Source organism: Mus caroli, unplaced genomic scaffold (assembly GCF_978045245.1).
Source record: "Mus caroli unplaced genomic scaffold, Mus_caroli_1 scaffold_13, whole genome shotgun sequence".
NCBI classification, from domain to species: domain Eukaryota; kingdom Metazoa; phylum Chordata; class Mammalia; order Rodentia; family Muridae; genus Mus; species Mus caroli.
In genome coordinates, this window is record NW_028227268.1 from 87021 (window position 1) to 145044 (window position 58024).

The following is a 58024-nucleotide window of genomic DNA, read 5'->3' on the forward strand; positions in this document are numbered from 1 at the left end:
TTCTATCACTGATAATGAAATTGAAGAAAACACAAATATCTACATAATGCAGTCTATATAAAATAAAACAAATCCACACATGAGTGAATTCTCTTTTCCACAATTGGTTATGTGGCTTTAGCTGACATTTATAGCTACTTCCTCTTCAATCTGTTTTATATTTTCTCCACCCACCTCTACAAGCACCTCAGCAAGTTGTGACCCTTTCCACAGTTAGTGATCCCTACTTGTATTTCTGATGTAACCTTTGTCATCCTGTTTGTATTAGGATGTTGCATTTTCCAATTTACTTTAATCAAAGACTTGGTAACACCAGGAGATATCCTAAAGGATCTCCTGCACTCCAGAGATAAAATGTGTAATCTCCGTTCCGGGCCCATTGTCACACTACCCTGGGTATGAAGTTTGTTTTTTGGTTTGGTGTAATACTGCATTGTACTGGCTAATTTTGTGTCAACTTGACACAAGCTGGAGATATCACAGAGAAAGGAGCTTCAGTTGGGGAAATGCCTCGAGATCCAGCTGTAAGGCATTTTCTCAATTAGTGATCAAGTGGGGGGGGATCCCCTTTTGGGTGGTGCCATCTCTGGGCTGGTAGTCTTGGTTCTATAAGAGAGCAGGCTGAGCAAGTCAGGGGAAGCAAGCCAGTAAAGAACATCCCTCCATGGCCTCTGCATCAGCTCCTGCTTTCTGACTTGCTTGAAACGTCCTGACTTTCTTTGGTGATGAACAGCAATGTGGAAGAGTAAGCTGAATAAACCCTTTCCTCCCCCACGTGCTTCTTGGTCATGATGTTTGTGCAGGAATAGAAACCCTGAGTAAGACATGCATTAAATATCTTTTTGGACAATACAACATTCTGTAATCCTATGTAATAAGGTTGAGGTTTTGCGAGAAGCATACATACAGGAAAAATAACTCCACAGCCAGAAAAATATCAACTCAGGTAAGGACAAATCATTGTCCAATTTAGAGAGGAAGAAGTCCAATGTAGTCAATCTGCAACCATGTTATTGGCAGGAAACCATGAAGAATGATGCCATGTCTATGACTCAATGTTGGTCTCCCCTATTGGTCACATACTCTGTGACCCCCTAAATGGAATGTGAAGGCCTCCTAGGTCAGATTAGTTAAGGGCTAGGTAACTTTTACCAGGCTAGACTGCCATTTTGTGCTGTTACAATGTCACTTTCTCATACGTTGTTGATGGTGTTACTGCCTGAGTTGATTACCTATTCTCTTTGGTTCTGTGTCCTTAGAAAACAATCATGATAGAAGCCAATAGAACTGCTTCCTTTGTTCTATAGTTATCTGCAATAGGCTTGGACGCAAACCGACCACCAGCAGCATTTCCTGCACCCAACCATGTATAAGCTTTTATGGTATTTGCTCTTATATCTGCCCCAGGAATGGGCCCAAACACAGAGAGACACCTGCACCAATTTGGTGCAGAGACTACTTGGGATCAGACTTCTGTTTTGAGTAGGGTGCGTGTAAAGTATAAGTTCCCAAGACCTCCCTGGGAACTGACAGCCTACTTGGCAGAAAGAGATGTGCATGTGGGCAAGTGTACAGCAAAGCTGTGTTCCTAAGGAATTCCACTATCCCTAAGTCCAGACTGGTGGAATAACTTGGTTCACATGTTTGTGGATTTTAGGCATAGAAACCCTGTAGTATCTTCACTCTGTGTCACAGTTCTGCTCTGGAACCTGAATTGTGGCCCTGATTGATAAATCCTGGGGCATGCTCATTTCTGGATCCCCCATGCTGGCCAAATGCCTGACAACCTGATTGACCTGATTTTATCATTGTGTGTGTGTGTGTGTGTGTGTGTGTGTGTTGGGAAGGAGGTAGTGATGGGGTGGGGTGGGGTGGGGGGTGTTCCTTGCCTGCTTGGCTGCCTATGGAAACTGTGCTTGTACGATGCATTCAGAAGTCAGATGAAGGGACCAGATCTGCCGAAATTAGAGTTATGGATGGCTGTCAATTGCCTCTTGCCTGCCCTGTGGGTAGTGATGACTTGAACCCATGAAAGACAGAAACAGGACAGGCAGGAGCAGAGCCACTGTGTTTGTTAAGCTTCTGTTATCCATTTTCCTGGGATCCTTGGGATCAAACTTCTGTTTTGAGTAGGGTAAGTGTAAAGTATAAGTTCCCAAGAACTCCCTGGGAACTGACAGCCTACTTGGCAGAAAGAGATGTGTTTGAGAACCCTCCTACTTGCATAAAACAAAACAACAATGGGGAAAACCATACCTGTGCTTCCTGTTTTACTTAAAGATACTTGATCATCTCTAAGGTATGCAGATCAAAGAAAGCATATTTCTGGGATCTGCTTACAAATAAACAACCAACCACCACCACCAACAATAGCAAATTGTAAGGAACTACAACAAAAAGTATTTGGGGATTGTTCATTTCTCAGCCAATTGATGCTGGTGAAGTAAATCATTCCATCCCATGACTCTCGAAGCTTCTATGGTATCCACTACTGCAGTTTTCCTCAATCTCTCCTCCATAATCAGACTAAGGAGATATGTGTGGAAGACTGTGGATATTGTTTCATGACCCCCTTGCCCTACGTGTGTGTGTGTGTGTGTGTGTGTGTGTGTGTGTGTGTGTAGCTTCTTGTAAATTAGTAGTACATGTGTGTGAGTTTATATGCCCAAGCTAGGGCTCACTCCAGATGTATATTTCAGAGATCTTTTCTTTTCTTTTCTTTTTTTCTTTTCTTTTCTTTCTTTTTTCTTTCTCTCTCTCTTTCTTTCTTATTACTATTAGTTTTCAATGTAAGTGTATGTGTGTGTGTGTGCTCTATCTGCTGCCTATATACCTGCATGACAGAAGAGGGCACCAGAACCTAGGAGAAGCCACCATGCAGCTCCTGAGAATTAATTAAAAAAAAAAAAAAAAAGGAAATTCTAATCACATAGAAGGTAGATATCTGCCCGGCTGTCAGAGTGCTGTTTAAGGCTTACTGTAAAAAATAAAAATTGTGTGTCTTGTATCCAAAAACAGAAGGGAGGTGGTGCACCTGCATGTCTGTTGTCTGCATGTCTACTTCCTTGTTCTGTCACTCGGTTGCACATTGACACATTGACCTCACCAAGATGAAAGGTGACATGTGGGTAGCAGCCATCTTGTCCGCTGACTGACCTCACTCATCAAGATGGAGGAGGCTCCAGATTGCTTTTGTTTCTCCCTTTACCAGCCTCTAGGTGGCCCAGTTTGCATGTGCAGAAAGGTGAGGAGGCTCCCTAAAGCAGCCAGAACCCTTGACCATCCACAGACAGCCTCATGCATTTCTCCTGCTTTTTCATTATACTTTTAAACGCCAGACTCTGAATCGATCATTCTAAATTCTTTTGGTTATTTTTAATTAAAACACATAATAAATGATAAATATAACCAGTCATCCTGGACATTCTTTTATGTAACTCAGTCTGTAGTCTAAGCTAGCTGCAAAGTTACAGTGATCCACCTCCCTCTGCCACCACCACCACCACCACTGCCTGGCCAAATCTAGAATTGTAAAAAGAAAGGGGGGGGTGGGGAGAAAAAAAAAGAATCTTTCTTTTCCGTTCATAGTGGTGTATAACTTTCATGCCAGCTTTTGAAAAGCAGAGGCAGTCTCTTACAGGATTGAGGCCTACAAAGTGTTTTCAAGACAGCCAGGGCTGCTTACACTAAGAAACCATGTATGAAAAGGATAAATTTAAGAAAGAAAGAAAGAAAGAAAGAAAGAAAGAGAGAGAGAGAGAGAGAGAGAGAGAGAAAGAAAGGAAAGAAAGAAAGAAAGAAAGAAAGAAAGAAAGAAAGAAAGAAAGAAAGAAAGAGAAAGAAAGAAGAAAGAAAAGAAAAAGAGAAACAGGCAGACTTAGGAGGTAGTTTTAGTTGATTGGAGATATCATTTCTCTGTGTAGGTAGGCAGGTAGGCAGGCAGGTAGGCAGCCATACTGGTTTGGTTTGGTTTGGTTTGGTTTGGTTTGGTTTTCAGGAACAAATTTTGAACTTCAATTCTCTGAAGAAAGAGACTGAAGAAGACCTCAGAAAATGGAATGATCTCCCATGCATGTGGATTGGCAGGATTAATATAGTAAAAATGGCCATTTTCACTGAAAGTAATATACAGATTCAATGCAATCCCCATAAAATTCCAACCCAATTCTTCAAAGAGTTAGAAAGAGCAATTCTCAAATTCATTTGTAATAACAAAAGAACCAGGATAAAGAACATCTGGGGGAATCACCATCAAGCTGTACTACAGAACAATTGTGATAAAAACTGCATGGTATTGGAACAGAGACAGGCAGGAAGATCAATGGACTAGAATTGAAGATCCAGAAATGAACACACACACACACACACACACACACTCACACACACATGGTCTCTTGATCTTTGACAAAGGAGCTAAAACCATCCAGTGGACAAAAACAGAATTTTCAACAAATGGTGCCGGTTCAACTGGCAGTCAGCATGTAGAAGAATGCAAACTGATCCATTCTTATTGCCTTGTACAAAGCTCAAATCCAAGTGGTTGAAGGAACTCTACATAAAACCTCATACACTGAATCTAATAGAAGAGAAAATGGGGAACACATGAGCAAAGGGGAAATTTTCCTGAACAGAACACCGATGGCTTATGCTCTAAGATAAAGAATCAACAAATGGACCTCACAAAATTACAAGGCAAACAACATTGTCAATAGGACAAAATGGCAACTAACAGATTGGGAAAAGATCTTTACTAATCCTAAATCTGATAGATAGCTAATATCCAGTATATACAAAGAACTCAAGAAGTTAGACTCCAGAGAACCAAGTAACCCTATTAAAAATGGGGAACAGAGATAGACAGAGAATTCTCAACTGAGGAAACTCGAATGGCTGAGAAACACCTAAAGAAATATTCAACATCCTTAATCAACCAGGAAATGCAAATCAAAACAACCCTGAGATTCCACATCACATAAGTAAGAATGGCTAAGATCAAAAACTCATGTGACATTAGATGCTGGCGAAGATGTGGAGAAAGAGGAACACTCCTCCATTGTTGGTAGAATTGCAAGATTGTACAACCATTCTGGAAATTGTTTTGGCAGTTCCTCAGAAAATTGGCTATAATACTGAGCACCACTCAGAAGATGCTCCAACATGTAATAAGGACACATGCTCCTTTATGTTCATAGCAGCCATATCTACCATAGCCAGAAGCTGGAAACAACCCAGTTGTCCCTCAACAGAGGAATGGATATAGAAAATGTGGGTACATTTACACAATGGAAAACTACTTGGCTATTAAAAACAATGACTTCATGAAATTCACAAGCAAATGGATGGATCTAGGAAATACCATCCTTAGTGAGGTAACTCAGTTACAAAAGAACAAACATGGTATGTACTCACATTAGGCAAAGAGCATGGAATAGCCACAATACAATCATGGACCACATGAAGCTGAAGAGGAAGGAAGACCAAAGAGTGGATGCTTCAATCCTACTTAGAAGGGGGAACAAAACAATCAAGGCAAGAAGAGGGTGTAAGGGACTTGGGAGGAATAGAAGGGGTGTGGGCAAAGAGAAGAAGAATCAGATATGGGAGGAGATGTACAGAGGGTCAGGAAATTGAACAGAGGTGCCTAGAAAAGGGGGCTGACAAACTGGAGGTAGCAACCAGAAAATTCCAGATGCCAGGAAAGCATGAGCCTTCCAAGACCCCATGGGGTTGATATTAGCTGAAATACCCTCCCAAAAGGGGAGAGAGAACCTGTTGAGACCATATCCAGATGTTAGGCATGGCCCCTTGGTTAAGGGATGGGGCCACCCACCCATCTCCAAAATTTTAACCCAGAGTGCTCCTGTCTAAAGGAAATACAGGAACACAGAGTAGAGCAGATACTGAAGGAAAGGCCTTTCAGAGACTGCCCTACCTGGGGATCCATCCCACATGCATACACAAAACCCAGACACTATTGCAGATACCAAGAAGTGCTTGCTGACAGGAGCCTGATACAGCTGTCTCCTGAGAAGCTCTGCCAGATCTTGATCAATACGATTGGACTGAGCATAGGGACCCCAATGGAGGAGTTAGAGGAAGGACTGAAGGAGCTAAAGGGGCCTTATTTGGCATCAATGGGAGGGTAGGCTCTTGGTCCTGTGAAGGCTTGATGCTCCAGTGTAGAGAAATGTTAGGGCAGTGAGGCAGGAGTAGGTGGATGGGTGGGGGATCACCCTCATAGAAGCAGGATAAGGGGGAATATAATAGGGGGCTTGCAGAGGGGAAACTGGGAAGAGGGATAACATTTGAAATGTAAATAAATAAAATTAAATTTGAAAAAAGAAGACAACATGAATTTTTCTCAAAAACAAAACAAAACAAAAGAAACACCACTAGCTAAATGCATTCAGTAAGCTTTGCTTTGGGATTGCTGTATTTGTATAGGAGAACACAGTACATCATTACCTTCCTGTATTCTCACAGAAACATTTCACAGAACTCTGGACAATTCATTATAGCTGGAAGAAAATAACTTTGTAAAAGACGTTACAGAATAGACAGTAAAACATGCATGCCTATGTGTTACTCTCTGTGATAATTACCAGAAGTGTGTTTTCTTTAGTGCCTTAGCCAGTACAATGTGAATGCTTCGGTGTTACTCTCTGTGCAAATATCCAGAAGAGTGTTTCGTTTAGTGATCCCTTTACACATGGTTGGCAGTAAACGTGTGTGTTTAAGAAGACAATAAGAATGTTTATCACATTTTGCTGAAAGGACCCAAATATAGCTGTCTCTTGTGAGACGATGCCGGGGCCTAGCAAACACAGGAGTGGATGTTCACAGTCAGCTATTGGATGTATCACAGGGCTCCCAATGGAGAAGCTAGAGAAAGTACCCAAGGAGCTAAAGGGATCTGCAACTCTATTGTTGGAACAACATGATGTACTAACCAGAACCCCGGAGCTCTTGTCTCTAGCTGCATATGTATAGAAAGATGGCCTAGTCGGCCATCACTGGAAAGAGAGGCCCATTGGACTTGCAAACTTTATATGCCCCAATATAGGGGAATGCCAGGGCCAAAAGAATGGGAATGGGTGGGTAGGGAAGTGGGGGGCGCTATGGGGGACTTTTGGGATAGCATTGGAAATGTAATTGAGGAAAATATGTAATAAAAATATTAAAAATTAAAAAAAAAGAATGTTTATCACAATAGACATCATCTTCAAAACATTCAGTGTACTCTGCTTTGTAATTGCTTTCTGTAGGGAACAGGTACCCAGTATGTTTTACTTTTCTGCATTTTCACAGAAACATTTCAGAGAAAACAGTACAATTCATTATAGCTGAAAGAAAAGTACTTTAAATTCGATGACACACAAAAAAGAGTGCAATGTGCATGCCTGAGTGTTACTCTCTGTGCTAATAAGCAGAAGAATGTTGCGTTTAGTGTTCCTATATACACTTAGCTTTAAAGATCTTAGGTGGTAAATGTGTGTTTTTAGAAGGAAACAAGAATATTTCTAACAACAGACGTCATTTTCAATGTGCATGGCTCAGTATTACTCTCTGTGGTAATAATCAGAAGAGTTTTTCATTTAGTGTTCCTATATACACTTAACTTTAGACACCATAGGCAGTAAAAGTGTTAAGAAGAAAACAAAAACATTTTTTCAAAACAGATGTCATTTTTCAACCTACATTCAATACACTCTGCTTTGGAATTGCTTTATTTAGGGAATGGGAACCCAGTACATTTTACTTTCTTGTATTTTCACAGAAACATTTCACAGAACACAATACATTAATTATAGCTGAAAGAATAATACTTTAATATAGGCACAACACAAAAGACAGTGTAGTGCATGCTTGTGTCTTAGTGTTCCCAAGTACAGTTAGCTTTTTTTTTAAAAGATTTATTTGTTTATTTTTATGTATATTAGTACATATATATGTACTAATTAGTACACTGTAGCTGTCTTCAGACACACCAGAAGAGATTCCATTACAGATGGTACCAGAAGAGGGCATCTTATCCCATTACAGATGGTTGTGAGCCACCATGTGGTTGCTGGGAATTGAACTCAGGACCTCTGGAAGAGCAGTCAGTGCTCTTACCCACTGAGCCATCTCTCCAGCTCCCTACAGTTAGCTTTAAACATGCTGTTAGGCGATAAACTTGTTTTTAAGAAAACAATGAGAAACTGTCTCACAATAGAGGTCCTCTTCAAAACTCATTCAGTAAACTCTACTTTGGAATTGCTTTATTTTCTTATAGGAACACAGTGTGTCTTTACTTTCCTGTGTTTTCAGTGACATTTTACAGAAAACTGTCCAACTCGTGATAACTGAAACAATCGTATTTTAACATAGTCGCTACACAAAACAGACTACAATGTGCAGGACTATGTGTTACTCTCTGTGCTAATAACCAGAAGAAGATTGCGCTTAGTGTCCCCATGTACAGTTAATATTAAGTATCTTAGGCAGTAAACTTGTGTTTTAAGGAAGACAGTGAGACTCTTTCTCAAAACAGACATCAACTTCAAACCACATTCAGTATGCTCTACTTGGAATTGCTTTCTTTTGGTAAGAGAACACAGTACAACTTTACTTTCCTGGATATTCAGAGAAACATTTCACAGAACAAAGTCCAACTTGTTATAACTGAAAGAATCATATTTTAATATAGACGCTACACAAAACAGACTACAATGTGCATGAGTGTGTGTTACTCTCTGTGCTAATAACTGGAAGAATGCTGCAGTAAGTGTTCCCCTATATAGTTAGATTTAAATATCTTAAGAGGTACAAATGGGTTTTTTCTTTTTACATTTTTTATTAGATATTTTATTTATTTACATTTGAAATGCTATCCTGAAAGTTCCCTATACCCTCCCCCAGCATGCCTCCCTACCCACCCACTTCCACTTCTTGGCCGTGGCATTCCCCTGTACTGGGGCATAGAAAGTTTGCAATACCAAGGGTCCCTCTTCCCAATGATGGCCGACTAGGCCATCTTCTGCTACATATGCAGCTAGAGACACGAGCTCTGGGGGTACTGGTCATATTGTTGTTCCACCTATAGGGTTGCAGACCCCTTCAGCTCCTTGGATGCTTTCTCTAAGTTCTCCATTGGGGGTCCTGTGTTCCATCCTATAGATGACTGTGAGCATCCACTTCTGTATTTGCCAGGCACTGGCATAGCCTCATACGAGACAGCTATATCAGGGTCCCTTCAGCAAAATCTTGCTGGCATATGCAATAGTGTCTGGGTTTGGTGGCTGATTAAGGGATGGATCCCCGGGTGGGGTAGTCTCTGGATAGTCCATCCTATTGTCTTAGCTCCAAACTTTGTCTCTGTAACTCCTTTCATGGGTATTTTGTTCCCTATTTTAAGGAGGAATGAAGTATCCACAGTTTGGTCTTCCTTCTTCTTGATTTTCATGTGTTTTGCAAATTGTATCTTGGGTATTCTACATTTCTGGGCTAATATCCACTTATCAATGAGTGCATATCTAATGACTTTGTTTGTGACTGGGTTACCTCACTAAGGATGATATCCTCCAGATACATCAATTTGCCCAAGAATTTCATGAATTCATTGTTTTTAATAGCTGAGTAGTATTCCATTGTGAAAATGTACCACATTTTCTGTATCCATTCCTCTGTTGAGGGACATGTGTGTTCTTTCCAGCTCCTGGCTATTATAAAAAAGGCTGCTATAAACATAGTGGAGCATGTGTCCTTATTACCAGTTGGAACATCTTCTGGGTATATGCCCAGGAGAGGTATTGCTGGATCCTCCGGTAGTACTATGTCCAATTTTCTGAGCAACCGCCAGACTGACTTCCAGAGTAGTTGTACAAGCTTGCAATCCCACCAGCAATGGAGGAGTGTTCCTCTTTTTCCACATCCTCGCCAGCATCTACTGTCATCTGAATTTTTGATCTTAGCCATTCTGACTGGTGTGAGGTGGAATCTCAGGGTTCTTTTGATTTGCATTTCCCTGATGATTAAGGATGTTGAACATTTTTTCAAGTGCTTCTCAGCCCTTTGGTATTCCTCAATTGAGAATTGTTTGTTGAGCTATGTACCCCATTTTTTAATGGGGTTATTTGATTTTCTGGAGTCCAGCTTCTTGAGCTTTTTGTATATATTGGATATTAGTCCCCTATCAGATTTAGGATTGGTAAAAATCCTTTCCCAATCTGTTGGTGGCCTTTTTTGTCTTATTGACAATGTCTTTTGCCTTACAGAAGCTTTGCAATTTTATGAGGTCCCATTTGTCGATTCTTGATCTTACAGCACAAGTCATTGCTGTTCTGCTTAGGAATTTTGCCCCTGTGCTCATATCTTCGAGGCTTTTCCCCACTTTCTCCTCTATTAATTTCAGTGTCTCTGGTTTTATGTGGAGGTCTTTGATCCACTTCGACTTGAGCTTTGTACAAGGAGATAAGAATGGATCAATTAATATCCTTCTACATGATAACCACCACTTGTGCCAGCACCATTTGTTGAAAATGCTGTCCTTTTTCCACTGGATGGCTTTAGCTCCCTTGTCAAAGATCAAGTGAACATAGGTGTGTGGTTTCATTTCTGGGTCTTCAATTCTATTCCATTGATCTACCTGTCTGTTGCTGTACCAGTATCATGCAGTTTTTGTTTTTGTTTTTAATCACAATTGCTCTGTAGTACAGCTTGAGGTCAGGCATGGTGATTCCACCAGAGGGTCTTTTATTGTTGAGAATAGTTTTTGCTATCCTAGGTTTTTATTATTCCAGATGAATTTGTAAATTGCCCTTTCTAACTCAGTGAAGAAGTGAGTTGGAATTTTGATGGGGATTGTATTGAATCTGTAGATTGCTTTCAGCAGGATAACCATTTTGCCTATATTAATCCTGACAATCCATGAGCATGAGAGATCTTTCCATCTTCTGAGATCTTCTTCAATTTTTTTCTTCAGAGACTTGAAGTTCTTATCATACAGATCTTTCACTCCCTTAGAGTCACACCAAGGTATTTTCTATTATTTGTGACTATTGTGAAGGATGTTGTTTCCCTAATTTCTTTCTCAGCCCATTTATCCTTTGTGTAGAGAAAGGCCATTGATTTGTTTGAGTTAATTTTATATCCAGCTACTGCACTGAAGCTGTTTATCAGGTTTAGGTGTTCTCTGGTGGAATTTTTAGGGTCACTTATATATACTATCACATCATCTGCAAATAGTGATATTTTGACTTCTTCCTTTCCAATTTGTATCCCCTTGACCTCCTGTTGTTGTTGAATTGCTCTGGCTAGGACTTCAAGTACTATATTGAATAGGTAGGGAGAAAGTGGGCAGCCTTGTCTAATCCCTGATTTTAGTGGGAATTATTCGAGTTTCTGTCCATTTAGTTCCATGTTGGCTACTGGTTTGCTGTATACTGCTTTTATGGTACAAATGTTTTTTTTTTTTTAATTTATTTTTTTTATTAGGTATTTTCCTAGTTTACATTTTCAATGCTATCCCAAAAGTTCCCCATACCCACCCTCCCAATCCCCTACCCACCCACTCCCCCTTTTTGGCCCTGGGGTTCCCCTGTACTGGGGCATATAAAGTTTGCAAGTCCAATGGGCCTGGTACAAATGTTTTTTAAGGAAGACAAGAGGAATGTTTCTCACAATAGAGGTCCTTTTCAAAGCACATTCAGTAAACTTTACTTTGGAATTGCTTTATTTTCTTACAGAACACAGTATGTCATTACTTTCATGTATTTTTAAGGACATTTCACAGAAAACAGCCCAACCTTTATATAGCCCAACCTCTTTATAGCTGAAAGAATTGTGCTACACAAAGTACAAGACAATGTCAATGTTTGGGTCTTACTCTGTGTGCAAATAAGTAGAAGATCATTTCGTGTAGTGTTCCCACGCAGTTATCTTTACACATATTAGGTGGTAAACTTGTGGGTTGTTTTTTGTTTGTTTGTTTTCGAGACTGGGTTTCTCTGTGTAGACCTGGCTGTCCTGGAACACACTCTGTACACCAGGCTGGCCTCAAACTCAGAAATCCGCCTGCCTAGGCCTCCCAAGTGCTGGGATTAAAGGCGTGTACCACCAATGCTCAGCTAAACTTGTGTTTTTAAGAAGACAAGAAGAACATTTCTCACAATAGGCATCCTCTTTAAAATGCATTCAGCAGACTCTACTTAGAATTACTTTACTTTTATATGGGAACACAGTTTTGAGAAACATTTCACTGAAAACAGTCCAACTCATTGTAGCTGAAAGAAATGTGCCTTATCATAGAAGCTAGACAAAAAACAGTATAATGTGAATGCTTGGATGTTACTCTCTGTACAAATAACCAGAAGAGTGTTGTGTTTAGTTATCCCATGTACACTTAACTTTAAACATGTTAATTAGTAAACATGTGCTTTTAAGAAGCACAAATGCTTTTCACAATAGACATCGTCTTCAAAACACATTCAGTTCACTCTGCTTTGGAATTGCTTTCTACAGGGAATGGGAAGCCAGTACTTTTTACTTTCCTGTACTTTTACAGAAACATTTCAGAGAAAAATGTGTAATTCATTTTAGCTGAAAGAAAAGTACTTTAAATTAGATGATTGTATAAAAGAGAGTACAATGTGCATGCCTGAGTGTTACTCTCTGTGGTAATAATCAGAAGAGTGTTTCATTTAGTGTTCCTATAAATAGTTAGCTTTAGAGATCTTAGGCAGAAAATGTGTGTTTTTAAGAAGAAAAGGAGAATGTTTCTCAAAACAGGGACGTCATCACCAAAACACATTCAGTTCACTCCGGTTTCTAATTGCTTTCTATAGGAAACGGTAACCCAGTATGTTTTACTTTCCTGTATTTCACAGAAACATTTTAGAGAACAGTACAATTTGATATCCTGTAAGAAAAGTATTGTAAATTAGATGATACACAAAATAGAGCCCTAAACCTAACCCTAAACTTAGCCCTAGCACTACACCTAGCCCAAGTCCTACCCATAACCCTAACTCTAACCCTAACCCTAACCTATCCCTATCCCTAGCACTAGCCCTAAACATAAACCTTAACTTAACCCAAGAGTTACCCCTAGAACTAGATCTATTCCTAGCCCTAACCCTAGCATGAGTCATAACTTAAACCTAACCCTTAATCCTTTCCCTAACTGTGTCAACCAATGCTAACCATAAACCTAAAATTAACCCTAAACCTAGCCCTAGACCTAGCTCCAGGCCAAGCCTCATGACCAGCAACAGCGCTAACCCTAACCCTAACTTGAACCCTAACCTACACATAACCCTAGTCATAGCCTAAGTCCTAACCCTAACACTAGCCCTGGACATAGCCCTGGACTTAGGCCTAACCCTAACACTAACCCTAAATCTATCTGTTAATCTAGCTCTAGCTCTAGTCCTAGTCCAAACCCTAACCCTGGCCCTGGCCTGGGCCCTAGACTTAATGCTAACACTAACACTAACACCAACACCAACACCAACACCAACACCAACACCAACACCAACACCAACACCAACACCAACACCAACACCAACACTAACCCTCTAACCCCTAACCCTAACGTATCCCTAACCCTCTACCCCCTAGCCCCCTACCCCCCTAACGCTAACCCCTAACCCTAAACCCCAAACCACTAACCCTAACCCCCAGAACCCTAACCTTAACCCTAACCCTAAACTCTAACCCCTAATCCCTAAACCTAACCTTGATTTGCGATTTGCAATAGCTGTGTTCTGTTATAACTCTCTATCACTCTAACCCTCTAATCCTAACCATAACCATGCCAACCCCAACCTTAACCCTAAAATCTAGCACTAACCATAATCCACCAATGATAACCTTAACCCTAACCCCTAACTCTAACCATAAATTCTAAAGCATAAACCCTAAGCCCTAACCCCTAAACCTAACCCTACACCTCTAACCACCTAACTCTGTAACCTGAATAGGAATCACTGCCGGGATATCTTTTTTTCTTTTTCACATAACCCTAACCCAAACCCTGACCCCCACCAACACTAAACCTAACCCTAAACTCTAAACCCTAAACCATTACCTCTAAGCCCAAAGCCCTAAGCCTAACCCCATAACCCTCTAACCCTAAACCCAAACCTAACTCTAAACCTAGCCCTAAAAGGAATCACTGCTGGGATATCTTTTTTTCCTTTCCCCACAACCATAACCCTAACCCTAAATATAAAACCCTAAACACTAACCCTAACCACTAATACCTAAACCCTACTCCTAATGCTAACACTAAACCCTAATACCTAACCCAAACTCTAATGCCTAACCCGACACTAACCCATCTAACCCTAACCTTAACTCATCTAACCCTAACCTTAATCCCAACCTTAACCCCAAAACCCTAACCCCCTAACCCCAACCCAAACCTAAGCACCTAAACCTAACCCCCTAACCCCAACCCTAAGCCCCTAACCCTAACCCTTAACCCTAACTCTAACACCCCTAATCCTAACCCCCAACACTAATTCTAACCCTAATCCTAACCCTCACCCTCTAACCCTAATCCCATAACTTCTAATCCTAACCCTTAACCCTCTAGCCCTAAAGTTTTGTTAGATCTGAAGAGAATTTAATATTTATATATTACTATAAATAATTTAAAAATATGTTCTAACATTTTCTAAACACAGTTTCTAGTCTTTGAAAATTGGCTGAACTCCCTCCCTGATTGTCAGTTTTTCAAAAAACTTACATGTTGATATTAGCTAAAAAGGGTTAAACAGCTGACAGAGTGAAATAATGGTCGGATTTGTCAGGACATTTTCTTCAGTTTCTCATATGAAATCTGAGGACTTAGAGGACTTGGAAGAAAGAACAAAATCAATAGAGTAGGGGGGTGTGGCTTACCTGGAAAAAGTACATGGATTCAAGAACATGAACATTTTTACAGCATACTTTAAAATGCAAACCCGCACAGACTTCTGAAATATTTCATTTTAAACATCCGAGGCAGAAGACCCAGGGATCCATTTATCCAGTAATATAGAGCTTTCAAGTAGGATCACAAGCTGTTGTATAGTCACATGATTCATTTCCTTATATTATGGGAGACACTGTGTTTATGGTTTACTACACCTTGGCACACGTCTAACATCAAATGTATAGTTAATTATGTCTTGTTTTATGCTGCACTCATTTGCATAACAAGCATGTTAGTTCCTTTTATTTCAAATGTAACTAGTCTTTTATCATCATCCCATTTTATTATTAAAATTATTGTTTATTTTATAAGAATTTTCATTTGTTTACAAGGCTTATTAATTTCTGGTTTGTTATATTCCTAGTGTAATTTATTTTTACTTACCTCTTAAACGATCAGCTGAGAAGGATGCAGTTGGGACTGAGGTTGTGTAGGAGGTCCAGGACATGTACAAAGCTGTCTAGATAAGATCCCCTTATTTGGACACTACAGCACTGCAGACATGGGCTAGCACATCTTTGCTCTCAAACAAAATATACTGATTTTTAAAATGGAATTACCTTAATCCTTCTTTTCCCCTAGAGATATGAGGCAGTCATTCTTCCTTGGGATAAACATTATTTTCATGTTTCTAAGAATTGTACAAACTTTCACTTTGAAATCTTGAATGATTTACTTAAGAGAGCATGATCTGTCATCCACTGTGTTCACGCTGTGCTTCCTTTGCTGTCTTGGCAGCAGGTTGCTCTGAGTATAGGAACTTATGTCATATTTTTTCTTTAGTTTTGTTCTTTAAATGTTTTCTGAAGATGAGAAGGTGGAATGTTTCACGTTTGGAATGCTTGTTTGCCTTACATATTACAGCATATGGGTAAAGAAAAAGGAGCAATTACTTAATATTTATCAATCAAATATATTCATACATACCCTGCTATTCACACCATCATTAGCTGTAGATAAGAAGTGAAAAGATTTTACTTTTGTCTAGAATAGAAGAATGTGAACCAACATCCTTAATTTAGTATTGGTTACAGTGCTGATTACAACCATCATATATTTGTTAAATTTTCCAAAAAATTAAATTACATGACTTTTAAAATCACAAACAATGCCTCACATAAAAGAATTTACCTTAGCCTACCTAAAAATTTTGAGCCCTAACAGTACATTTAAGCCCTTTTTTTTTGTTAGTAAATAGCTAGTAGCCAAGCCTAAGTTGAGAACTGAAATCACTAAAAACCATCAAAAAGGAAGAAAAAATAGCTTAATTTGCTTCATATTATATATTAGGCAGTTTATAGTTATATGGTATAATATATAATGACATTAACAAATCATAAATTATAAAAATGATTTTGCTTCTTCTAAAAGAAGAAGCAAACAGCAGTAAACTTTGGGGGAATAATTGAGAGAAAAGGCCACTCAAAATGACCACATAGACAACTGTAAGTTAGATGATCATGGAGACAGAAATGGAAAGAAGGAAACCAAAGAAGCTCAGGGTAGGAGCAAATCACTTTAAAAGGTTAAAAAGGGAAGAGAAACAAACAAGACCATCTTTTTCAAGGGACACAAATTGGCAGGGGCAACCAAGTCTACATTTTACTTCAGATTATACACCACGACAGTGTCCTGTATACATGTAGGCTATCTGCATGGAGTCACATTATAACATGACCTAATGTCCACATGAGATAGTGACCTTTACTGGTTTTCCACAGTACAAAAAAAATAAGTAAAGAGCTATTGTATGAATACTATCCTCATTAAATGACTCTCTTCTCTCCAGAAAGAGACACATGTTAAAGACAGAACTTAGTGGCGAGTTGATGCTTTGATAGAAGGTTGGAGTCCTTCCCTGTGCCAGTGTTTCAATGCAGCTCACTATTTCCTAGCATGGAAACAGCAGCAGACAAGACAATGGCCAGCTAGATTCAGGGAATGGTGAAGGATATTTTCAGTTTGTAATATGAAATTTAGGTACCCAGAGGTCTCAGAAGACACAATCTTACAGATAGGTAAGGAGTATATGGTCTTGTGAAAAAGCCCAGGAATTCAAGAAGATAGAAATTTGTAAATACAATTTATACTTTAAAATACAAGTATTTAAATAAGAATATCAAAGGCAGAAAAGCCAGATGAGCCACTCAGCTAGTGATGTAAAACTTTCCATTAAAATTATATACTGTTCTTAAAGTCACATGATTTCTATCTTTGAATTATAGAAACCGTAGCTCTTTTGGTGTACGAGGGTTAGGTACATGTCTAAGATCCAATTTTCAGGTGATTATACTTGGCTTATGATGTTATTTACATAGAAAGCTTATGAGCTCCTTTCACTCAATTGTAAATCCAATAGAGGGTCACAAAGTTAGGAAGATTGAGAACCACTGCACAAAGGGGTCACGAACCACTTCCACAGGTTGAGAACCACTCCTCTAGTGGCACTGATGGCCAGTTTCCAGCATGAAGCACCTTCAGACTTGCTTTCAGCTCTTCATGAAGCATTTGGCATGTCAGGTGTGGTTGGGAGGAGAGCAAGAGAAGTGTGTGTGTGTGTGTGTGTGTGTGTGTGTGTGAGAGAGAGAGAGAGAGAGAGAGAGAGAGAGAGAGAGAGAGAGAGAGAGAGAGAGAGAGAGAGAGAGAGAAACAGAGACACACAGAGAGGAACAGAGACAGAGAGGAGAGAGACAGAGAGGCAGAAGACAGAGAACTGTTGTCATAGCAGAGATCATTTTAAAAAGATTCCTTGCTGATGCTCAGTCCCCGGGAGGAGAAGTCCCAGAGTCTCCCTTTGTGGGCCTGTGTATCGGAGACTTTCCACAGAGATCTCTGGCCAGCCGGGTGAGAGAGGTCATGTAAAGGGAGTGAGTGTGAGCAGGGAGGGGAAGTTGTTTTTTGCTGCTTCTGCTGCTGCAGTTGGCTTCATCTCTGTCTCCACCATGCTGTCTCAGTTACTCCACTTTGGCCTGCACTGAGTCAGGTATTCCTGGGCCAACAAGAGACCAACTAGCTAGACCAACTAGTGAGTGGTGCACTGGGGTTTCAGGTGGCATTTCGGAACAGCAGGCCTCTTCCCAAGTGTTATAGCTCTTATGATAGAAGCTCTTCGACAATGGAGTAGTTCTCACACACCTTTAATCCTTCCAGATAGGATTCTTATATACAGTTTTGGGGTTGGTCAGGGACTGACAGCAGGCATTTCTCATTGGCTTGGTCTGGAAGATTGGGGAAACCTTACTTGCATGTGAAAGGGCTTGGTGCTGCTCCTACATGACTGATGGCCACACACCTCTCTGCAGGAGCTGTGGGAGGCTGTAGCTGGAACAGGAGCCAGGGGCCCAAGGGATGTGGCCAAACACCTGCAGTTCCCTGCAGGGGACAGTCACCTGCTTCCTCTCTGGGGTTCTAAGCCTAAGCTTGACCAGGGACCAGGCTGCCTATCACAGCTCACCATCCCACAACTCCCCTTTTTCTTTTTATAAGGGAGAGGTTTCATCAGAATGACTGTCTCCTATGTTGGGAACAGCTTGATACAGAACCAAGACCTGATTGGTAGTGATTTTTGCAATGCTACTCATCTGCTGCTTTAGAAACTGAGTGAGGCAGGGTGCCAAGAGAAGCAAGACTCCAATGGCTAGTATGGGGACAAGGAGAGGGAAGAGCCCAGGCTACCAAGGGGTGAGAGTACCAAAGGGAAGGGGTGTTGGATATATAACATGTTCAGAGGTTTCCCCGGAGCTCTTTGAGACTGATTTTCCTGTTGGATAATATTAGCATCGATAAAGGCTGATTTGGAGGCAGGAACAAGCTCATGAGAGATGTGCGGGTCAGCTACTGGATATTTGGCATAGTCATTGGGGTAAAGTTTACCCATGACTCCAGTTTGCCAATGTTCATCCCTTGGATCGCTGATGGAAAGCTGAAAACGAGTGTTAAGGTTGGTGAGCATAGTGCTGCCATGACTGGTGGATTCCATCCTGAAGCTCCAGTATCTGCAACCTCCATATGTGGAGACCTCCTGGAGATATTCACCCGTGTTTCAGTAAGGAAGGCAGAGATAAGGACTGGGGATAGTGGAGATGGAATCTGGGTGTAGAGGAATTTCAATCATGGTTCAACATCCTTCGAGTGAACAGTCCTAGGTCCCTATAACTTTGTTGTGTCCATTGTGTTGGGAAGGCTAGGAAGAAGCTGGGAAGTAGCAGAGTTAGCATGAAGAATGACAAAAACAGCCAAGAGAATAAAGGAAAGGGGGCCTTGTGGAGGGCACATGGCCTGGGCAATGGTCATCAGGTCATGGATGTCCTTCCAGGAGATCTTGATATTCTTCGGGATGTGGTGTTTCCTCTGCCTCCTCCTCTTCTGTCCTTGATCTGCCAGAGAGGCAGGCCATCGTCTTGGTTTATGAGGTGGTGTTGGACATTTCTGTCAGGAATTCAGATAGGCTTATGCTAGTCCTGTGGAAAAACACAAACGAAACCCCTTCCAGTTATAAGGAGGGGGTCTGTTCCCTTCCAAATTCCATTTAAAGGATCTAGCCATCATACGAGGATAGGGGGGTATCTTAGTTAGGGTTTTACTGCTGTGAACAGACACCATGATCACAGCAAGCCTTATAAAAAACACATTTAATTGGGGCTAGCTTATAGGTTCAGAGGTTCAGTCCATTACCATCAAGGTGGGAGCATGGCAGCATCCAGGCTGTCATAGTGCAGGCAGAGCTGAGAGTTCTATGTCTTCATCCAAAGGCTGCTAGTGGAAGACTGGCTTCCAGGCAACTAGGGTGAGGATCTTATGCCCACACCCACAGTGACACACCCATTCCAACCAGGTCACACCTATTCCAACAAGGCCACACCTCTAGATGGTGCCACTCCCTGGTCCAAGGATATGCAAACCATCAGGCAGGGGGGGGGGAGGAATTAATTTTGGTGTGTGCCAATGGAGGGAGATAGGAGATGTTTAGATTTGTTGTAGATGTTAAATATGTTTAGGGTAGTCAGAGCCATCATTAATTGTACATTAGTGGGATAGGTGGTTGTCTTTTGTTTTAGGAGTTGGGCCTTTAGGGTTTGGTGTATTCTATTATTCCTTGGCCCTGAGGGTTATGGGGAATTCCCACATGATGGGCAATTTCCCAGCGTGTGCAGAAGGTTTTGAATTGAGAGCTAGTGAAGGCAGGGCCATTATCAGTTTTTATCTGTTGAGGAATGCCCATGATGGCAAAGGTGGAGAGCATATGGTTAATGAACCTTTTTGAGTTTTCACCTGTTTGGGCTGTAGCCCATATAAAATGTGAGTATGTATCTATGGCGACAAAAACATATTCCAAATTGGGGAATATGGGTGACATCAATTTGCCATAAGGCATTGGACTTAAGGCCTCAGGGATTGGTGCCCATTGTTTGTAAAGCTGGGTTGGTAATGCAGGATGCACAAGAGAAGCATGTCTTTATTATCCTTTGGAGTTGAGCAAGAGGGATGTGGAGGAAGCAGGCATGAAGCCCCTTTATATTTGTGTGTGTGTACATGAATGAAATTAGTCTGTTTGTTCAGGTAAGGCCATGAATATCCCTGCAGAGGCAGTTTGGTCAGCAAGTGTATTTTCCTCAGATATAGGACCTGGCAGGGGACTGTAAGATCGGACATGCTGGATGTAGATAGGAGAGGCTCTTTCCTATAGGAGGGTGGAGACCTATATCAGTAGAGGGGAGACTGCAGTACATTGAGCTCCATAGAGACAGTGCCGGGGCAAGGGAGAGCCAGACGGGCACTTTGTGACTCTGTGCCTCGTGGAGGAAAATCAACTAAACATGGACAAAGGAGATCCTAAGAAGCAGAGAGGCAAAATGTCCTCATATGCATTCTTTGTGCAAACCTGCTGGGAGGAACACAAGAAGAAGCACCTGGATGTTTCTGTCAACTTCTCAGAGTTCTTCAAGAAGTGTTCAGAGAGGTGGAAGGCCATGTCTACTAAAGAAAGGGGGAAATTTGAAGATATGGCAAAGGCTGACAAGGCTTGTTATGAAAGAGAAATGAAAACCTACATCCCCCCCCACAAAGGGGAGATCAAAAAGAAGTTCAAGGACCCCCAATGCACCCAAGAGGCCTCCTTTGGCCTTCTTCTTGTTCTGTTCTGAGTACCACCCCAAAATCAAAGGCGAGCATCCTGGTTTATCCATTAGTGATGTTGCAAAGAAACTAGGAGAGATGTGGAACAACACTGCAGCAGATGACAAGCAGCCCTCTGAGAAGAAGGCCACTTGATTCTGGTTTATCATGCTTCCTCCTCTTGCATCCTCTCTTCTTCCTCTCTTGTCTTCTTCTCCTTCTCTACCTGCCCCCACTATTGAATCTCCAGTCCCATCTTCCCCTGCACTGCTGAATCACAGACTCTAGCCTTTATTGACCCATTAAAATGGGGAAAAGGTTCACAGGAGATCACCTGAGTACTTGATGGAGTACTTGTCAGGGAGCAGCTCTTCTGAAGAAGCAGAATTAACATCAGAATAAGACTAGCATCCAGGCAACAACAGGACTGAACAACAAAAAAAGGAGTGTTGAATGAGAGAATTGGAATGGAGAGTGCAGGGGATGGGCAAGTACTGGATACAAGAGGGGACAGGAGACTTCACAGGACATCCTGGGGCCTAGGGGAAAGAAAGTCCAGATGAAGAAAGAAGAGATAAGCAAGTAAAGAATGCCAGCACCTGTAGGCAGACAGAGGAGGCCGCCCATGTGCCTGTAAAACATGGACAGAAAGCAGAAAAGCCCCTTCCAGAGGGCTTGAAGGGCCTTGAACGCCACAGTAAACACTTGGGATTTGTATCTGTAAGTCATTCTGAGCCCGGGAGCACCATGATTTGTTCTGTCTTTCCTAGGAGAGGTCCTGGGAATAGAAGGAAACCATAAAAATAAAGTAATTAATTAATTAAATATTTAAAAATAATTGGAGAGGGAAAGAAAGTTAACTTTATTCTATTATATAAAGGAAAAGCCATCACTATTACAGAAAAGAGAATCTGTTTGAATGAAAAGGTTGTCACACATGCATGTGATATGGCATGTCTATGTATCTAGAGCTTGGGAGGCTAAGGCAGAAGAGTGGAGAGTTTGAGGCCAGCTTGAGCTACATATTGAGACCTTGTCTCAAAAATAAAAACAAAAGAGCAGAAAAGAGAAGAAGGAGACAAGAGGGGGAAGAAAAAAGATGGGCAGAAAGGGGACTCCTTTTAAGTAGGGGTAGCTCTTATTAATGATTGAAATTAATTGTAAACAGTGCCAAAGTTTACAGAAAGGATAAGAACATGAAAAGCTAAATAAAGATTAGGGATTTGAATGCGAGAAAAGCAATTTGGCTTGTGTTTGACCTCACATACTTCTTGTAACAGGCTGGCTCTGCTGTATTTTACAAGTACACATAACTAGTACTTGTATGTACTAGTTTTGGAAAGCAAAATGCTTTTCTTTAATGCTTCAGACTCAAAAACAGAACACATAATTTGACTGTTCTATTAGTTCCTTGTTGGAGGAGGTGTTCTTTGTAATAAAATGGCATTTGTCTTGTGCTACTGTCTTAAATTTATTTTTCTTTTTTGAGTTCAGAATATAGGGTTTGATTAGAAAACTGAAGATTTGGGGGGCTGGAGAGATGGCTCAGTGGTTAAGAGCACTCACTACTCTTTCAGAGGTCCTGATTTCAAATTCCAGCAACTACTTGGTGGCTCACAACCATCTGTAATGAGATCTGATGCCCTCTTCTGGTGTGTCTGAAAACAGCTACTGTGTACCTACATAGAATAAATAAATAAATAAATAAATATTTTTTAACAAAAAAGAAAACTGAAGATAGAATGCTTTTTTAATTTAAAGAAAAAATAGCTGATGGAAGATAATAGTAACGGAAAGATAGTTATAGAAAACTAGCATCTTCCACTTTAGCAGGACACATACTAGAAGGAGTGGAGCTAGAAACAAGAAATTGGGAACAAAGGATATTGTGCAGGACCACGTGGGTTTTGGTCTTTGCTCTCATAAAGCTGCCATCTACACATCATCACAGACTGCTTTGCAGATGTGCATGGCACATGCATATTCCCACTTCTGGAACCCAACAGAAATTGCTTGTCATTATAAAAGAAGGTCACATAAATTTCCAGCACAGAAACACTGGAAATACTAAGTCAGGGTGCCAGGTTAGGTGTCTGCTGAGGTCCACAGATGTCCATTCCCTGACTGCAATCTTCTTGCTTTGTTACCATGGCAAATGGAATACTGGAGCTCTCAGTGTCTCTTTTCTAAGGCTAGAACCACACTCATGAGTACTCCATGAGAGATACACACTTGTGACTTGATAATCTGCCAAAGGTTCATAATCACATTAACCTATGGTCCCAGTTACCATACACAGTTTCAAGAGGACAAAAAAAAATTCACTCTACAGCACTGAATATCAACTATTTAAGTGGCTCAATCTCAAAAGTGAGGAAGAAATCTGAGTGTCTGAGTCTTTGGAGAAGGCTGGCTTAGGGGCTAATGCTGACATATAGAAGCAGCAGATGGGTCCCTGGTCAAAGCTTAGGCTGAGTAGATTGTTCCATGTTTATTCCTTTAAAATGTACTTCTAGAATGCTATGCAAGGGAGAGAAAAAAAAAAGTACTTACCACATAAATCTAAAGACCTGAGTGCAAGTCCCAGAGCTCATGCAAAGGTAAAAAGAACCATTTCCACAAAGTTGTCCTGATCCTCACACATGTGCCATAATATGTATGTGCCCACATATTCATCATACACTATACACACAACAAAAATTAATAATTTGTCAAAAAAACTTTAAAAATAAAAGTTACATGAATACCATATTTTAGTACATTGGATTTTATGCAAATTTGCATTACATATAGCTAACATTAGTGTAGCGATCTCTTTGCCTGTTATTTAGAGTAATGCACACATTGGCCAATATGATGTGAGTAGTATAATCCCTATTGTTCATATGAGAAAAGTGAAGCTCCCAGAAGAAGAATAGAGGAGTGACATACCAGCATCAGAGGAGTCTACAGAAGAGCATGAGTACCACCTGTTTGTGGTCCAGAGAAGAAGGGGCTATCAACATGAGAGATAAGTGGCAGAGATAGTTGGCACACAATAGACAGGAAGTGAGAGCTGCAGAAGCTCAGAGAAGAGAAGTGGAACCAAGGTATATGTGCAAGACAACCTGAGCAATGTAGGTGTTCCTTGAAAAGCTATATGAGCTCTGTACTATGACTAGCTTAGGAACAGAAAAGCCCTCAGCACAGTTTTGTGCTGTCTTCCTTGGTCTCACCTAAGGTGTAAACAATCCCTTTGTCTTGTATCCAGTCTGTATATGTCACCTACCCATGTGTTGCTCCATCACTGTCTCTGTCTCAAATCTACTGTCACTGCAGCTCTGTGTTCAGATAACCCTCGCATAGAAGCTCATTGCTACCATAGTGCTTATGTTTTCTGGCTACCTTTATCTTACATTGGCATTGCCATCTCACATCATCACAGGAAGAACAGTGCACGTAATATTTTAAGGGGAAAACAGCTGGTTTGCATGACTTTTACTGTAGCATACAGTTAAACATTGTTAACCTGTTATTGTGTTTAATGTATAGGCTAAACCACATCATCAACATTCATGCACAGAAAAACAGCATGCTTGGTGCTATTCCACTGGAGTCTCATCATGCATTTCTCATGGATAAGGGATTACTAACACTACTGAAGGACAGAGAACAGTACAAAAATACATATTGAATACATATTAAGTCCTTGCCAGACTTAATATGTTGGTGCACACACACAATCAAAAGGGAGAACATGAAAACCTCATTTAACCAAAGCCTCCTTAGTAAATGTGTTTTCCATATATGTACAATTTTCAGCCAACTAAAACTTAAATACCAAAATATTTTTAGCTAAAGCTGTTTTATATGGGAATATTTCTACAATAAGATAATTCCTATAAAGCATAGAACACAAGTCCTGGCACATATAGTTCAATAAGTGTTAGTAATTTTTAATGTATTATGTAAGTGCCTGCCTTAGGAATCAGAGTAAACAGTATAATTACTCCTCTTGATTGCCCAAGGTCATCATAAATAGTAATTACTTAATGAGGCTATGAGCACAAGGACATCTTGGAAGTTACCAGGAATGCTGGGGTTGTTGGCTCCTGTATAAAACAGCTCCAATGTGAGGGATGGCTAATGGTGGGACTGGCTGTCAGCTAACTACTACTCACTCTATCAAGCTGTCAGTTCGTATGGATGTCAGTGTACCTGCACTGGCTATTTCTCACCTCATCGTTTCCTAACACTAAGCATCTTTGAGTTGAGACACTGAGCTAGTTAAGTATTGGAAATACATACAAACAAGGACTGGTCTATTTAACCTACCTCTACCCATTTCCTGATTGTTTGGAAACCCTGAAGTTTCCAGAGTGAAGTCTGTGAGTCTATCCAGCTGTGATGATGCATACCTATAATAACAGCAATCAAGAGGCTGAGGCAGGTGGATAGAAAGCTTGAGGCCAGCCTGAGCTACATAGAGATACTCTGTCTCATAAAATAAAGGAAGAGGTAAGAGACCCACCTGCCCTCCGACCTTTCCCATGCCCTCAGTTTGGATGTCAGGACAACCTAACTAAGAAGATTCCCCCAAATCATATGGGTAGTATCTTAGTTGGGGTTTTTACTCTCATGAAGAGACACCACGGACATAGTAACTCTTATAAAGGAAAATATTTAGTTAAGGTTGGCTTACAGTTCATAGGTTTAGTCCATTATCATCATGGTGGAAAGCACAGTGGCATGCAGGCAGACATGAATGGTGCTGGGGAGGAAGCTGAGACTTCTACATCTGGATTAGCAGGCATCAAGAAGAGAAAGGCAACAACTAGGCCTGGCTTGAGCATCTGAATCTCAAAGCCAACCTGACACTGACAAACTTCCTCTAAAAAAGCCACACTTCCTAATAGTGCCACTCCTTATGGGCTTATGGGGGCCATTTCATTCAGACTGTCACAGGTAGGAATAAAATATGTGTGTGATTGTTAGCCACTGTCCAGATAGAGGGGTGGAGGGAGGCACAGTGTGGAGAAAGTGCAGACTGATATCTGGGCAGGTATGACTTTAAGACTTAAGTAGTTTGCTCAAGTGTTCACATGTCTCTTACTTTGTCCCTATCCTTTAGAGTGCAGAGTTGATATTTAATCAAGATTCTAGAGAAATTAAAGCCTCCATGCTGCTGTGCAGGACTTGTGGTAGATCCTTGCCTAGCCTAGCCTTTTCTCTTATTCTTTCAGCCACATCCTTTAATCACATCTCCTGAAAAAAGACATACGCATTTGATTCTTCTGATATCACACAGGTGCAGGCAGGAAGCAGGAAAGGCCACGGTGACTGTCAGTGGAGAACAGGCCCATTATTGATGGTAGTAGTGGTGTAGGGCCTGATCATTTCAGTTCTTCCTGAGGATGCTATTTTAAAGAAATCTCTTTCTCATGATTTTCACATGTAAGACATAGACCAGCAGGTGGTGTATTAGTGACATGTCATGACATCAATCTACACATAGGTATAGGGGAGTTCACAGATTGTGGATGTGGTAGAAGAGACTGTTGGTGGGTAGTAGGTGTGAGAATTGCAGTCTCTTGTTTCCACCAGGATCCCTATTTCTATTTTTCTTCCACAGTACTAAATGACTCATTCCTACTGTTTTATTTCCTCTTTGTTAAAGTTTATGTTTTTTTCCTGTTGAACTTGTCTAAAAGGATGCAGCATTCCTAGAGAAGTCTATTTTCTTTTCTTTTCTTTCTTTTCTTTTCTTTTCTTTTCTTTTCTTTTCTTTTCTTTTCTTTTCTTTTCTTTTCTTTTCTTTTTCTCTTTTCTTTTCGAGACAGGGTTTCTCTGTGTAGCCCTGGCTGTCCTGAAACTCACTCTATAGACTAGGCTGGCCTCAAACTCAGAAATATGCCTGTCTCTGACTCCCAAGTGCTGAGATTAAAGGCATGAGCCATGACTTGCCCAGCTGCTGAGAAGTCTATTTTCTATTGTCACCTTGTGTCCAGGACACCTTAAGTAGGACACAAGTGGAAGACATCACTGGGGGTACCCCCTGGTGGCTTCTACTGAACTGATTTCATATAATGAGGTAATGATGAAAGACTAACTCTGAGAAAGGTACTATACTGTGTACGGTAAATTTCCTTTAAACAAATGTTCATTTGTGGTACTTATTTTATTTGAAATTTTTTATAATAGTTTTCAAAAATGATTTTAATTTACTTTGATAGTTATATTGTATATTATATATAAATAAATTTTTAAAATAAAAGAAAATAAAAATTAAATTTAAAAAGTTTTCATGATCTTTAATTTTAAAAGAAAAAATGTTTCTGGGTGATTGAATCTTTGAAGCACAATTTTGGTAGCCAATTCCCGATGTGATCAGTACTCTAGCTGAAGGATGGGATGTGCAAACTTGCTCAACTACATGTCTTTTATATGAATGTCCTCCCACACAAAAGGGAATATTCTGATCCATAGGTTAGGTGCTAATTAAGGCATCTAGGTAACACATTATCTTCTTCAAATAGCCATAGAGCCTTTTGATATCTCAAATAAATTTCACCTACCTTCTTAGGGAGGGGAGACAAGAATTCTCCATTTTTTGGTAAGAGTTTTATATTTATAGTCTTAATACAATTTCAGTATCACTATACCCATAATTTAGTTAATATACTTAAATTTTGTGGGAAGCCACATGTGCTGTTGCAGGGTGGCGTTGGCTTCCGCTGGCCACCACGCATACATAGACAGTAAAGTTTTTTTTTGCCAAGATGAGGTTTTGAGAATTAACCAAAATTAACCAATCAGATGAGAGAGAAGTTAACCAATCAGATGAGAGAGAAGTTAACCAATCAGATGTAGGCATGCAAATGAGGTGGTAAGCATAACCCAAGCACAACCAATCTGGGTGTGAGACACGCCTCTCCTAGGCCTATATAAGCAGCACCAGTTCTGGGCTTGGGGTCTCTTCGCCTCTGCAATCAAGCTCTCCCAATAAACATGTGCAGAAGGATCCTGTAGGTGAGTCGGGTGCGTGCAAGAAATTTAATTTTCTGATAATGAACATATTTATAGTAGATCAAAATGACTAGAAAGGAAGAAATATGCATTGCACTTAACAACAGTTTTCAATAGCAGACTCTGTTAACTGTGAATGTGTGCATCTGAAAGCTGCTCTCTTAATTTGCTGATAAAAAATTAATTGCTGAGCACACTCCAGAGAAATAACACTTTTTAATTTAATGTTTGCTAGTGAAAATTTCATGAAATAACAAATTGAAAAGGTGATTTCCTGTATAATGTGCTTCCTGTGAGTCAGATGGTCAAGAAGTGATTGATGCTCAGCAGTCACAACAATGTAACTGTTGTTACCCTCAAAGCATGTATAATTGTGTAATGATAGCATAGAACTCAGACACATCCACCTTACAGTGTAAGTCACCTTAGATGTTTTACAATATTCAATATAATGTTGATTCTAAGAAAACACATTGAATTATTAGAAAATTGTGATCTCTGAATGCACACTACAGACCACAATTCATTACCTGTTCATCAGACAACATTATCAAGGAAAAACAGGGCAAGACCTCAGAGACCAATCACAGTTCATGCTTTGCATGATGTAGAAGAACACAGGAGGGAAAGCTTTAAGGAAAACACAGGACTTTTCTCTCCCTGACCATCACTAACATAGCCAAAGGCACTCGGGTCATTGTGTGTTCTTCCTATGAACCTTCCAAATTCTGAAGAAGCTTGGAATTAAACATTTTGAAAACTAATAGTCACATAACAGGGATCTTTCTGGAACTGCTTCAATGCGTCAGCAGCAGATCCCATGTTCTGATGCTCTGTTGAATGGCAAGGAAGTGAACATGGAGGATGGTCTAGAAAGACTGCCATGTGAATCTTTAAGATATTCATCTCTACCCTATCCAATATGTGTCTGTGTTTAAATAAACACTATCAGAAGCTAGAGGGAAGCACCTTAGAATCCCCTCTTGCATCTCATAACAGAATTGGGTTGGTTCTCTTTGCCCAAGGATCATTAAATCTGTTAGAGCATCTCCTGGAGTTCTTGTCTGGCTTGAGAAGGCCTTTATTGTGCTTTAAACTCTACTCCCTCTTGATAATTTTGGTGCCTCTTCTTGTCTCAAGTGAAACAGACTGCTTTAGAACTAATGCCTAGGCTTACTCCTATCCCTATAGTATGGGCTTCCAGGAGCTAACAGAAATGGAGGCATGACTGTACTCTCTGACTCTACTCCTCAAGATTTTCACCACCTTAGTAATTTCCCAAAGATTAGACAGTTAATTTGTGACTCAGGGTTCCACATCCATGGATTTCTGCTTGAAAAACCTGGGCATGCTATACACACCTAAAATCTCAGCCTTCAAGAGGTAGAGGTAGGAGGATTTTCAATTCAAGACTACCCTGGGCTACATGTGAGAAACACTGTCCTCATGGAAGAAAAAGAAATGGAAAGGAAAAGGAGTTGTAGAAGGATATAGATGAGGAAAAACGGAAGGAGAGGGGAGGAGGAAGAAGAGACTATTTAAAAGATGTTATTTCTGTATCAAACATGCAGAGATCTATCTGTTTGTTATGATTTCCTAATAATCCAATGTGTTTTCTTAGAGTCAACATTGTATTGAATATTGTAAAACATCTAAGTTGATTTATGGTGTAAGGAGGATGTGTCTGGGTTCTATGCTATTACTACACAATTTTACATAGGAGACCTGGCCATTCCTAAATGTGATACAGATGAGGAGGCCTGGAATCAAGGTCCCATGTATACAGAGAACTGACTGTATGCTGACTGTTAACTACACCTTACAGAAATTGTCAAGGTGATAATCAGAATCTAGTGGAAGATTCATTAATACACATGAGTCTAGCCCACATATGGTTACACAGGGTCAGTGTCAGGGAGGTGTCACCAAGAGCCCTCCCATCTTGTCTTTTAGTTAGCCTATTCTATATCAAAAGGTATCCAGATGAAAAAGAAAGCAAAACCCAGAGACAATACCTTTCATTGCTCTCTGCTTTTTAACTTCTTTCTGAAAACATCTGTTGGGAGGCCACCTACAAAAAGTACATTAAACAGCATCTAACACAAACCTGACCAATCTCTGCCCTTCTGTGCACAGCAAGTACCCATTACTTACAGTGCAGTAGTACTTTTCAAGAGAGGACACAAGGAGAAAGGTGGGATTCACTTCTCTTGCTAGTCATAGGTCAGCCTATTTGTGGTCTGATGAAGCAAGATTTTTTTCTATTCAAAGCAGTAAAATATCTATTGCTGTGTGCTAAGAATCAGAGCTTTTGCTCAGTGCTTTCTTATTTTTAAAGATTTTATTTATTTTATGTATGTTTGTACACTGTCATTGTCTTCAGGCACACCAGAAGAGGGCATCAGATCACATTACAGATGGTTGTGAGTCACCAAGTTGGAGCTGGAAATTGAACTCAGGACCTCTGGAAGAACAGTCAGTGCTCTTAACTTCTGAGCCAGCTCTCCAGCCCTTGCCCAGGGGTTTCAATACCTGCCCAGTAACTTGAGTTTAGATATGATCATGATGGCACAAATGGCTTCATAAGGACAAGTAGAGAAACCTCATTATCACATTTGCTCTGCCTCACTAGGTGATGCCCTCATCATATTATGATGTAGCAAGAGGGCCCTAATCAGATACTATTACTGTGTTCTTGAAACTTCCAGTCTCCATAGTCATGAGCCCAACAAATCTATTTTCTCTAAAATATTACTCAGGCTGTGGTATGTGGTTATAATTACAGAAAATGAACTAAGATAGTATCTTTTGTTTTGTTTTCTAGTCAACTTGAGTTTAGAAACTTTGAGGGATATAAATATAGATTTAAAGAATTTATTTAGGGCCAGTGAAATGTCTCAGTGGGTTGATGATCTGAATTTTAGCCCCAGAAGAGATATGGTGGAAGAAGAGAACTAACTTCTGAATGTTGTCCTCTTGTCTCTACATGTACACCATGGTACCCGCATGTGTGCAAGTAGGTACACCCACCCACACAAGTAAATAAATATTTTAAAGTTACTGTATTTTGTAACATTTAACTCAACAATATTGGGCTGGTGAGATGGCTCAGTGGTTAAGAGCACTCAACTGCTCTTCTAAAGGTCCTGAGTTCAAATCCCAGCAACCACATGGTGGCTCACAACCATCCGTAAGGAGATCTGACTCCCTCTTGTAGAGTGTCTGAAGACAGCTACAGTGTACTTAACAATATTAATAAACATATTTATTGATTAAGCTACATTATCATAAAGCACATGCAGTTCTGTATTCACTCAATAATATTTTCTTTTTTCCAGTTTTATATTAACTTTTCATGTGACTATTGCCTATAGGTATTTTTATAATTTCTACTGTCAGTGTTGAGCCTCTTATAAGCATTCTAAAGTCCATGACTTTTGTTTCTGACCTCTATTGAAGGCTGTGGCCAACCAACTAGAAAACAGTTCAAACTACAAGCTTCCATTGACTGGAAAATAAGCTCAAATAAGCTTCTACCATATGATTGACTAAGAAAGATGATTTCTTTCATTAATCCTATCATAAGCTTCAGAATTTGAGCAATTACCCCTTTCTTAATTGGTGTTTAAAGTCAGTGTACAGTGACTTTCAACAGTTCCAATGTGAGGTCCTTATACTGATAATTAACCCTTTCTCAAGTGGATTTCCTTTTATAGTTTTTAAATGATTTCTTAAGTGGCCTCTGTTAGCACCCTACACTGACATTACTGAAGGTGTTTTCAGAGTTAAATGTCCAAAATAATTTAGTTGTGATCACATCCTACATTGTGAATCTTTGTAGTGACTTGACATTAGATGCTTCTTCCTGATGAGTGAACTTTAGGAGAGGAAAAGCAATATTGTCTTCTCATAGAGGACACAGGATGTAGTCATTGTGATCATCACAAGGACAAACCATTGAGCTTCTTGACTTGGGTGCTGAGAACAGAACACAGGCCCTCGGAAAGATCAGCAGCTGTTCTTAACTTTTTAGTCATTTCTCCAGCCCCCAAATGTGGGTATATTTTAAAAAAATAATAAAAACTGGACAAATCCCTGCTGAATAAGGTAAAATAAAAATATTACTAAAAGTAAAGTAGAGAGTAGAAAGGGACAGAAGGTAAAAAGGCAAGCGAACGATTGCCTGCCAACGAACACATTCAGGTTGGCTGTCATTCTTCCCTGAGGTATCCCATTATATTCTGCTTTCCATAGTGTGTAATAGATATACTTACTTGGAGCCTTTTTATAAAGAAGCCATGTCGTTTTTTCCCCTAATTTGAAGCCCCTGGAAGTTTCTCTTTGAATTTGATGTTTTGTTATTTCTCTGACAAAAGCAGCTCACTTCAGACTTTTAGTTTTCTTTATATATGACTCATGAATTGCTTCTTCAAACATTGCTTTTACTCACTCCTTGCTATTCTCTTCTCTTTATTTTATGTGTTTTGCTAGCCATTTCATATATCTATGGATCTATGCTCCATTTTAATTGCACTTGTGTGTGCATACATCTCTCTCTCTCTCTCTCTCTCTCTCTCTCTCTGTGTGTGTGTGTGTGTATGTAAACCTCAGAATTGCATGTTGAAACCAGAAGATGACTTGAGGAAATTAGTTCTCACTTTCCACCATATGTGTCCCAGGAATTGAACTTGGGTCATTAGACTTGGTGGCAAATGGCTTTAGCTGAGCCACTTGCTGTCTGCCACCTTGTTGTCCCTGATTAAACACTTTATTGCACCAGAATTTTTTTCCAAGGCAGGATTTCACTGTGTAGCCTTGACTTACTGAAACTCTATTTGCAGATCATGGTGGCCTCGAACTCAGAGAGATCCACCTGCCTCTGATTCTGCTTCTGGACTGCTGGTATTAAAGACATGTGCCACATCACCTGGCTACAACGAGATTCTTAATTCTTACATTTATTGCTTATTTTACAACCAAAACATGACTCAGTTGCAAATACTTACCTGAAAATGACATACATTTTATCAATAGACTATATTTTATGCAGACAGGTACTGTAAAATGCTGACATAAGTCCATGAGCTTACGACTTTAATGGGACTACCCATTTCTTAGAGGACACTCACTAAAGCCCATAGAAGTCTTTTCTTGGAATATGTTAACCATTTCTAAACTAAAGCTCTTAGTTATCGTATTAAAAAGAACTGAAAGTTATGAGTCTCTTTTTCCCTTGTCTTGAAGTCTGATTAATACAGTCCAAAAATGTATCCACTACAACTTTCATGGAAGTAAAAATCTTTTCTTCTTTTAAACATAGCAGCATGAGACATGCACAGGCATCTTGACCAACCATGAATGAAATATTAGTTGTTATTGAATGGTTTCACAACTGTTTAAGTTTTGAAAGCAAGTGTTGTTTTACCCTGTAATTTTAGGATGGATTCCTTAAGAAACATTATCAAGGGCTAGAGAAATGGCTCAGGGGTTAGGACCACTGACTTCTCTTCCAGAGGTCCTGAGTTCAATTCCCTGAAACCACATGATGGCTCACAACCATCTGTAATGGGATGCGATGCCCTCTTCTCATGTGTCTGAAGACAGTGTACTCAGATGCATAAAATAAACAAATCTTTTTAAAAATTATATATATATATATTTAAAAAAAGAAACAGAATCAAACCTATTCTCAAAGCTATTTGGTGTGTAATAATGAACTTAGTGCAGTTCTTTCTGTTAAGAAACACTGTACCCATGAACTTTAAAAGAAAGAAAAACACTTGCACGAAAGGTTTGCCATTGGTAAGCCCTGAGCTCATGTGCAGCAGGGCAGGATAGAATATGATAGGGTTGAATGGAATTTTCCCTCTGCTCTCTGAAGGTCTGTAATAAAATGTCTAAGATAAATTAAATGGGAGAAAATTGTATAAATGCATTATTGTTCCTAAGTATAGCCCAACATGATTCAGCTTTTGGGCTCCACTCTTTCAAGGTGAAGTGAAATACAGGAAATGTCAGGAAAAAAGCATGCTGGGTTTTTCTGTTGTTGTTGTTGGGCTTTTTGTTTTGTTTTGTTTTGTTTTGTTTTTATTGTCAATCTTACACAACAGAGGCTCATCTTCAAAGAACACTTCTTAATTGAGAAAAGGCCTCCATCAGACTGGCCTGTGGGCAAATCTGTTGGGCATTTTTGTGATTAATTATTGATGTGAGAAAGCCCAATGAATTGTGTGCAATGTGACTCCGGGTAGGTAGTCCTTGGTCCTATGAAAAAAACAAGCTGAGCCAACTATGGGGAGCAAGCAAGAAAACAGCATTCCTCTGTGGTCTCTGCTATAATTCCTGCTTCCAGGTTCCTGCTTGTCAGGGTTACTGCCTTGACTTCCATGATAGACTATTAGTTGTGAGACAGAATAAATAAAACCCTCAAGTTGATGCTGATTGTGATGTTTAACATAGCATAGAAAACAAATTAGAACAAACAGTAAAAATCATTTAGGGAAAGTCAAAGGCTTGAAGAATATATAACAGTTTGGGACATTTATTTGCTCTGCAAACTTGATGGGCAATATTGTGTCCAATCTTTGAGAATGTCCTACCTGATGGCTGGCTTCATTACTACATCTGACAGAGGCTGAGGACAGTTAGAGGGACACCTGTTGCACTGTGCATGTCTTCTAGCTCTTAATTGCTAAATTACAATATATATATTTAACAGCCTGTTGTTTGTGATAGTCCTTACCAGGTAATGTGATAGAATTCTAAAACAGGTATTCCTTTCTTCACTATGAGAATCAGTTATGGGGCTGGAGAGATGGCTTAGTGGTTAAGAGCACAGACTGCATTGAAGAGGACCAAGATCTGGTTCCCAGTACCCACATTGGAAAATTCACAATTGCTTCTAACTCCAGCTCCAGGGGACCAGACACTTCTAGTCTCTGAGGGTGCCCCCACACTCCTACACACACACACTAAAAATAAATAAATAATTAAAAAAGAAAAGCAGCTGTCAGCTTGCCTTACTATTGTATTTTATATGATATTTTTGTTTTTAAAAACAGATAAAAATGTGGGTTGAATAAATTAGCAAAGTTCAGAGTTAGCAAGACCAACTGAAGAGGATGCCATTGTAATCAACCCAAAATGCTAATTGCTAGAGTTGTCTTAGTCTCAATCTCTCAATATTCTTAATGATGTGAAAAAACAACCCAGTTTACCAGTGCTCAATATTCTTAATGATGTGAAAAAACAACCCAGTTTACCAGTGCACACTTACTGTTGCCACCTATCCTGCATAGGATCTCTAATAACACTAACACCAGTGACAGAAATAGTAACTAATGTTTATCTAGTGTCTGTTAGGTGACAGGGCCTGCACAGTTTTACATATTTCACCCCCAATTTTGCAGTAATCCTGAAAGGTATGTGCTATTTAGTCACTTTTACAGATGAAGGCTCTAGGATGCTGTCTAGCACTCCATTGGTCTGGGACTCAGAGCTGGAATCTGAGTCACTCAATATTGAATGCTATGTGTTGTGTTGTTTACTACTTATCCTGTCTTGAAGTGGCTTGCCATTCTAGGAGTAATAAACTGATGTTTGTTGCATGAAACTTTAGTCTAAATATATAGAGAAGCACCTAGCATATTTTCTTATGCTAGCACGAATTTAAACTTAACTCTCCACAGCCAAAGATGACACAAACATTTAGTGAAGAAAAAAATCCTTTCACATTGCAAGCCACCACCAGTATGTTTCACACACCCTAGCCTCAGTGACATACCTTTAAAAAAAAAAAGACATTTGAGGACAGAGGAAGCATCTAATGCTGACTTCTTGTGAAAGTACATGCGATTAATAAACCCAAACAGATAGGCATAAAATTTCATTCTGTTAATGTTTTATAAAGGAAAGTAAACTAATTAGGTACTGCTTGGGAGTTAGTGCTGTAAACTAAGTACTGCCTGAGAGTTAGTGTTATAAACTAAGTACTGTCTGGGAGTTAGTGCTGTGCAGAGCACTCAGGCTTCACTATGTGCCTTCTCAGCACTTCAGAGCCATAGTGGCCTCCATTGCATTAAGTCACTCAAAGGAGTTTCCTTTGAGATTTCAACAGATACCTTAGAAAAGACTTTGGTAGACATTTTAATGTTACTTTATTTTTAAAACACACATATATAAATGGAGTGAACCCGTTAAGAAACTGACCAAAGTAGATGAACATTGCTGTTGCTGAGTTGCAGCTATACAGGGCCCAGCCTTCCCTATCACTCTATGGTGAGGGAGGACCTTTTTTAAATTATTCTTGTAAAATATACATAATATGAAAGCTATAATTTTTATCTTTTTAAGTTGATAGTTGAGTGGCATTAAGTACGTTCACAGTATTGTGGGATTATGATTCCCATCCATTATCAGAATTCTTTTACCATTTCAAACTGAAATTCTATACCCAATAAATAATAACTCTTCACTTCACCCTCTCATAGCCCTTAGCAACCACCATGCTACTTTCCATTGTTATCAATTTGATGTCTCTAGCTCCTTGTACAAATAAAATATAATATTTGTCTTTTGGCAACTGGGTTATTTCTTTTTTGTGTGTAAAATCCTTGGAGCATCTATGTTCTGGCGTGTGCCACAGCTTTTAGTCTGAATTATGTTCCATTTGTACCTAGTGTGTGTTCATGTATGGTTGCATGTATCTCTTGACCAAATGCTGACCTTGGGTATTGTTCCTCAGGTGATATCCACCTTGTTTCTGAAGCCAGGCCTCTCATGTGAGATCAAGAATTTAGGCTAGGCTGTCTTGACAATGAATCCCAGGGCTCCGCCTGACTCCACCTCACCAGAGCTAGGATTACTGGCAGAACATATGCCTGACTAGTGTTTTGGTGTTTTGTTATATGTGTGTGTGTGTGTGTGTGTGTGTGTGTGTGTGATTGTGTGTGTCTTTATAAAGATAGTTTGGATCTATAGTAAAGTTTTCAAAAATGTTTTAATAAATATTTATTATACAGGATAATGTGATTTATTATAGTGTTTTCATGCATATATATAATGTATTTGACAATATTCCCCAATCCCCTTTCTTTCTCTTTGGGTTGCATTGAATCTATAGATTGACTTTGGAAGTATGGTCATCCCATGAGCATGTAAGGTCTTTTACCTTCTAGTGTCTTGCTTAATTTCTTTCTCCAGTATCTAAAGTTTTCATTATAGGTCTTTCACTTCCTTGGTCAGATTTAATTTAAGAAATGTTCTGCTTGGATTTTAAAGTCTTATGAATGGGATTATGTCCCTGATTTCTTCCTCAGTATATTTTTTCATTGTTTTATAAGGAGACTACTGACTTTTATATGTCATTTTTGTATTCTGCCATTTCGTTGAAAGTATTTATCCATTCTTTAGGTTTTCTGGTGGAGTCTTTAGAGTCTTTGATGTATAGAATTCTATTACTGCAAATAGAGATACGTTGACTTCTTCCTTATTGTATTATATTCCTTTTATTTGCTTTATACTGTTCTAAGATTTTTTCAGTACCATCTTGAATAAGAGTCAGGAAAGTGGGAACCCTTCTTTTCTCCATTTAATATAACATCAGCTAAAGGCTTGCCATACATATTATGGTGAGATGTGTTTCTTATAGTCTGAGTTTCTTTGGGATGTTTGACATGATTGATGTTGGTTTTGTCAAGTCTTCCATATCTATCAAGATGTCATATGATTTCTATTCTATAAAAAAGAGATCACTTGTGAAATTTATAAAATCTATTGATTGACATACTGAACCAGCACTACATCTCTGGAATAAACCAGCTTGATCATGTTGAGTGACTTTTTGATATATTATTGAATGAAGTTTGCAAGTATTTTAAAATAAATTTTGCATATATGTATACTTATTTTGGACATTGGCCAGTAATTTTTTATTTTGTTTTTTTATCTTGTTTTATTATCAGGCTAATACTAGTTTCATAAAGAGTTTGATAATATAGCCTTCCTTTGCTATTTAATAGAATAGTTTGAAAAGCATTTGTGTTAGTATTTCATTAAAAGCCTGGTAATTTTTTTAATTAGTAGATATTTGATTACTGCTTCACTTTTATTGCTTTTGACGAAGCCGCTCAATTTTTAAAATATCTTCATGATTTACTTTTCATAATATATATATATATATATATATATATATATATATATATATATAAATCTGTTTTCAGAGTTTTCCAATTCTTTGGAATATATGATTTTTAAGGTAAGACCTATCAATTTTTCTAAATTTTATTAATGTGTGTGGTAATAGCTCTCCTTACCCTCCAGGTTATTAACTTTGAGATATTTCACCATGATTTTTTTATTACATTGTTTTGAGAATTTTATATGTGAATACTATATTTATATCATTCTCATCTCTCCCTTTCTCCCAAACTCCTCCCACTTACTCAAATTCACATCGTCTTTTTCTCTTTCATTTTTCTTTCTAACTCTAACACCTAACCCTAAACCCCCAACCCTAAACCATAACAGCAAACTCAACCCTAACAACCTTAACCCTTAACCCAACTATTAACCCTAACCCTAACCCTTAACCTAATCCTTAACCCTAACAACCCTAACCCTTATCTAATCCTTAACCCTAACAACACTAACCAAAACCTAACCCTTTTACTCTAACCCCTAACCATAAAGTAACCCTAACACTATCCTAACTCTTAACCCTAACCCCTAACCCTAACCCTTAACTCTAACCCCCTTAACTCTCCCAACTGTAAGCCTGATCCTAACAACCCTAACCCTACCCCCCAACCCCTAACCCTATCCTAACCCTTAACCCCAACCATAATCTAACCCTCTACTACAACCTCTCTAATCCTAACCTAACCCTGTAATCCTAACCCTTCCCTGCCCCCAACCCTGTATAGTAACTCTAACCCTTAAACTTAGCCAACCCTAGTTTAAACCTAAACCTACATTCTGTATCAGTTGACAGTTCAACCACAAAAGGAAAGCTCCTATTTCTAAATCCTGATTTGTTGAAAAATTCAAGTATAACTTTTCATAGATGTTTTTGATATTCAATCTTAAAACCTCTGAGACCTGATATAGATCCGTAGCTTTAACCCTTTAATCCTAAAGGCTTGATTATAATAAAATACTTTTCATTTGCATACTTTTCATCTGGCATTTTGAGGTATGTTGGATCAAGTAGACCTTATAACACAAAGGCTTTACCTTATTGAGTACATTCATAAAGTTTCTCTCCAGTATGTATTCTTTTTGGTATTTGGAGATAAATGTGAAGGGCAAAGGCTTAACAACATTGCTTCCACTCATAGGGTTTTTTTCATTATAATGAGGACTACAGAAATGTGCAAAGGTTTCATCATATTCAATACATTCATAGGGCTTCTCTCCAGTGTGATTTCTGTCATGCTTTTAGTCTGAATTGGGGTTTTATTGCTATGAAAAGACACCACAACCAAGGCAACTCTTACAAAAGACAACATTTAATTGGGGATGCCTTACGGATTCAAAGGTTCAGTCCATTATTATCAAGGAGGGAAGCATGGCAGTGTCCAGTGCTGGAAGAGCCAAAAAGCCCATCCCTACAGTAACACAATTCCTCAAATAAGGTCATATTTCCTAACAGTGCCACTTTCCCATTGGCCAAGCATATTCAAACCACCACCTTTGAAGATCACTGTGACTTGCAAAGGCTTTGCCACATTGGTTACATACATATGTTTCCTCTCCATATGTGTTCTTTTATATATTTGGAGGTTACTTGGTTATGAAAAGGCTTTACCCCAATGATGACATTCATAGGGTTTCTCTCCAGTGTATATTCATCTATGAACTCAGAGACTACTGACTTTACCACATGGATTACATTCATAGGGTTTTCCCTCCGGTATGTGTTCTTTTATATCTTTGGAGAAAATCATGAAATGCAAAGGATTTACATTGATTACTTTTGTAAGGTCTCTCTTCAGTATGAATTATTTCCTGCCTTTGAAGTTGAACATGAAAGGGATTTACCACATTGATTACATTCATAAGGTTTCTCTCTGGTATGTGTTCTTTCATGTGCTTGGAAACTCTGGTATTGTGAAAAGGCTTTATCACATTCATTATATTTCTAAGGTTTCTCTCCAGTATGTTTTCTTTTATGTATTCGGAGATTATGTGGTTGTGAAAAGGCTTTACCACATTGACTACATTCATAGGGTTTCTCTCCAGTATGCATTCTTTTATGTTTTTGAAGACTACTATGACATGTAAAAGCTTTACTACATTGATTACATTTATAGGGTTTCTCTCCAGTATGTTTTCTTTTATGTATTTGAAGATAATTATGATATGCAAAGGCTTTACCACATTGATCACATTCATAGGGTTTCTCACCAGTATGCGTTCTTTTATGGTTTTGAAGACTATTGTGACAGGCAAAGGCTTTACCACATTGATTACATTCATAGGGCTTTTCTCCAGTATGTGTTCTTTTATGGTTTTGAAGATTGCTGTGGTATGCAAAGGCTTTACCACATTGATTACATTCATAGGGTTTCTCCCCAGTATGTGTTCTTTTATGGATTTGAAGATAACCATGATATGCAAAAGCTTTACCACATTGGTTACATTCATAAGGTCTCTCTCCAGTATGTGTTCTTTTATGTATTCTGAGATTACGTGGATTTGAATAGGATTTACCACATTGATTACATTCATAGGGTCTCTCTCCAGTATGTGTTCTTTTATGGTTTTGAAGACCATTGTGACATGCAAAGGCTTTACCACATTGATGACATTCATAGGGTTTCTCTCCAGTATGTTTTCTTTTATGTATTTGAAGATAATTATGATATGCAAAGGCTTTACCACATTGATTACATTCATAAGGTTTCTCTCCAGTATGTATTCTTTTATGATTTTGAAGACTACTTTGACATGAAAAGGCTTTACCACATTGATGACATTCATAGGGTTTCTCTCCAGTATGTGTTCTTTTATGTATTCGAAGATAATTATGATATGCAAAGGCTTTACCACATTGATGACATTCATAGGGTTTCTCTCCAGTATGTTTTCTTTTATGGTTTTGAAGACTACTTTGACATGCAAAGGCTTTACCACATTGATTACATTCATAGGGCTTTTCTCCAGTATGTGTCTTTTCATGACTTTTAAGTCCACCATGATATGTAAAGGCTTTACCACATTGCTTACATTCATAAAGTTTCTCTCTAGTATGTGTTCTTTCATGACTTTGAAGACTACTATGACATGCAAAGGCTTTACCACATTGATTGCATTTATAGGGTTTCTGTCCAGTGTGTGTTCTTTTATGGATTTTGAGAATACATGGTTGTGAAAAGGTATTACCACATTGATTACATTCATAGGGTCTCTCTCCAGTATGTGTTCTTTTATGGTAGTGAAGACTACTGTTAGATGCAAAGGCTTTACCACATTGATTACATTCATAGGGCTTAACTCCAGTATGTGTTCTTTCATGACTTTGAAGTCCACCACGATACGTAAAGGCTTTACCACAGTGATTACATTCATAAGGTTTCTCTCCAGTATGTGTTCTTTTATGTATTTTGAGATGACTGGAACATAAAAAGGCTTTACCACATTGATGACATTCATAGGGTTTCTCTCCAGTATGTGTTCTTTTATGTATTTGAAGATGACTGTGTCGTGAAAAGGCTTTATTACATTGATTACATTTGTAAGGTTTCTCTCCAGTATGAATTCTTTCATGCCTTCGAAGCTGACCATGGCATGCAAAAGCTTTACTACACTGCTTACATTCATAAGGTTTCTCTCCAGTATGTGTTCTTTTATGTATTTGGAGATAACTGTGTCGAGAATAGGCTTTACCACATTGATCACATTCATAGGACTTCTCTCCAGTATGTGTTCTTTTATGGGTTCTAAGAAAACTGTGTTGTGAAAAGGCTTTATCACATTGATTACATTTGTAGGGTTTCTCTCTAGTGCGTGTTCTTTTATGCATTTGGAGACTACTGTGATGTACAAAGGATTCACCATATTGAATACCTTTATAGGGTTTCTCTCCAGTATGACTTCTTTCATGCCTGCAAAGATAATTGGAACTTGTCAAAGCTTTACCACATTCATTGTACTGATAAATCTTTTTATCTGTAGGAATTAATTTTACAATTCAGTCTAGTTGTAAAGAGGAATCAGATCTTAAGGCTTTATCACTTTGTTTACAATCCTGGTTTCCCCTTCATTATGGGTGGCTTTGCTCCTTTAAAGATACCTGTAATGGTAAGTCTCTTTATTACATGGCTCACATCTGTAGTGTCCTTTTTCTCTATGAGGTTTTTCATATATTTGAAGAGAACAGGAAGAACTCAGAGTTTTATCACACTGAGTACATTCATATTTTCCTATAGTGCAAAGTATACTACATTTGCATATAGAATTTCCAATGGAAACTTGTCAAACAGAGAAAAATTACCACATTCCTAGTACTCAAAGGAATTTTTTGCAGTGTTAGTTTGTGGATATATTCCCAATGAATAGTGGATATAATTAGTTACTTGGAAAACTAACTAATTATAAACTTGTATCACACTGAGAAAGTCTACTCAAATGGGGAGTATCTTCTAATTGTTCTGGGAGAGAGAGGGGTACATTGCTTCTTTCAATATCCCTATGCTCACATGGCTTGTATCCATTGTGACACATGATATGCCTACTAAAAGAAGAATAAATGAAAGATTTACACATTGCAGTAACACAGTTTGACTCTTTGTTCATCAACAACATGTGGTATAGGGATTAAGGTTTCTCCTCAACAACATTTTTGACTCTCATAAACTGCCACTTTCACTAACCTTAGCAATGTTACTACAGGTATATGAGCAACACCAGGTTTACTATGGAATATTTGCTTATTAGAAGGTTTTGAACATATGCACCCACTCAATGCATATATCTTCTGCAATATGTGAGTGGTATGAGTCTAAATAGGTTGTCAGGTCTACAGAGTAGCTGCAATGTGGCTAGTAAGTAGTAATATCTGATGAGGCATTGTTTCCTTGTCTTTTCTCTCCAAGGAATGCCTTGCAAACACAAATCAGACACCTGACACTGAGGTTCATGGATTTTTGAGAATTTAATAATCATCAATATACTTAAAGAAGTGCTTTTTATTTACTGTTGTTTTCCTATAAAACATACAGGACACATTAAAAATTCCTCAAAGGCATATTATACCAACTTGCATGTGAAAATTACCTTGCATGTCTTCTAGAACTCTGACAATGCTCTTCAATATTATGGCCTTCCCAATTGTAGCCTAGAATATAGTACCAGAAGAGATATGAATTATTATTGGAAATTAGGGAAATTTTAACTTACGATCTTCAGTGAGCCTGATTTATTCACCTCATTCTTCCTCATTCTCAATTGAAATTACAGAGGAGCATCACAACAAAGGAACAGTTGTTTCCTTATTTGAAAAAAGTGAAAGAAAATGCAGTGTCTTACCTATAGCAGTGAGGTTCCTGTAGGTCTCCAGCATCACATCTTTGTAGAGGCTCTTCTGTGAAGAATCCAGCAAAGCCCATTCTTCTCGAGTGAAGTTCACATTTACATCATCATAGGTTACAGCACTCTAAAATATCCCACAAATGTGTATAACAGAAACCATGATACAGACATCACTGTAAATGTATATTTCAGTGACAATATAGTCATATAATTCTGCTCCATTTATTTCTTAACTCAGAGGTGCTAATATAATTACCAAATCATCTTAGAAGTAAACTCAATAATGAGGTTCACCTCTGTCATTGCTTTACTCTTTGAATAGGATATATAGCCTTGCAAGAGAAATGCCAACTAACGGGGGTTGGGGGGGGAGGAAGTGTAGAGGGATGCCTTTAATCCTAGCATTCAGGAGGCAGAGGCAGGTGTATTTCATTGAGTTGGATGCCAGCCTGGTCTATCCAGGAAAGCCAGAGGTACATGTCAAGACCCTGTCTCCCCTGTAAAATCAATCAAACAAGAAAGTGAAAAAGAACTCAGACATTTTTACTGAAGTTCCCTCAAAGAATTATACATTCATTCCAGTTCTGTATTCATCTTCCAAAATCTTGAAGTGCCCCAGTTAAAACTGTAACATTAATAGGATCTTACTAAAAGGGGATATATGTTTAAACAGTTACAAATGGACAGATTAGCAATGTAAATGTTGATTCTAACTCAGCAACATAGGGCAGGAAAGATGGCTCATCAGTGAAGAGCTCTTGCTGGTCATGCAAATAATCGAGCTCAATTGCCAGTACTTACAAGGAGGCTCACAACTACTACCCATTACTCCAAGTTCAGGAAGTCTGAGGCCATCCTCTGACTACTATGAGGACCAGGCACACATGAGGTGCATACTTATGCATACAGGCAAAATACTCATATTAATAAAAAAAATCAAACAAACACAACAGATAGGAAGAATGCTATGTGCCTGCAACTTAATGACTCAGAAAGTTCAGGCAGTATTAATGAATATATGCCATCATGAGAAATAGAATATTCTGCCAGATTTCAAAATTCACATGGATAAAGATCAATACAACAGCATATGCCTGACATGTACCAAAATTTGTATTTCATGTCTATCAGCCAATAATATAAAAACAAGCAAACAAACAAAAAGCCAAGCATGTTGAGCTACATTTAATCCCAGCATGCTGGAGTCAGAGTGAGGAGGAGCTTTTAAGTTTGAGGCCTGCATGTTCTACATAACTACCTACACAGAGAAACTTTGTCTTCAAAAACAACAAAACCAAAAACAACAAAATTAAAAATATAAAACCACCAGGCTCACAAAATAGCTTAACATTGAAAAGCAACTGCTTCTACTGCATCTTATGCAGTTTAGAGAAAGAGTCTTGCTAAGAGCCATCTAGGAGAAACTGAAAACTAGCAGGTGATCTTCCTGAGATGGTTCCGCCATAGATTTTCTTCTTTAGGTAAGGCCAAGGAGATTACATTTGAGGAAAGATCCCTGTTATCAATATGTTTTTCCTGTTGTTACCATTAAATATATAACACTCACTAGGTATTGACCCACCATGTTGAATAGATTTCTGCAGGCCTAAGAAGATGCAGTATCTTGTAATAATGCTATATAGACAAATATATAATGAGTCTATAGAATTCCTGATTTGATTTAAATAATTTTAGGAAGAAAGATTTTAGAAATGGTCTTAGTTGATAGAAAGATGTAATAAAGTTAGAATCAAGAATAGATTGTGCTCGCTCTTCATAATAGTAAGTAAAAGTTGCATAATAAGGAATCCAATGAGCTTCCACATTTACATTAAAAAGAGAAATAGACTTGGGACAATTTCATGTTCAAGGAAAACATTTAGGAACAAGAATAAAGCCACTGGTGTGCACTATGATGCACATGGCAAGGCCATGTAAAAAAGTGTTGCTTTGAACTTATGACGAGCATATTATAATGAAACAATGCTTTGAACTTAATATCAACATCCTTCTGTAATTCCCATTTTATGTAACATTTTATCTCTGAGGTAATTTTCTAAAGAACTTTTTGTCTAAGAAGGTATAAAAAGATCGGAGAAAAGAAATGAAGATATTGGTTGAATGGTTTGGCTTGGGGAGCTTTGCCCCATCCATCCATCCATCCATCCATCCATCCATCCATCCATCCATCCATCCATCCAAATGTGTATGTCTGTTCTTCTATATGTACGTGTATAGGTATATGTGTATATATGTAAGCATGCATGAATACTTGTGGAGTTGTGATAGATGGTCGGGTCCAGCCAGAGTGTAGGTGTATGAATGTTTGAATACGTATCTGTCTATGCATATTTGCCTGTATAGAGCATCCTAATCATTTTTCTTCCCTTCCTATCTGGTTCACAAAGAGCTTAACCAGCTTAGCCAGTGAGGCTTCTGCTAACTCACCAGAGAAACCACAAGCAACAAATCCTTTTACTTAATTCCCTGCTGCTAAACAGCATGTGCTGCTAACAGCCCAATATTAGCATCTACTAAGGGACAGGTAATAAAGAGTTAACTTTTTAGTGCTTAATGAAGCACTAAACAGTTAGAAAGAGTTAAATTTCCCTAGTGTTTATTTAGTATAAAGAGTTAAATAAAGCAGAGAGTTATAATGTTTAATAAAGCAGAGTTAAAAGAGAGAAGAAGCCAAAATTTTTTAACCAAGAAAGTTTTAAGAGTCTTTTAGAAGTTATCAGAAAGCATTCAGTATAGTTAGAAAGCTAGAAGGTCAGAGACCATCAGTCTTTAAAACTACATCTGGAAACATCAGCCTTTACAACCACATCCAACACTGTGTCCCATTTCAAGCCCATTCCTGGCCAGGGCTCCCAGCAGATTTTATAATGGTAAAGGCATGACAGCATGCCCCATTCCTTCCCATGCCCAATGAGGAATCTAGAAAGGCTCCACCTACAAATGCTTCTATAAGCTCCCCAAAGATAGCCACAGAGAAGTGACAAGAGTTTAAAGACATTATCCTATCTGGGAGCTTTTTAACTCAATCAACTACATCCTGACCCTGCTCACTATAGGCTACTGGTCATCCTAGGATAAGAATGCATTTAGTCTAACTTCAATGATCTGCAATAGCTGCAGGAGTCTGCAAGAGCTGCAGGAATCTGCAAAAGCTCATACACTGTTCAAATGTTAGAAGTCTCTTCTGACACTCAAGACAATCTCTTGATTGCCACATCTTGTAAGATCAGAAACCAAGTTTTATCTTTCCAAAAACAATGGCACAGAATACCCCTTCTCATTCCAATAGAGAGGAATCTATACATAGTGAGGGAAGATTGGACCAAAGCAAACACAGATGGCTGGAACAGTGCTGAACTGAAACCACAGAGGAAAAATCCATGACCTTCAATTTTACATCTTTCTTGTTTCCAGAATTTGGAAGATCTTGCCAAAATTGGATTCTAAATTGGGATGGACTCTGCCACCCTTAGACCACAATTGTAGCAGGTTATATATGAAGTCCCTTCCAGGGACTAGGAATCTCTTTGCCTACTCCCCTTTACATTCATGGAAGGCTTAGCAGGAGGGAGTGTTTCCCCTAGGGTACCTTTTTAGGCTTCCAATCCTGAGCAAGGACCTTCTCTTTAAAGGTGATAATCTCTTGGAAAATTCAGGCCTGTCTCAGTATTTGTAGTACTCATCCAACAGACTCAATAGTCCATCTAAAAATTCAGCCCATTATTTTTTAATTCTGTTGGCCTTAATTTCTGAGGGCATGGACAGAATAAGAAAGATTTTTGGATCAAAATACTACACAATTGACTTCTAGCTAAATTTTTCAACACAATTTCTCACTGACACAGCATCCAGTCATTTAGATGAGGGCATGCCCTCAAGTGAGCCTAACTCAGGTGACTGTAGGCTCTAAAATGCTGACAACTAAAGCTACTTAGGACACACAGACAATATTCTATGAGAAACTTAAAAAACAAAACAAAAACAAATTCAATGGCCCGAACTTCTGTCTGCATTACTGGCAATACTCAGATCTTCCAGGTACTACAAGAAAAGCTGATTAAGCTCTGAGTACAGCTTTCTATGCCATTTGACATCTCAAGTGATATTTTCCACATTCCCCCAAACAAGAACATTTTTAGGTTGTGTCCAGCAGCAAAAATAGTCTTTTTTTTTTTTTTTTTTTTTTTTTGCCTATGATTTTCTTCTTGTTCTAGCTTGCTATTCTGCTGCTGCTGTGATTGAATTCTCTACCCAAAAACATTATCTCAGGTAATGAACAGGTTCGCTCATTTGGTCCTGTCAGATCATAGTCCATCATTCTGGGAGCTTAGGACTGAAACTCAAGCTTCAAAAATGAAGTCAAGCACCATGGACAAACATGGTTTCCTGGCTTTCCCTCTTGCTTGGACTGTCTCATGCTCAGCTAGATTTCTTATCCAGCCCAGGCACACTTCCTTAGGGATCCTGCCACCCTCAATTGAAGAGCCTTCCCACATCAATCATTATTCAACACAATTTCTCACTGACACAGCATCCAGTCATTTAGATGAGGGCATGCCCTCAAGTGAGCCTAACTCAGATGACTGTAGGCTCTAAAATGCTGACAACTAAAGCTACTTAGGACACACAGACAATATTCTATGAGAAACTTAAAAAACAAAACAAAAACAAATTCAATGTGTTAACCTTATCAATCACGTCAGTAGCAAAAACCCAAACATTGATGACTGTAAGAACTGGAAAGCACAGATTTGCCAAGAAATGAGTAAAGGCAAGCCTTTAGGATCATGAAGAGGAAACTAAAACTGTTTTTCCACACAAAGTCCCCAAACTAACAAAAACTCAAGTTTTACTATAACATGATATATTAAATGTTCAGAAGACAAAATCAGGTGAAGGTCTATCATTTCCCAGGGAAACAATAATATAATTAGATTATAATGAATAAAATCACACACCATAGATGGCACCATTGATAGAAGGAGACAGAAAGACAGACCTATAAGGCTTTTAAACTACAATATTACAAAAATAATAATATCAAAGAAATTATAGGCCAGCACTTATCCTGTGCACCCTGTTTCTCCTCTTTGCCAGAAATGGATTGGAAGTGGCAAAATGTCAGTTAATTGAACAAAGAGGCAGCTTAAGGAATAGAAAAAGATTGATTTTTTTATTTTATTATATTTTTTTTTTTACCAAATCCACATTGTATAGAAGCCTAATATGCAAAATATATAAAGACCTCCAGGAACTAGATGTTCCAAAGCAAAAAAATCCAACTAAAAATGGGGTATAGATCTAAACAGGGAATTCTGAACTGAAGAATCTCAAGTGGCAAAGGAAGACTTAAAGAAAATTTCACCATCTTAGTGACATAACCGAGACCCAGAATGACAGATATGGTATGCATTCACTTATACGTGGATATTATCTATTAGGTAAATAATAATCAAACTATTATCTATTAGGTAAAAAAAATAATTCCACAAAACTACAGAGATTAGGTAAAGAGAAGGGCTATAGGGGGGAAGCATGGATCTCCCTCGAGAGGGGAAACAGAATAGTTTCTGTGAGCAGACTGGGGTTTGATGGGAACAGGAGTGGGAGGGATCAGTTGGGGTTGTGGGGTAGGACGGGAAGAGTACAGTGTAGGAAGAAACAGCTGGAATTAGGGGGTATTTGGGGATTAGTGTAGAAACCCAGTGTAATGGCAGCTTCGTGGAATCGATGAGGGTGACCCTGATAAAGACTCCTAGGAATGGAGATTATGGAACCTGAACTGACCATCTTTGAGGCCAGCCAGGGCTTCAATGCTGGGGGTGAGTTACATTTGGTTGAGCTGTTGGCCAAGGAGGTCCCTTGGAGATCTTAAACAAGTCATGCTGATGCTAGGACAAAATTTGGCTCTCTGAAAACTGGCAGCAGGGCCCCATCACTGAGGACAAATTCCACACAGCTCACGGAATGTAGAGGTCAAGCTTCAGCCTATGTTCTAGTCTCTGGTAGGAGAGAAGGTGCTCTATAGGCTACAGAGAGAGAAACCTGGACACCAAGCAAGCCACAAAAACCCTCTACCTACAATTGGTCCTTCCTGCAAGATGTGCTGGGGCATGGTGGCAACAAGCTTGTTTGAGTGGCCAGCCAACACTTGGTTTCACCTGAGGCCCAGGACATGAAGGGGGTCCATGACTAACACTGTCTGGATTTCCAGGAACCCTACAGAGACTTAAATGGCAAGCATTGGCTGGCATAGGTCTGTGCCAGGTCCTCTGCTGATATGTTATGGCTGTCAGCTTGGTGTGTTCGTGGGACTCCTAACAGTGGGAGCAGGTGTAGCTCTGATTCTTTTGCTTGATCCTGAGACCCCTTTCCTCTTATTGGTGTTGCCTTGTCTGGCCTCAATATGAAGGCTTCACCTTGTTTGTTTCTATCTTGTTTTGTCCTGTTTGGCTGTCCTCTCTTGGAGGTCTGCTGCTCTCTGAAAAGGAAGCTGAGTGGGGTGATCTAGGGGGGAGGAGGATGGGAAAGGCGGGAAACAGCTGGGAGGAGTGGAGGGAGGGAAACAGTGGTCAGGATGTATTGTATGAGAGAAGACTCTATCTTCTATTATAGCATTAATTCAATATTGCTTAAGTGAAAATGCCAAGAAGGAGGAAAGCAGTAATGAACAAAGAAGCCAATCAGTGAAGACGGGGACAGCATGACTGGGACAGACACGGTTCTCCTTCTGTTTGTGTAGACGGTGACCATCACACAGGAGTATAAGAGTATGTTTTAATTGTCATCTCAAAGACTTACTTCTCCATCTGCTAACCTGTGCTAGTCCTGGAAGCTTCTAGCCTCTGTGCAATCTTATCTGAGACTTACTGATGAATAAACTCACCCTTTCTTTTTCTTTCTGAACTCTGGCTGGCTGGTCAGCTCAGCTGTTCTGGCTCTAAACTCCTCTCCACATCAAATGATTCAAACTGACTTCTCTCACTTCTGACTGAATTGCTCCAATTGGCCGAAAACTAGACTAGCATTCTGTTTTAATCTTCTGGCTCCTCCTCATCCTCTGGCTTGTTTTATCTTCACCTGTGTCTAGCTTGTTCTCTGTAACCTGTCTCTGTAAACCTGCTTCCTCCTCTCTCCCTCTGCACTGCTTCCTCTATGTTGCTTCTCTTCCCTCTGTCTTCTCTAGAGACTTGGGCAGATCCTGTTCTGTTAAACTTTTCCCTGATTCTTTAGACATCACTTTCAAACACAGGTGCTTCCTTCTGAAACTAACTTTACATTCATTGCTTGGATTTAAAGGTGTGTGACTGCTAAACTTTTATTTTCCTACCCTCCAGCTACTATTGATCTCCCTTCCAAACAGAGAGGCCCCAGGCTCTAAAGCTCTCTGTATGGTGATCAGAGAGGTGGGCTCTGTCTGTGCAGCTCCCCATGCCTCCTTGTGATCTCACCCAAACCCAGCCACACTGAGCCCATGCACAAAACAATGTTGAGGAATAATTTAATGTCTGTTTCCTTACACATGTATTATGCCACATGATGTGGGATCTCCCTACCTACCTGCACACCACCACGCATACCTGAAAAAAACCTCTGTATTTCAGAAACTCCTTTTGTACCCTGGAATTGAATTTCCCTGAATCACAACATTCATTGTGGCTGCTGGTGATGGAAAGGTAAAAGGATTTTAATCAAACATTGCTGAAGGATGATCCCCATCACCTCCTTTCTACCAGTTTCAAAACGAATTGTAAAATTTATCACACAAAACTGAATGTGCAGTGCAAGGTTCAGAGCTTCTAGAAACCAGATCTTTGGTTTCTAAAATCTGTCTTCCCACTGTACACCAAAAGTAATGCTTGTGTGTGCACACTGGGCAGTGATATTATAAGCAACAGAGCTTCCTATGGCCAGAGTTGCAGAGCCTCCTCCTCCCCAGGGAATCCACACTCAGGCAGACTCAGAGGCCAAGGCCCTCTGCTCATGTCACCACATGTACCAAAAGAACCACAGTCTGGTTCACAGTCCATCATAGTCCAATCAGATTGGACTCTGATTGCTTAGCCAACCTGTTCTTCCTTGTGGCTGCCACAATCATGATGGCATGGTTTGTGGTCTCACTTACAGCTCTCTGATGAACATCAGAGAAGAATATGGAAAGAACCTGCAAGCTACCTCCCACTTGCGCTCCTCCTGATTGCTAGTATTTCCACAGGACAGTAGCAGCTCCCCTACTGGAGGAGTAGAGATTAAAAGACTCAGCTACCATAGGCCTTCCCAGCTCTGTCCTTCCACCTCACCCTAGGGGTAGATAGAATCTTTAGTAGAATCTTCCACTCTCCCAGAGCACCTGCTCATCTTTAAGGCACAGGGTCCTTTGCTGAGGCCAGCCCCAGCAGGGGGTTCTTCTTGAAGCAGTGGAGGGGGAAGAGTGTCCATGGAGAGTAAAAACAAGATTCGGAGATAAGACTTTGTCTTGGGAGATATTTAGGATTGCTATATAATAAAAAGTTTACTTATCTAAGTCTAAGTTAACTATGCTACTGTATCTGACCTGCCTTCTGTGATCCTCTGGGGCCAGAAACTGTAGTTTCTGGCACTTAGCACCTCTTCCTCAAACCACAAAGGATTAAGTAAATAGCCTTTGTACTATCTCAGCAGGAACCGCAGGGCTCTAACATTCAGCCTGCTAGTCCTAAACTGCAGGAAAAATGTAGGCAGCCACATGCCCAAAGATGGCGCCGACCTCCGGTACACCGGCGCCTTAAATAACGCCATTGCAAACAACGCCATTGCGCAGGTGCCAGCCCGAATCTGGCGCCAACCCCTCCCAAGGGGGTGTTACATATCAAAGGGGCCGACAGACTGACAAATCCCAGGAGGACAAGTAGCTCTCCCCAGTGGAGGGGTGGAGATAGGAGTCCTCCCGGGGGTTTTCCAGAGTTCCCGAGCAGCATGGAGGGGTTCCAGAAATAAAGAGAGCTGTTGAGAAGAATCCGACCATGTTGCGTCTTTTCTTGCTGTACAAGGTGAGCACAACAAAGTGGTGGCCCGTATGGGGAACGGAGGATTGCAGGATTCAGAACTCTTCAGCTGAGGAACGGCAGTACTGGTAAGTCTCCCAAAATTGATCCCTGGTTAAAAGGAGGGATATGATTCTCTTGCCCGTAGACCCAGTGTGGGTAGCTCTTAGTGTTTTTGTTTTGTTTTTTGTAATTTCTGGCCTCTGCTTTTGGGTGATAGGAGCAGTTAAGGCAGGTCAGAAAATTTTTATGGAACAAGAAAGTATGTCAGAGGAAGATAGGAAATATATAAGTAAAAGAAAGAAAAGGGGCAAAAAAGAGAGAGAAAAGGAAAAGGGAGGAAAGGAAAATTTAAAGGGAAAAGGAATTAATGAGAAAGGAAAGGAAATAGCAAAAGGATATCCCTCATTAAAAGACTTAACAATAAGTTCAGCAAGTTCTGACTCCAGTGACTCAGAGCTTGATAAAGATGAGAAAGCTGACCTAGAAGAAGAGGCAGCTCGGTATGAGAGGGATAGGTACGAAAAAAGGGGGGTCGGCTGGCAAAGGAGTAAAGTGCCAACCGCTCCGCCTCTTAACCCTGAGTATACAGTAAAAAAAGAATCCACAAAAGCTGGTAAACAAGGTACCTCATTGTGCCCAGAGGTTTGGAAGGAAGCTGAACTGACTTTCCCTGTATTCTTAGATGGCCAGGGACAACGGTATCATGAGCCAATAGATTTTAAAACTATTAAGCAGCTGGCTGAGTCAGTCTGTACCTATGGGGTGAGTGCAGCTTTTGTAGTTGCACAGGTCGAGGTGCTTGCTAGATATTGCCTCACCCCGGGGGACTGGAATAATATTGCTCGGGCTTGTTTGTCGTCCGGAGAGTGTTTAGATTGGGAGTCCTTGTCCTATGAATATGCAAACAGTCAGGCAGCAGCAAATTTAGCCACAGGACAAGATCCTCAGAGACATTGGGATGCAGACATGCTTCTAGGTTTAGGACGTTTTGCTTTAGATCAAACAAATTATCCTGAAGTAGTCTATGCTCAAATAAATGAGGTAGCTACCAAAGCATGGAAGGCATTGCCGAACAAAGGCGCAGTCTCAGGCAATCTTACGAAAATCTTACAGGGTCCCACAGAATCATTTTCAGACTTTGCAGCATGCCTCATTGAAGCAGCTGCTAGAATTTTTGGAGATCCTGATATAGCTATGCCTTTGGTAAAACAGCTAGTGTATGAGCAATGCACTAAGGAGTGTAGAGCAGCTATTACACCCTATAAACATAAAGGTTTAGAAGTCTGGATGAAGGTTTGCAGAGAACTAGGGGGCCTGTTAACCAATGCAGGCCTGGCGGCAGCTGTAGTACAATTGGGTAGATCTAATAATGATACTTGTTATAAATGTGGCCAGAGAGGACATTTTAGAAGACAATGCCCCGAAAATGAAAAAAGGACTCCATTAGATAAACCTAGACAGCCAGGAATATGCCATAAATGTAGAAAAGGAAAACATTGGGCTAATGAGTGCAGATCAATAAAGGACATAGAAGGCCGACCATTACAAGCAGGATATACTAAGGACATAGAAGGCCGACCATTACAAGCAAGATATAATGGCACTAGGCCAAAAAACGGACAGCGGGGCCCACGTCCCCAGGGCCCTCAAATATATGGGGCTCTTCAGAAAGACCAGACGAGACTTTGGCCATCTCTCCGTCATCCGAGAGACCACAGAGAGCCACTACTGGCTCCACAGGATTGGACCTCCATTCTACCACCAGACTCGTATTAACCCCACAGATGGGGGTACAACCCATAGATACAGATTTTAAAGGCCCCCTTCCCAAAGATACTGTAGGACTATTGCTTGGCCGTTCATCTTCTGCTTTAAAAGGATTACAAATTACCCCTGGAGTGATTGATCCAGATTATACAGGGGTTGTGAAAATCTTAGTGGCCTCCCCCAGTGGTATTTCAGCTATCTTATCTCTCCAGGAGATAGAATTGCTCAATTATTACTATTGCCAAGTTTGCATAAACATTCTCCAGCAAATAATAAAATAAGAGGAGAGAGTGGACTAGGTTCTACAGGTTCTTGGTTCACTTTCTTATCAATGGAATTAGAAGATCGCCCCATGTTAACTTTGGAGGTTGAAGGACGATCCTTTCTGGGGTTGCTAGACACAGGTGCAGATCGCAGTATTATCTCCGCTCATGATTGGCCGCCAAAATGGCCTTCGCAAACATCATCTCAAAGCCTCCACGGTCTAGGTTATAAGACTGCTCCCCTTATAAGTGCTAAGGAATTAACTTGGAAACATGAGGAAGGTAAGTCAGGGGAATTTTTTCCTTATATTGTGGATATTCCTGTGACCCTATGGGGTAGAGATGTCTTAACCCAAATGGATCTTATATTAACTAATGAGTATTCCCCACAGGCCCGAGAAATTATGTCTAATATGGGCTACATCCCAGGAAAAGGGTTAGGAAAGTCATTACAAGGCAGGACTAGGTTAGTGCCCACAAAGTTCAAACAAGATAGAAAGGGATTGGGTTTTTCCTAGGGGCCGTTGAGGGTGGTATACCCATTACTTGGAAAACAGAGGAGCCTGTATGGATTCCTTAATGGCCTCTTTCCTCTGAAAAATTAGTGGCTGCCAGAGAATTAGTAGAGGAACAATTGAAATTAGGACATATTCAACCTTCCCAGTCACCTTGGAATACACCCATATTCGTGATTAAGAAAAAATCAGGCAAATGGAGGCTCCTGCAGGATCTTCGAGCCATTAATAATCAAATGCAGATTATGGGCCCCATACAGAGGGGTCTGCCCCTACTTTCTAGTTTGCCCAAAGAGTGGCCTATTATAATCATTGATATTAAAGATTGTTTTTTTCTCTATTCCCCAGCATTGTGTGATAGTGAGCACTTTGCCTTTACTCTTCCTTCTGTAAATACTGAAGAGCCTGATAAACGGTATCAATGGATAGTTTTACCTCAAGGGATGGCAAACAGTCCTACTATGTGTCAACTTTTTGTAGGAGAAGCCCTGCAACCTGTCCGTGATGCATTCCCAAAGTTAAGGATAATATATTATGTAGATGATGTCCTTCTTGCCTCAAAGAATAAAGAAAGTTTAGATGAAGCCTATATTAAGCTAGTAAAAGAATTAGAAATGAAACAATTATTTATAGCTCCTGATAAAGTTCAAATGGGAAATTTAGGAGAGTTCTTGGGTGCTCGAATTACTCCACATTGTATTACACCTCAAAAGATAGAATTACGTAAAGATCATTTAAAAACATTAAATGATTTCCAGAAATTGCTAGGTGATATAAATTGGATTCGTCCATATATGAGACTATCAAATTTTGAATTAATCCCTCTTTTTGATATATTGAAAGGTGATCCACAGCTTTCGTCACCTCGTGCTCTCACCCCTGAGGTCCGAGTAGCATTAGAAAAGGTAGAAAGGTGTTTAGAAAAGGCCAAACTGTATAGATGGAAAGAGGGAGAGGACATCCTCTTATGCATTTTGAAGACATTCCGTCAACCAACAGGAGTGTTGTGGCAGTCAGGTCCTCTATTGTGGATTTATCCTCATGTATCTCCCAATAAAACCCTTGAATATTATCCCATTGCTGTAGCTCAATTAGCGATGTTGGGCATTAAATCGTGTATTCAACATTTTGGAGCACCCCCTCAGAAAATCATTACACCTTATAATGCTAATCAAATACAGATTCTAAGTTCTTTGATAGATGATTGGGCCCTATTGCGCTGTAGTTTTGATGGGGAATTAGATAATCATTATCCCAAAGATCCTTTGCTACAATTTTTTAGTGAACATCCAGTGATTTTCCCCAAAGTCACAGCATCTAAACCCATATCAGGTGCATTGGATATTTATACAGATGGTTCTAAAACAGGTGTTGGTGCCTATGTAGTTAATTCTCAAAAACCCGTTCTTTTTCAATACAATCCTGGCACCCCACAACTTACTGAATGTAAAATTGTGTTGGAAGTATTCAAAGCTTTTAAGGAATCTTTTAATCTAGTCTCTGATTCGACTTATGTAGTAAATGCAGTGCGTGCATTAGAAATTGCAGGACCCATTAGACCTACCAGCCCTGTGTGCACCATCTTATTAGAGTTACAAAAATTGATTTGGAAAAGAACACATAAATTCTTTATTCAACATATACGAGCTCACTCTACCTTACCAGGCCCTATGGCAGAAAGAAATGCCTTAGTGGATGCTAGCACTCGCATGGAATTTATTTTTCATGCCACCCTACTGGAGCTTGCAAAAGATTTTCATCGATTGTATCATGTTCCTGCTGCTACACTTCAGCAGAAATTTGATATCTCTCGAGCCTCAGCACGAGATGTGGTGTTACAATGTCCACAGTGTGTACAATTTCACCACCCTCCTCATGTTGGTATTAACCCTCGAGGATTGCTTCCTTTAAAACTGTGGCAAATGGATGTTACTCATGTCCCAGCATTTGGAAGATTAAAATATGTTCATGTTTCAATTGACACCTGTTCAAGTGTCATTTTCGTCTCCCCCATGTCCGGTGAGAAATCCCGCAATGTGATTGGCCATTGCCTAGTAGCCTGGGCAGCTTGGGGAAGGCCAGATAGTTTAAAAACTGATAATGGCCCTGCATATACATCAAAATCATTCCAAACCTTTTGCAAAATAATGCAGGTTAGTCACTCTACTGGCCTTCCCTACAATCCACAGGGCCAAGGCATTGTGGAAAGAGCACATCGAACCTTAAAGGAACTCTTACAAAAACAAAAAGGGGGAATCGCCCATGGCCAGCCACCCAAAGAACAATTATCTTTAGCTCTCTTTACTTTAAATTTTTAAATTCTGGACGACATGGTCGTTCGGCTGCAGATAGGCATGCCATGACCTCGCCTATCCTTAAACAGGATGTCAAAATGGAAAGATGTCCTAACTGGAAAATGGTATGGCCCAGATCCCGTTATTTCGAGAACCAGGGGAGCTGTTTGTGTTTTTCCACAAAGTCAAGAACACCCGATTTGGGTACCAGAGAGGCTGATGCGAAAATTACTCCCCCCGACAGAGATATAGATTGTAATAGTTCCGGAAGGACATGTTTGTTAGCAGAGTGTTGGCAGGGTATACTGCTGTGCTTGTGAAATTTCTCACCTTTGTGCCTATAGTAGATTTTGAAATGTTTGCCACCTATGCCCATTAGGTGCCCCTTGTATAAAGTTGTATAAGCTAATTTCTCTCAGTCTCTTGAACAGATTCACCTCTTATCTGAGTAGGAAATTGTTCGGCTAAAGCGGAGCAGTTATCCAGAAAGCTGCTCCTCCAGATTGCCAAACTCAACAGCACTCAACTT

The 58024-nt window shown here is 39.6% G+C and overlaps 1 protein-coding gene and 1 pseudogene across 1 annotated transcript; one reads left to right on the forward strand and one right to left on the reverse strand.

Moving 5' to 3' along the window:
* Positions 1-20775: 20775 nt before the first annotated feature.
* On the forward strand, positions 20776-27360 carry LOC110288587 (high mobility group protein B1-like 1 pseudogene; annotated as a pseudogene).
* Positions 27361-39992: 12632 nt separating this feature from the next.
* On the reverse strand, positions 39993-43751 carry LOC110288585 (uncharacterized). The gene is made up of 3 exons (XM_085829337.1): positions 43607-43751; positions 43355-43415; positions 39993-42183 (listed from the first exon to the last, which is right to left on the reverse strand). The coding sequence occupies exons 1-3, from the start codon at positions 43638-43640 to the stop codon at positions 40218-40220; spliced, it is 2061 nt and encodes a 686-aa protein (XP_085685463.1). The 5' UTR covers positions 43641-43751; the 3' UTR covers positions 39993-40217.
* Between the last annotated feature and the right edge of the window lie 14273 nt (positions 43752-58024).

Excerpts from the sequence above, each read along its gene's own strand:
- LOC110288585 (XM_085829337.1), bottom strand. The coding sequence starts at position 43,640 with ATGCTGGAGACCTACAGGAACCTCACTGCTATAG. Across the intron at positions 43,416-43,606 it reads CAGGAACCTCACTGCTATAG|GCTACAATTGGGAAGGCCAT; the intron begins GTAAGACACTGC and ends ACTATATTCTAG. Across the intron at positions 42,184-43,354 it reads AGTTCTAGAAGACATGCAAG|GCATGAAAGAAGTCATACTG; the intron begins GTAATTTTCACA and ends TTATCTTTGCAG.